Below are 71,533 nucleotides of genomic sequence, written 5' to 3'. Positions count from 1 at the left end.
ATGAACATCTCAGGCAAGTGTCTACCTTTCACTACTCTATATACTGCCTTGGATATTGTTCCCATTATGGTATTTCTGTCCTCGACTGCCTTTTTAATAAGTTCTTTGTGGAAGCACATGAGAAGTATGCAACAGACTGGAACTGGCACCAGGGATCTGAACACACAAGCGCACATGACTGCCATCAAAGCTCTGGGTTCCTTTGCAGTTCTGTACCTGATCTATATTGCCATGACTACTTTACAATCCATCCTTGTCTGGAAGACCCAGCTCACCTGGACAGTGATGCTGCTTACTGTGAGTGCTCTGTATCCCTCCGGACATGCCATCATCCTGATATTAATTAATCCCAAATTGAAACAGGCATGGGTGAGGATGCTCCAACAATTAAAGTGCTGTTCGAGTCTAGTACCATCTTAAAATCTACTGAGCCACCTTGGAGGAGGACGTTCTCTTCTGCAAGAAGGACCGTCAGCTACTCTTGGGGAATGATCCATTGAGAAGAACTCTGTGCAGGCTCCACTGAGTTGTGTCCATGGATCTCCTCATGAGCAAATGATTGCAGTCAGTGGCAGAAATTAGGGGTTTTTTGCTGGATTTATTGGAAGTATGTCTGGATTATTTATCATACCTAATAAAATGTACAAGATCGTGGAGGGTTTGAGCTGATTGTCCTGTGTAGAGAAAAAAAAAGAATAAATGGAGAAAAGTCTGACATCAAAAATCACGGGACTGAGAAACTTGTAGGGGAGCACTTCAACCTTGCAGGACATTCAATGGGGGACCTCAAAGTAGCTGTTTTATTGTAAAGGAACTTTAATAACAGATTAGAAAGGGGTACTGCAGAAATGCAAGCATTACAACACTCAAAACCTGACTGGACTGAACAAGGACATAAATTTCTTATCTCACAATGTATGGTAACATCATTAAACTCCTATAGCCACTTCCCTTACAATCCCCTCTTCTTTCTACTGTTATCTGATGTAGGTAAATGTGTAATGCTATTTAGAATCTAACTCTCTGGGCCATTCCGCACCGGGATCCATGTAGCAAATTGTTTGCTGAACGAAAAATCGCCATTTTAAATAGTGGAATTCAGTGTAACGCATACCTGCCTTTGTAGTGGAATCCAGTTGTGTTTCTATCGTTTCCCACAGGGTTCCGGTCTCTGCAAAAATCGCTAGCCAAGAAGCGCTATTGCTCTGTGTCCCGCCCCTGGCCGTCAAGCAGCCAATGGGCGGCCGTTATCATGCTCCCAAACAGCCCCTTTCCCTTTAAGGAAGGTATTAAAAAAAAACACACACACCCGTTGCAACGAATATGCATTGATTCGTTGCAACGGAGAGACCCATCCAGCTAGCAGGTGGTGTTTGAGCTGCCGTTTCATCGTTGCCACGCTCCCCCCGAGTGAAAAAAAAAATTCCCCCCCCTCACGGGCGCGATTTTCGGCCGAAAACAGTGTGAAAAATAAAGTGAAAATAAACCAGCAAACGGGCCTCTGCAACGCTTGTGCTTGGTGACTTTAAACAGAGGGGCTGCAGCCAGGGAAGCCTCACTGGGTAAACGAAGGCTCGCTGGTGTGTTGATCTCCGCTTGCTCGGAGAAAAAAAAATAGCGATCGCTTCACCGGAAAATCAGAGGAGAGAGTCAGGGGGAGGGACTTTGCAGAAACTGCAACAATGGTTTCCCGCTAGTGTTGCAGATTGGTTGCAGGAGTGTAGCGCTTTCCGAAGGGCGAATCCACTTTTTGGGATTTCACTGAAAGCGATACAATGAAGCGCTTTTTGCAGATCGGTTTCAGGAGTTTGCAAATGTCAACGACGTTGTGCATAATGGCAAAACTGTAGCGATTTCAATTAGTAACCATTGTGCTATTTTGGACGAATGCGGAACGGCCCTCTGTTCTCAGGAGGAGATAACAAACTCAGCATGGCTTGCTACTTATGGGGATGCCTCCATGCCTGGGTGGAGATCGATGGGGTTGCTTTTTATTACTTCTTTTCACAACTGGGAAAGTGTCTGCCATTAATCACTAACCTTGAATGAAACTGAACCATCAATTACTCCAATAATCCTAACAGAATCCAAGGAAATCCTAAGGCTCAGTCTGGAGATTTAATAATTTTTTAAATATGAGTAAAGGGTATCAAATAGGCATCTGCTCTTGTATAGTGGGGTTGTGCTGACCCTTAAGATTAATCACTAACCTTGACATTTTTATTGCCCCAGTGTTTTTGTGAACAACAATTGAATCCAAAGTACTGATTTTCTAGTCTAGCAAAGAATTATCATACTGTATACTTTGGACATTATGAAGGCATTTGCTAATCTGCTACTAATTTACTTTCTCCTTATATTTATACTCTTATGATCCCTGTTCCATTGTCAGAGAACCTTATCTAAGAGGTTCTCTAAACAAAAACTGCTGGAGAGGATGTGGCCAGTTGGGGACCTATAGTCATATATGGTGGGATTGTCCAGTAGTTAAAGAATTCTGGGGGGAAATATTTAAAGAAATAGAAGAAATAATAAAAGACAAGATAGAACCATCAGCTTCATTAGGACTTCTTAACTTATTTTTGAATAATAACATGTGTTGTAAACCAAAAACTTTGGTTAATTTTATGATTGTAGCTGCCAGAATAATTATTGCTAACAATTGGAAAAATGCTGAAAATTTGGTGATAGATAAGTGGTGGAATAGACTAAAGCAACTTATGATAGTAGAAAAAAGAATTTACAATATAAGAACAATTCAAGGAGTCTGTCAAAGGAATTAATTTGATTTAGTTTGGAAACATGATATAGAATACAAAAACATCTTTAAATAGCATTTATAGAATAAAAAAACATCTTTAAATGTTTTAGAGTTATTTACATAATTTACATAATTTACATAATTATTTACATATGTTAGTTTATGTATTTTGTTAATCATATTGTGTTTGTTTTGTGGTTGTTAATTGGCTTTTTGTTTTTGTTTTTTGTCCACAGTACCCTGTCACGGCTATTTTTTACTTTCTACGTCTATTAAAATAAAATAATAATAATAACAAACTGCTATTGGATTCAATTGTTGTTGTGCTTCTTCAGACCAACCCAGCTACCCACTTGAATCTTTATAAATTTAGGATGAATATGTGTTCCTTTTTTTGGCATTGTGGTTTTAGATGGAGAAGATGTTCTCACAACAGAGCTTTAAAATGGGTTGCTGATGCAGTTTGAGTGTTGTAGAAATATATATGTTGGTATAAGATATTTAACTGTTGGTATAAGGTGCACTCACATGTGTCACTTATTGCACAGGAGATGCTTGTGAGAACCGCCTTGAAGCAATGAATTCAAAGGGTGTGACATGATAGACTGCACTTTCGAGAAGCTTAGACGTGTTATACAAACAATAAAGGACTGTGAAGGGTTAATTCTTCACAAAAACAGACAGCCTTGAGTGACAGGCTGCTCCAACCAATCTGATTGGCTAGCATCAGTCAAGCCGAGAAAGACTTGAGAGCTATATGCTGAGGAGTCAGTCAGGTTTCTGCCTTGACTGAGTGGAGTCTGATTTCAGCCTTAGCTGAGAGCAGTTTAACACAGATGGAGAACTGGGGCAAAGTTTAGGAAGTAGGTGAAGACCCATTCAGGCCAAAGATAGGGGATTGATCTTCTAGTGAGAGAAGAATTTCCCTACTCAGTCAAACAGGGAATTAGCTCCAAAGAGTGCGGAGACGTGGTATGGTTAGAAACTGCCTTTAATGTGATTAGAAACTGCCTTTAAAGACCTTAAATTCAGTTTAAAAAAAACTCAAGACAGGTACCAGTGCTTCAAGAGAAGGGGGTTGGGTACTGGAAAGAGTGTATCAGCCTTCTGGAAACCAAAAGAGTTAGAGAATACTAAAGAAAGTGTGCCGGAGTGTTTAGAGAACACTGGGACAAAATCTGTATCAGCGGGTTGCTGTTAAATAAAACAATAAGGGCTAAGCGGGTGGGGAGTGGGCATGGCCAGTCCGAGGCAGGGCCCAAACGGGATGCCCTGCCCACTCCCGCACACCCGGCCAGCCAGGGGCTCTCTGCCGCCATTGTCAGCAGTTTGCACCTGGACACTCCCCAGGACTCATGTAAGTGGCCTGGGGTTGTGGAAATGGGGGGTTTCCATTCCCTGTTGGGCCGCGAAGGCCTCTCACCATGTTGTTGCAGACGTGGCGAGAAGCCTCCATGCAGACGTGGCGAGAAGTCTCCAAGATGCCACGGCAGCCAGGGGAGGGGATATTCCTGCCCCTTGGCCCGTGGCATCGGAGGGGGGCTTTGCACTCCATTTAGCCCGCAAAGTCCTATCGCCGCCTCAAGGGTGGGACAACCAGAGTTTTTTAGCAAAGAAGAAAACACATTACTAGGGTGGCTAAGTCAGCAGACGGGAATAGAAAGGGGAAATCTTGTCACTGAGGGAGGGAAGTGAATGAGGTCATTATGGAAGAATTTCCAGTATTCATGTTCAGAGTGGACTGTGTGAGAATTAAGTTAGTTCAAAGAACCAAACTGATATCTTAATCATTCATGTGATCAGATGTAAAGGTTGATAAAAAAAGAAAAGGTAAAGGTATCCCCTGTGCAAGCACCGAGTCATGTCTGCCCCTTGGGGTGACGCCCTCTAGCGTTTTCTTGGCAGACTCAATACGGGGTGGTTTGCCAGTGCCTTCCCCAGTCATTACCGTCTACCCCCCAGCAAGCTGGGTACTCATTTTACCTCCTTTAATAGATAAATCCTGGAGAATTCTGCCACTAAACCTATAAAAGGCAAAGCCTTTTATAATTCTTTAATCAGATACTGTGATACGGGAATGGAGCCTCTTGTTATAGCATCATACATCTAGTCACAAATAACAAAAATAATTATAAGAGTTATAATCATAAACACAGCCATATTTGGTGGTTTGCAACATAGAGAAGAATTGTTCACTGATGACATGGATTCTCTTACAAAAATGTATTAATCGTGCGCATACTGGGTAAGTACAGTGTTTCTTTACAAATCATTCCATCCCAAAGAGAAAACAGTTTTTCTTATAGATTTTTCAGTGCATCCAAATTTACATTTTTTTTCCATTGAAAAGAACTGTAATAACTCCTTCAGTGAAAACACTTCCCACAGGCCCTTCACATCTATGGCTTGGGGAACTTTGTTACCTGAGCTGCTTCCACAGCAGATAACTTTACACAGCTCCACGGAAGCGGTAAAAATAAAGCAGTAAGGGGTGTGGGGGTGGGCCCAGTCTGTAATGGGGAGCTGTTCCTTGGCCCGTCCCGAAGCCCCAGAGGCAGGCGGGAGGCAGGCGGGGGGGGGGAGCCTTCAGGGAAGCCCAAGGGACAGCCCCAGTGTGTCTGTGGTGGGGCTGTCCCTTGGCCCGCCCCGCAGCCCCGGAGTCAGCCCCAGAGTGGGGGGACGGGGCAGGCTTCAGTGTGGACCAAGGAGCCCCGCGCTGAAGCCGGGAGTGAGTGGGGGGGAGGGGCAGGCTTCAGTGTGGCACTCCGAGCCCCGCGCTGAAGCCAAGGGCCAGGGGAGGGGAACAGCCGGAGGGGCCTCCAGTACCCACCCACTGCCCGCTAGTGCCCACTTTATTTTTTATACAGCGGGCTTAATTTCTAGTTTTCCATATTTCACCTACTTGACTGTTGTGCTACCCCCCCCTGCTCCCATGATTCCACAAGTCAATACCCTCTGTTTGGGTGTAGACCATTAACGGTCTGAACCTTTTGCACACACAAAATCTGCTTCATTTTCAATTAGTAAACATCTCCCCCCAGCCCCCAGCCCCCTGAGGGGGCAGAACTATGAACAGGAGCAATTTCTGGTCCTTAAAGGGAAGTAACCTACAAAGTACCAGTCAGTTATTCCATTCATTTGTCAATGACTGCAAGGGCCAATTCTTTTGAGATACTGACATAGTAAAAGAGAGGCTCTTGCCTTTTAGACAGAAGGAAGAGGATCTTCAGAGGATGAACTTTTGTAGCAGAATGCCCTCCCCCTACCTACTTCAAAAGGACACAGGGTTTTTTCTCCTCTGAGCTGTGGAGCTTGGTATCTCCCCATTCAAATATTAATTTGCCTGGCCAGGAAGCAGGTACCTGGAATAAGGTGTGGGTGTGAGAGCTTCTTCTTCCCAGAATTCCTAGTTATCTGGGGGAGGGGATAGGAAGCTATTTCCAGAGCTGACCAGAAGAAGGAATTCCACCAGGTGTTGGCTTGGGGCCAATGAGAGCTGGTCCCTACACAAATACGTCCTCTGAAGCAATTACTGGTCAGGACATCAGAAGCACTAATACATCTTAGCTGGTTTGACTGGGTTATGTTTTATAAAGGACGACAACTTGCCCCGTAGACCCCTGTCTATAATGGTTGCTCAAACTGGGAGACAGACAGATTAGGGGCCCTTCGAGGGAGACTGTGAAACTCTCCCTGACATTGGGAGAGTTCCCTGAAGGGTTTAAGGAGGCAGTGGTTTGTCCTCTCCTGAAAAACTCATGAAGGGGGGGAAGCAGGTGGTGTGGATGAATGACCTCAACCAGTCTGAGAAGATAATATTGATCCTGGTGGTCCAAGTATCTGGTTCTATATACAACAGCTTCATGGGCCCAGTAGATAGAACTGAGAAAATATTCTAAGTCCACAAAGACATCTAAGAACACTACATTATCATAACTGAGGTCAGATGCAAAGATCATATTTAGCATCACCGCAGAGTACGCAAACATGATATTCTAGAAGAGGATACAGAGTTACAGTGCAATCCTAAACAGAGTTACTCCCACCAAAATCCATTAAAGGCCATGAGTTTAGATAGGTATAGCTCACCTGAGGACTGCTGTGTTTGGAAGCCCGTCCTTCCCGGTAAAATTTGCATTTCTGTATGATCAACACTTGAAAATAACCCCAGCCTCTCCAGATGATTCTCCCCCTGTTCCCAAACAGAAGTCTAAAGTGTTGCATTCTGTAGTGTTCGTATCACTAAAAGGACAGCGGTGGGTAAAATGTGAACATCGCCACTGAAGACGCACTTTCCTTTGGTGTTCAGAAGGATGGATACTTTGTTAACCATCGTCTGCTTTCTACTTCTGGTTGTGGAAACGCTCATTGGATTGGTGGCCAATGGATCGATTGTCCTCATTCATTTCATCGACTGGCTCAGAAGCAGGAAACTCTCCCCAACAGACCTGATCCTGACCTGTCTTGGCTTAGCCAGACTTTTGCTGCAGGCAGTAACGATTCTGGGGATAACTTTATTTGCTTTGCTTAATGTTTCACAGAACAGCATACTATTCTCACTAACGGGCATATGGAAATTTACAGACGCTGTGAACCTTTGGTTTGCAGCCTGCCTCAGTGTTTTCTACTTCGCAAAAATCGCCATCTTCTCCCACCCTCTTTTTCTCCGAATCAAGCATCGACTCCCTGGGCTGGTGCCCTGGATGCTCCTGGGCTCTGTGATCTCGTCAGCTGTCAAGACTATCATTCTTACCACAGGCTTGGACTATGGCTGGCTTACCTGCAGTCCCAACATTGTGAGCAACAGGAGCCATGCTGAAATGAACATGTCAAGCAAGTGTATCACTTTCACTACTCTATATACCATATTCGATATTATTCCTATTGCGGTATTTCTGTCCTCGACTGCCTTCTTAATAAGTTCCCTGTGGAAGCACTTGAGAGGTATGCAACAGACTGGAACTGGCACCAGGGATCTGAATACACAAGCGCACTTGACTGCCATCAAAGCTCTGGGTTCCTTTGCTCTTCTGTACCTGATCTATTTTGCCATGACTGCTTTACAATCCATTCTGGTCTTCAAGGTCCACCTCTCCTGGACAGTGATGCTGCTTACTGTGAGTGCTCTGTATCCCTCTGGGCATGCCATTATCCTGATATTAATTAATCCCAAATTGAAACAGGCATGGGTCGGGATGCTCCAACACTTAAAGTGCTGTTTGAATCTAGTACCATCTTAAAACCTACTGAGCCACCTTACGGGGAGGGCATTCTCTTCTGCAAGAAGGACCATCAACTACTCTTGGAGAATGATCCATTGAGAACTTCTCTGTACAAGCTCCATTGAGTTGTGTCCGTGGTTCTCCTCATGAGCAAATGATTGCGGTCAGTGGCAGAAATTAGTTTTTCTAAGATGGATTTATCTGAAGTAGTTCTGGATTATGTATCGTACCTAATAAAATGTACACGTTCATGGAGGGTTTGAGATGGTTGTCCTTTGTAGAGAATAAAGAATAAATGGACACGAGACTGACATCAAGACTGACGGAGAAACTTGTAGGGGAGCACTTCAGCCTTGCAGGACATTCAGTTAGGGACCTCAAAGTCGCTGTTTCATTGCAAAGGAACATCAAGGACAGACTAGAAAGGGAGATTGCAGAAATGCAAGTTATTAAAGGTAAAGGTAAAGGTATCCCCTGTGCAAGCACAGAGTCATGTCTGACCCTTGGGGTGATGCCCTCTAGCGTTTTCATGGCAGACTCAATATGGGGTGATTTGCCAGTGCCTTCCCCAGTCATTACCGTTTACCCCCCAGCAAGCTGGGTCCTCATTTTACCGACCTCAGAAGGATGGAAGGCTGAGTCAACCTTGAGCCGGCTGCTGGGATTGAACTCCCAGCCTTATGTGCAAAGCTTTCAGACGGCTGCCTTACCACTCTGCGCCACAAGAGCACTCTGCGCCACAACAAAGCAAGTTATTACAACACTGAAAACAATGGAATACCGAGGACTCAACAAGGACATACATTTCTTATCTCACAACGTATGGTAACATCATTAAACTCTTATTGCCACTTTCCTTACAATCCCCTCTTCTTTCTACTGTTATCTGATGTAAGTAAATGTGTAATGCTATTTAGAATCTAACTCTCTGTTCTCAGCAACTCAGCATGGCTTGCCACTTGTGGGGATGCCTCCATGCCTGGGTGGAGATGGATGGGGCTAGCAACAAGTCGCTTTTAATTACTTCTTTGCATAACTGGGAAAGTGTCAGCCATTAATCACTAACCTTGAATGAAGCTGAACCATCCATTCCTCCAATAATCCTAACAGAATCCAAGGAAATCCTAAGGCTCAGTCTGGAGATTTAATAATTTTTTAAATATGAGTAAAGGGTATCATATAGGCATCTGCTCTTGTATAGTATAGTATATATACAAGTATCTCTTGTATTGTATAGTATATATACAAGTATCTCTTGTATAGTGGGGTTGTGCTGACCCTTAAGATTAATCACTAACCTTGACATTTTTATTGCCCCAATGTTTTTTGTGAACAATTGAACCCAAAGTACTGATTTTCTAGTCTAGCAAAGAATTATCATACTGTATATTTTGGACTTTATGATGCCATTTACTAATTTACTACTATTGTACTTTCTCCTTATATCTATACTCTTATGATCCCTGTTCCATTGTCAGAGAACCTTATCTAAGAGGTTCTCTAAACAAAAATTGTTGGAGAGGATGTGGCCAGTTGGGGACCTATAGTCATATGTGTTGGGATTGTCCAGTAGTTAAAGAATTCTGGGGGGAAATATTTAAAGAAATAGAAGAAATAATAAAAGACAAGATAGAACCATCAGCTTCATTAGCTCTTCTTAACTAATTTTGGAATAATAACATGAGATGTAAACAAAAAACTTTGGTTAATTTTATGATTGTAGCTGCCAGAATAATTATTGTTAACAACTGGGAAAATGCTGAAAATTTGGTGATAGATAAGTGGTGGAATAAACTAAAGCAACTTATGATACTAGAAAAAAATAACTTACACTATAAGAACAATTCAAGGAATCTGTCAAAGGAATGAATTTGATTTAGTTTGAAGAAATGTTATAGAATACAAAAACATCTTTAAATAGCTATGTTTGGGAGTTAATTATGTAAATATGTTAGTTTGTGTATTTAGTTAATCATATTGTGTTTGTTTTGTGGTTGTTAATGGGCTTTTTGTTTTCTTTTTTTCTACACAGTACCCTGTCACTGCTAATTTCTATTACTTTCTATGTCTATTAAAATAAAATAATTAAACAAAACACTCCTATTGGACTCAATTGTTGTTGTACTTCTTCAGAGCAACACAGCTACCCACTTGAATCTTTATAAATTTTGGATGAACATGTGTTCCCTTTTTTGGCATTGTGGTTTTAGATGGAGAAGATGTACTCACAATAGTGCTTTGAAACGGGCTGCTGATGCAGTTTAAATGTTGTAGAAATATATATGTTGGTATAAGATATTTAACTTTTGGTACAAGGTGCACTCACATGTATCGCTTATTGCACAGGTGATGCTTGTGGGAACCTCCCTGAAGCAATGAATTCAAAGGGTGTGACATGATAGACTGCACGTTCAGGAAGCTTAGACGTGTTATACAAACAATAAAGGACTGTGAAGGGTCAATCCTCCACAAAAACAGACAGCCTTGAGTGACAGGCTGCTCCAAGCAATCTGATTGGCTAGCATCAGTCGAGCAGAGAAAGACTTGAGAGCTGTATGCTGAGGAGTCAGTCAGGGGCTTTTTGCACGCCTTCAAAATAGCACAATGGTTGCCAATTGAAAACGCTACTGATTTGCTGTTTTGCACAACGTGGTCGACAATCTGCCACACACCTGAAACCAATCTGCAAAAAGCGCTTGTTTGTAGCGCTTTCAGGGAAATCCCCAAAAGTGGATTCACCCTCCGGAAAGCGATACACTCCTGCAACCAATCTGCAACACTAGCAAAAAAGACCTGTGCGTTAACATTGTTGCGGTTTCTACAAAGTCCCTCCCCCTGGCTCTCTTCTCTGATCTTCCGGCGAAGCGATCGCCATTTTCTTTTCTCCGAGCGAGCGGGGATAAACGCACCAGTGAGTCTCTTTCAGTTTAGAGGCTTCCCCGGCTTCAGTCCCTCCCCTTCAGTCACTAAGCACACTTCAGTCACTAAGCACACTACTAAGCAGTCACTTTATTTTTTACACATTCATTCAGCCGAAAATCGGGCCCGTGAGAGGGGGGGGGGTTTCATTCGCAGGGAGCGTGGCAACGATCAAACGACAGCTCAAACACACCAGGCAGCTGGATGGGTCTCTCCGTTGCAACGAATTAACACAGATTCGTTACAATGGGTCTGTTTTTTTTTTTTTAACTTTCTTAAAGGGAAAGGGGCTGTTTGGGAGCATGCTAACGGCTGCCCATTGGCTGCTTGACGGCCAGGGGCGGGACGAGCTCGGCAATAGCGCTTCCTTTCTAGCGATTTCTGCCGAGACCGGAAGCCTGTGGGAAACGCTACAAAACGCAACTGGATTCCACTACAAAGGCAGGTATGCATAACGACGAATTCCACTATTTTAAATGGCGATTTTTCATTCAGTGACCAATTTGCTACAAAGATTCCGGTGCGTAAAGCCCCTCAGATTTATGCCTTGACCGAGTGGTGTCTGATTTCAGCCTTAGTTGAGAGCAGTTTAACACAGATGGAGAACTGAGGGAAAGTTTGGAAGAAGAAGAAGAATTGGTTCTTATATGCTGCTTTTCTCTACCCAAAGGAGGCTTACAGTCGCCTTCTTTTTCCTCTCCCCACAACAGACACACTGTGAGGTGGGTGAGGCTGAAAGAGCCCTGATATCACTGCTCGGTCAGAACAGTTTTATCAGTGCCATGGTGTGGCCAGGGTCACCCAGATGGCTGCCTGTGGGGGAGTGCAGAATCAAACCTGGCATGCCAGATTAGAAGTCCACACCCCTAACCACTACACCAAACTGGAAGTAGGTGAAAACCCATTAAGGCCAAAGATAGGGGATTGATTTTCTAGTGAGACAAGAATTTCCCTACTTAGTCAAACAGAGATCTTAGTCAAACAGAGTGCAGAGATCTGGTGTGGTTTTTTTCCTCTGAGCTGTGGAGCTTGGCATCTTCCCATTCAAATGTTCATCTGCCTGGCCAGGAAGCAGGTACCAGGAAACAGTGTGTGCGGGGGAGAGCTTCTTCTTCCCAGAATTCCTAGGAGATGGGCTTTCTGGAGGAGGGGACAGGAAGCTATTGCTACAGCTGACCAGAAGAAGGAAAGGTCTTTTTGCCTGCTGGCCATCAAAAAAGGAGCCTGCTCTTGGGAGAAGAAGTGAGCATTCATCTTGGACATGTGGACAATGCAATTAAACTTTTGGAACCTCTTGATCTCTGACCCCAGAGAGGTACATTTGTCTTCAATGAGGGGCAGAGCCTTTTCTGTCCTGCCTCTGACCAGGTGGAATGATCTCCTGGAAGATCTGAGAGCCCTGTCAGAATTGGCCCAGTTCTACGGGACCTGTAAGATGGAGTTCTTCCACCAGGTGGATTGGCGTGTTGTGCTGCTTATATATGTTGCAGCCTTTAAAAGTTATCTTATAAAATCTATTCTCTACAAATGCTTGGTTTCCGTGTGGCTCTGTCTGCTCTCACCATCCTAAAGGACACACAAAGGGGTTGTTTGGGCTGCATTCCCCTCCCCTGGAGTAAAACCCTACAGCGAGGGACATGAAAGAGCTCTAGCAGAGGAAGCAGGTGGTGTGGAGAACCTCTAACAGGCTGAGTAGATAATATTGACCCTGGTGGACCAAGGATCTGATTCTATACCAAGCAGCCGCATGTGCCCAGCAGCTGAAACTGAGAAAATATTCTAAGTCCACAATTACATCTAAGAATACCACATCATCACATCGGAGGACAGATGCAAAGATCATGTTTAGCATCACTGTAGGATACGCAAACATGACATTCTAGAAGAGGATATAGAGTTACAGTGCAGTCCTAAACAAAGTTACTCCCATCGAATTCCATTAAAGACCATGAGCTTAGATAGGTATAGCTCACCTGAGGACTGCTGCATTTGAAATCAAGTCCTTCCTGGTAACATTTGCATTTCTATATGAACAACACTTGAAAATACCTCCAGCCCCTCCAGATTTCTTCCCCCTGTTCCTGAATAGAAGGCTAAAGTGTTGTACTCTGTAGTGTTACTATCACTGAAAGGACAGCACTGGGGAAAGGGTGAACATCCCCACAGAAGACACACTTTCCTTTGGCGCTCAGAAGGATGGCAGCTTTATTAACAATCATCTGTTTTCTATTTCTGGTTGTGGAAACCCTCATTGGATTGGTGGCGAATGGATCGATTGTCCTCATTCATTTCATCAACTGGCTCAGAAGCAGGAAACTCTCCGCCAGCAGACCTGATCCTGACCTGTCTTGGCTTAGCCAGACTTTTGCTGCAGGCCATCATGATTCTGGGCATAACTCTATTCCCTTTGCTTAAAATGACACAGAACAGACTAGTGTTTACGGTGATAGGCATATGGAAGATCTCTATCAGTCTGAGAAAATAATACTGATCTTGTTGGATGCAGGATCAGATTCTATACAAAACTGCTTCATGTGTCCAGTAGATGGAACTGAAAAAATAGTCCAACTCAATAAATCCTTCAAAGAATATCACATCATCAGATCTGGGGACAGATGCAAAGATCATATTTAGCATCATTGTAGGATATGCAAACATGTCATTCTAGAAGAGGATACAGAGTTACAGTGCAATCCTAAACAGAGTTCCTCCCACCAAAATCCATTAAAGCCCATGACTTTAGATAGGTATAGCTCACCTGAGGACTCCTGTGGTCGGAATCTCGTTCTTCCTGGTAACATTTGCATTTCAATATGATCAACACTTGAAAATAGCTCCAGCCTCTCCAGATGTTTTTCCCCGTGTTCCTAAACAGAAGGTGTTGTACTCTGTAAAGTGTTGTACTCTGTAGTGTTACTATCACTGAAAGGACAGCATTGGGAAAAGGTGAACATCGCCACAGAACAGGCTATTTTCTTTAGCGCTCAGAAGGATGGCTACCTCATTAATTGTCAGCTTTGTATTTCTGGTTGTGGAAACCCTCATTGGATTGGTGGCGAATGGATCGATTGTCCTCATTCATTTCATCGACTGGCTCAGAAGCAGGAAACTCTCCCAGACAGACCTGATCCTGACCTGTCTTGGCTTAGCCAGACTTTTGCTTCATGCCATAATGATTCTGGCCATAAGTCTATCTGCTTTCATTGGCATGGCACACAACGGTATACAGTTCACGGTTACAGGCATATGGAAATTTACAAACAGTCTGAACCTTTGGTTTGCTGCCTGCCTCAGTGTTTTCTACTTGGCAAAGATTGCCATCTTCTCCCACCCTCTTTTTCTCCGAATCAAGCAACGACTCCCTGGACTGGTGCCCTGGCTGCTCCTGGGCTCCGTGATCTCATCAGCTGTCAAGACTATCATTGTTAATACAGTCTGGGGCTATGGCTGGCTTACCTGCAGTCCCAACATTGTGAGCAACAGGAGCCATGCAGAAATGAACATGTCAGGCGAGTGTCTGCCTTTCACTACTCTATATACCATCTTCGATATTGTTCCCATTATGGTATTTCTGTCCTCGACTGCCTTCTTAATAAGTTCCCTGTGGAAGCACATGAGAGGTATGCAACGCAATGGAAGTGGAACGAGGGATCTGAATACACAAGCGCACTTGACCGCCATCAAAGCTCTGGGTTCCTTTGCAGTTCTGTACCTGATCTATTTTGCCGTGACTACTTTACAATCAGTCCTGGTCTCGAGGACGACCTTCACCTGGACAGTGGTGCTGCTTAATGTGAGTGCTCTGTATCCCTCCGGACATGCCATTATCCTGATATTAATTAATCCCAAATTGAAACAGGCATGGGTGAGGATGCTCCATCACTTCAAGTGCCCTTCAAGTAGAGTACCATCTTAAAACCTACGAAACTTTCTTAGGGAGAGGACATTCCTTTGCACAAGAAGGAGCCTCATCTGCTCTTGGGGACTGATGCATTGAGGAATTCTCTGCACAAGCTCCATTGAGTTGTGTCCATGGATCTCCTCATGAGCAAAAGATTATGGTCAACAGCAGAAATTAGATTCTTTCATTGGCTTTAGACTAGAGGCTGACTGATCAAGGATTTTCCAACCACTTTAATGGCAAGCTGGTATCTGAACTGTGTCCTGGTGCTTGTCTGTCTCCACTGAAATTGTATGTAAATACAGTAAATGTTTGGTCCTCTCTGATTCAAAGGGAATGAAGGGTTTTTTGCAAATTGTTTGTGGACTTGTTTTACTCATGTTATGCTCTGTTCTCTCCCCTAGTCCCTATCACGAAGGGGGCAAGGTCTCAGAAAAACATCATATTTTATTTGCCCCAAAAGTTATACTGAACGGTTCTTCTCTCCATCAAGAGCAGAGAGAAAATGCCATACAGGACACCGTCCGTTGGCTGTATTTATACAGAAAGTTTATCTATTTTGAGTTAAGCATCAACCACAAGATAGGTCAGACATAAGCCATGACGTAAACCAGACTTCTTACTAGTTCTCTACTGATCTAGCTTCTGCCATTATCTTTCTTTTTCCTTCAACATAGAGCGCTATAAATTTTCTTCTGACAACACCTTTTCACTATACCAGTTTGTATCACCCATCTAATGATCTCTGACCCGAAAGAAGCTTACATAGCCTCAACCAGGGCCAGAGCCTTCTCAGTCCTGGCCCCCACCTGGTGGAATGAGCTCCCAGTGGAGATCAGGGTCCTGACGGAGCTAAAACAGTTCCAAAGCGCCTGCAGAAGGGAGCTCTTCCACCAGGAATTTGGTTGGGACTTAGCAACCAGTAACATTTACATGGCCCCTGCTGCCTACCTCCTAAAAAAGAAAAATCCACTGATATGTTAATGCTCTGGACCTGTTCGCAAGGTTGTAATTTGCACCTGTGTTACAGTTTAATGTTAATATTATTATTGTTGTATGAAAGTTGTTATGTAAACTAAGTTCCATGTACCATTTCTACATTTTATGTAAACTGCCCTGAGCCTCAGGGGAGGGCGGTATATAAATATAAATAAGTAATAAGTAATAAATAAATGAATAATTGCATTCCATTCTGACATTGGGGGGTCTCTGCTTTCGGTGACAGGCTATTAGGTTATCTGAGAAAGCTTTCAGTCCAAAGGCTTGTATGGGGCCCCCACTCAGACTGAATAGTATTTTTAACACAGCATTTACAAGTCCCCTGCTTTCAGGGGCTGAATTCTAACAAACGCAATATCACTAATGTCTCCTATTAGTATTGCAATTATCTATTCTTTAACAAGCATTTGTTTGATTCGGTTCCTTCATTTTCAGACCCTTCAGCCATAATAGGGCAGAAACAGAACATGAAAATATTTTAACAAACAACCTATCAAAGAAAAATTGAGAGGGGATCTGGGGCAACGTTTCGGGAACCATTTGGGATGCTACAAGAACATGTATTGTTGTCCTCTTGCAAAACTATAAAGGTAAAGGTAAAGGTATCCCCTGTGCAAGCACCGAGTCATGTCTGACCCTTGGGGTGACGCCCTCCAGCGTTTTCATGGCAGACTCAATACGGGGTGGTTTGCCAGTGCCTTCCCCAGTCATTACCGTTTACCCCCCAGCAAGCTGGGTACTCATTTTACCGACCTCGGAAGGATGGAAGGCTGAGTCAACCTTGAGCCGGCTGCTGGGATTGAACTCCCAGCCTCATGGGCAAAGCTTTCAGACGGCTGCCTTACCACTCTGCGCCACAAGAGGCTCTTAAAACTATAATGCTGTCCATATTTCTATGCCTATGCCTGATCCAGAATAATGAAAAAAAGCGAGACGAATGGGACCAATGAAGCTGCTGGGCTTGAATATCCTCTGGATAAATCCTGAAATCAGTAGGATTTCTTAGGTACCAACCTCCAGGGATGGTATAGAAATCTCCCAAAATGCGGCCTGGAGATCTCCAATTACAGAGATCGGCTCCCCTGGTGAAAACGGCAGCTTTGGAGGGTAAATCCTATGGAATTGCATCCCTACTGAGTATCGTGCCCTTCCCCAAACTCTGCCTTCCCTAGACCCCGCCACAAAATATCCAGAAATGTCCATAGCTCTGAATGCAGAAAGAAACTCCCTCCTCCCTCTTCCTTTTGAATTGCTAAACCCTGAACCAACAATAGGCAAGTCTAGAAAAATTTAACGAAGATCATTTTGATGCATTGCTTTTTAGAGCTGAACATTAGGTCATGTAGGTAAAAGCTAATTTTTCATTAATGACGCCGTGACCTTTTGGGCCTGAAAAGGAAATCCTGGTGTGGGAAACTGCAGATGGCACAACACAACAGTTTATTATCTGGCCAATTGCAATATACCCAAGAATTGGATGCTCTCTTAATACAAGGCCCATTGAAGAGGTGATGTGACCCTAGAAAGATTCTGCCAGACTGAATCAACTATACTAACCTTGAGGGACCAATGTTTTATTTATAAATATTAGAATACCAGAATCATAAAGTTGGAAGGGCATCTTTTCCCACCCCCTGCTCTATGCACAATCAGCCTAAGGTATCCACAATAAGTACATCTACTGCTTAAAGATCACCAGTGATAGGGAGCTCACCACCTCCTTAGGCAGCCAATTCAACTGCGTAACTAATCTGACTGATTTTTTTTTATTCCTGATATCTAGGTAGCATTCTACATCGCCACAGAAAACACCACTTTCCTTTGGGGCTCAGAAAGATGGCTACCTCATTAATTGTCAGCTTTGTATTTCTGGTTGATATTTTTATTCCTATGGATATAGAGTTACAGTGCCATCCTAAACAGAGTTACTCCCATCGAAGTTCATTAAAGACCATGGGCATAGATAGGTATAAGTCACCAGAGGACTCCTGTGTTCACAGTCAAGTCCTTCCTGGTAACCTTTGCATTTCTATATGATCAACACTCGAAAATAGCTCCAGCCCCTCCAGAGGTTTCCCCCCCCCCCCTGCACCTAAACAGAAGGCTAATGTTTTGTACGCTGTAGAGTTAGTATCACTGAAAGGACAGCATTGGGAAAGGGTGAATATCACAGCCACAACACCAGCCCAGAGTGGGAGAGTAGAGTGGTAGAAAAGAGTCGGGAGGGATACAGAGCACTAACATTAAATGGCACCAGGTGAATTGGGAGTTCCAGATCAGTACTGATCCTGAAGTATATATTGCGAAATATATCAGGTACGGAACAGCACACACTCAGCTAAGGCTGGCTGGTCCCCCAACCCCTTTCTAGACTCAGAGGGAAATGTTCCGTGCCTGCCACCTCCCCCTGAGCACCACAAAGGAAGCGTACCGCAGGGCAGGCCATCTCCAACATCCTGCACGTTTACCCCTGCTGGGCGCTTCAGCCGAGGCTACACCGGTCCGAGGCGGGTTCTTCCAAACCTGAAGTGGTCCAGCTTTTCTTTCCCTTGCACACTTCCAATTGGAATGCTTCTAAGCTCCCTACCTGACTCTTATTCTGTGTCCCTTTCAATACTAAATTGTTGGAGGGCTGTTCTGGGGCTTGTAAGCAATGAGAACTGTAAACAAAAGAGCTATCATGAGGACCTATCATGAGACCTCTCCCAGAAGAACAGGTGGTTTGCAAGATCTCTACCAGTCTGAGTAAAGGTAAAAGGTATCCCCTGTGCAAGCACCGAGTCATGTCTGACCCTCGGGGTGACGCTCTCTAGCATTTTCATGGCAGATTCAATACAGGGCGGTTTGCCATTCCCTTCCCCAGTCATTACCGTTTACTCCCCAGCAAGCTGGGTACTCACTTTACCAACCTCAGAAAGATGGAAGGCTGAGTTAACCTTGAGCCGGCTGCTGGGATCAAACTCCCAGGCTCCTGGGCAGAGCTTCAGACTGCATGTCTGCTGCCTTACCACTCTGCGTCACAAGAGGCTCTCGCCAGTCTGAGTAGATATTACTAAACCTGATGGGCCCAGGATCTGATTCTATAGGAAACAGCTTCATGTGCCCAGTAAGGTAAAGGTATCCTCTGTGCAAGCACCAGGTCATGTCTGACCCTTGGGGTGACGCCCTCTAGCGTTTTCATGGCAGACTCAATACGGGGTGGTTTGCCAGTGCCTTCCCCAGTCATTACCATTTACCCCCCAGCAAGCTGGGTACTCATTTTACCGACCTCGGAAGGATGGAAGGCTGAGTCAATCTTGAGCCAGTTGCTGGGATTGAACTCCCGGCCTCATGGGCAGAACTTTCAGACTGCATGTCTGCTGCCTTACCACTCTGCGCCACAAGAGGCTCTTAACATGTGCCCAGTAGATAGAACTAAAAAAATAGTCCAACTGCATAAATCCTTCTAAGAATACCAAATCATCATATTAGGGGACAGCTGCAAAGATCATATTTAGCATCACTGTAGGATATGCAAACATGACATTCTAGAAGAGGATATAGAATCACAGTGCAATTCTAAACAGAGTTACTCCCATCAACATCCATTAATGACCACAGAATCAGATAGGTATAACTCACCTGAGGACTGCATTGTTCGGAATCCAGTCCTTCCTGGTAACATTTGCATTTCAATGTGATCAACACTTGAAAATAGCTCCAGCCTCTCCAGATGTCCCCCCCCTCGTTCCTAAACAGAAGATTAAAGTGCTGTACTCTGTTGTGTTAGTATCACTGAAAAGGCAGCATTGGGAAAAGGTGAACATCGCCACAGAAGACGCACTTTCCTTTGGCGCTGAGAAGGATGTTGACTTTATTAAAAACCTTCTCTTTTCTATTTCTGGTTGTGGAAACCTTCATTGGATTGGTGGCGAATGGATCAATTGTCCTCATTCATTTCATCGACTGGCTCAGAAGGGGGAAACTCTCCCCGACGGACCTGATCCTGACCTGTCTTGGCTTAGCCAGACTTTTGCTTCATGCCATAATGATTCTGGCCATGACTCTATCTGCTTTCATTGGCACGAGACAGAAGAGTGTACTGTTCACGGTGCAGGACATATGGAATTTTATAGACTCTGTGAACCTTTGGTTTGCTGCCTGCCTCAGTGTTTTCTACTTAGCAAAGATCGCCATCTTCTCCCACCCTCTTTTTCTCCGAATCAAGCAACGACTCCCTGGGCTGGTGCCCTGGCTGCTCCTGGGCTCTGTGATCTCGTCAGCTGTCAAGACTATTACTCTTACCACAGTCTGGGGCTTTGGCTGGCTTACCTGCAGTCTCAACAATTCACTTTTAAGCAACAGGAGCCATGCAGAAATGAACATGTCAGGCCATTGTCTGCCTTTCACTATTCTATATATCATCTTCGATACTATTCCCATTATGGTATTTCTGTCCTCGACTGCCTTCTTAATAAGTTCCCTGTGGAAGCACATGAGAGGTATGCAACAGAATGGAACTGGCACCAGGGATCTCAACACACAAGCGCACTTGACCGCCATCAAAGCTCTGGCTTCTTTTTCAGTTCTGTACCTGATCTATTTTGCCGTGGCTACTTCACAATACATCCTGGCCTGGAAGACTCACCTCACCTTGACAATCCTGCAGATTAATGTGAGTGCCCTGTATCCCTCTGGACATGCCATTATCCTGATACTAATTAATCCCAAATTGAAACAGGCATGGGTGAGGATGCTCCATCACTTCAAATGCCCTTAGAATCAAGGACCATCTTATAATTTACCAAATTGTCTTTGGGAGAGGACATTCCCTTCTGCAAGCTGGATCCTCAACTGCTCTTGGGGAATGATTCATTGAGAAATTCTCTGTGCAGGCGCCATTGAGTTGTGTCCATGGATCTCCTCATGAGCAAAAGTTTGTGGTCAACAGCGGAAGGCTGAGTGATACAAGATCTTCCAACCGTTTTAATGGCAAGCTGGGATCTGAACCTTGCCCAGTGCCTGTCTGCCTCCACTCAAATTTTGTTCGTATGTAAATAAAGTAAATTTTACAAAGAGCCTCCAGTTCTCTCAGATTCAAAGGGAATAAAGGGTTTTCTGCAAATCGTTTGTGGACTTTTTAAAGCAATGCTGTGTACCATTCTCTTCCCCAGTCCCAGTTAGGAAGGAGGCAAGGTCTCCGAAAAACTGCATAGTTTATTTGGCCAAAAAGATCTCTGTAGGATATGCAAACATGACATTCTAGAAGAGGATATAGAATTACAGTGCAATCCTAAATAGAGTTCCTCCCATCAACATCCATTAATGACCACAGAATTAGATAGGTATAACTTACCTGAGGACTGCATTGTTCGGAATCCAGTCCTTCCTGGTAACATTTGCATTTCAATATGATCAACACTTGAAAATAGCTCCAGCCTCTCCAGATGTTCCTCCTCCCCTCGTTCCTAAACAGAAGATTAAAGTGTTGTACTCTGTAGTGTTAGTATCACTGAAAAGACAGCGTTGGAAAAAGGGTGAGCGTCACCACAGAAGACGCACTTTCCTTTGGCGCTCACGAGGATGGTGACTTTATTAAAAACCTTCTCTTTTCTATTTCTGGTTGTGGAAACCTTCATTGGATTCGTGGCAAATGGATCGATTGTCCTCATTCATTTCATCGGCTGGCTCAGAAGCGGGAAACTCTCCCCAGCGGACCTGATCCTGACCTGTCTTGGCTTAGCCAGACTTCTGCTTCATGCCATAATGATTCTGGCCATGACTCTATCTGCTTTCATTGGAATGAGACAGAAGAGTGTACTGCTCACGGTGCAGGACATATGGAATTTTATAGACTCTGTGAACCTTCGGTTTGCTGCCTGCCTCAGTGTTTTCTACTTAGCAAAGATCGCCATCTTCTCCCACCCTCTTTTTCTCCGAATCAAGCATCGTCTCCCTGGGCTGGTGCCCTGGATGCTCCTGGGCTCTGTGATCTCGTCAGCTGTCAAGACTATTATTGTTAATACAGTCTGGGGCTATGGCTGGCTTATCTGCAGTCCCAACATTTCCCTTTTAAGCAACAGGAGCCATGCAGAAATGAACATGTCAGGCAAGTGTCTGCCTTTCACTACTCTATATACTGCCTTGGATATTGTTCCCATTATGGCATTTCTGTCCTCGACTGCCTTCTTAATAAGTTCTCTGTGGAAGCACATGAGAGGTATGCAACGCAATGGAAGTGGAACGAGGGATCTCAACACACAAGCGCACTTGATTGCCATCAAAGCTCTGGGTTCCTTTGCAGTTCTGTACCTGATCTATTTTGCCGTGACTACTTCACAATCCATCCTGATTTGGAAGATCCACCTCACCTGGATAATGGTGCTGGTTAATGTGAGTGCTCTGTATCCCTCCGGACATGCCATTATCCTGATATTAATTAATCCCAAATTGAAACAGGCATGGGTCAGGATGCTCCATCACTTAAAATTCCCATCAAGTAAAGTTCCATCTTAAAACCTACCAAACCTTCTTAGGGAGAGGACATTCCTTTGTGCAAGAAGGATCCTCAACTGCTCTTGGGGACTGATGCATTGAGGAATTCTCTGCACAAGCTCCATTGAGTTGTGTCCATGGATCTCCTTATGAGCAAAAGATTATGGTGAACAGCAGAAATTAGATTTCTTTTCATTGGCTTCATACTAGAGGTTGACTGGTCGAAGATCTTCCAACCATTTTAATGACAAGCTGGAATCTGAACCTTGCCCAGTGCCTGTCTGCCTCCACTCAAATTTTGTTTTTATCTAAATAAAGTAAATGTTACAAAGAGCCTCCAGTCCTCTCTGATTCAAAGGGAATGAAGGGTTTTCTGCAAATTGTTTATGGGTTTGTTTTAGACATGTTGTGCCCCGTTATCTTCCTTGGTCTCAATCCGGAAGGAGGCTAGGTCTCAGAAAAACATCATATTTATCTGGCCAGAAAGCTATACTGGATGGTTCTTCTCTCCATCAAGAGCAGAGAGAAAATACCGTACAGGACACCGTCCGTTGGCTGTATTTATACAGAAAATTTATCTATCTTGAGTTAAGCATCGTCCACAAGGTAGGTCAGACATAAGCCATGACAGAAACCAGATTTCTTACTAGTTCTCTAGTGATCTATTTTCTGCTTACGAAGGTGTTTCCATTATCTTTCTTTTTCCTATAATACATAGCACTCTAAATATTCTTTTGACAACACCTTTTCACTATACCGGGTTGTATCAGCCATCTAATGGCATTCCATTAAAGCACATTGGGGGCCCTGGTTTCTGTGACATGCTTATCTGTAACGGGCCACAAGGTTATCTGGGAAAGCTTTCAATCCAGAGGCTTGTATTTATATCCTCTGCCTTCAGGTGGCCCCTACTCAGACTGAATAGTATTTTTAACACATCATTTACAAGTCCCCTGCTTTCAGGAGCTGAATTCTAACAAACTCAATATCACAAATGTCTCCTATAAGTATTACAAATATCCATTCTTTGATTCAGTTCTATTTTCAGATCCTTCAGCTGTAAGAGGGCAGAAAACATGAAAGTGTTTTAAACAAACAACCTATCAAAACAATTGAGAGGGGATCTGGGGCAATGTTTTGGGAACTATTTGGGATGGTACAAGAACATGTATCGTTGTACTCTTGCAAAACTAAAATGCTGTTCATAGCTCTATGCTTAGCCCTGGTCCAGAATAATGAAGAAAAGTGAGAGGATTGGAAGGCCACAATCAAGCTTCAAGGCTTGAAAATCCTCTGGAGAAATCCTGAAATCAGTAAGATTTCTTAGGTACCAACCTCCAGGGTTGATATGGAAATCTCCCAAAATGCAGCCTGGAGATCTCCAGATTACAGGGATCGATTCCCCTGGCGAAAACGGCAGCTTTGGAGGGTAAATTCTATGGAATTGCATCCCTACTGAGTATCCTGCCCCTCCCAAACTCTGCCTTCTCTAGACTCTTCCATAAAATATCCAGAAATTTCCACAGCTCTGAATGCAGAACGAAACTCCCTCCTCCCTCTTCCTTTTGAATTGCTAAACCCTGAACCAACAATAGGCAATTCTAGAAAAAATTAATAAGGATAATTTTGATACATTGCTTTTTAGAGCTCAAGTAGGAGAAGGCTCATTTTTTATTAATAACTCCGCGACCTTTTGGGCCTGAAAAGGATATCCTGGTGTGGGAGACTGCAGATGGCACAACACAACAATTTATTATCTGGCGATTTGCAATATACCCAAGAATTGGATGCTCTTGTGATGCAAGCCCCATTATTAGGATTAGGATTAGGATTAGGATTAGGATCAGGATCAGGATCAGGATCAGGATCAGGATTAGGATTAGGATTAGGATTAGATTTATTCCCCACCACTCCCTTGCGGCTCGTGGCGGGTTACAGCATCCTAAAATCCCCATTAAACCCCCACTAAAAGTCAATAATAACATTCCCAACATTACCAACATGGCAAGATTGGCAACTCAACTTCCCCCCCTCCCACTACTGGCGGGTAGAGAGGAGGTCCTGATGATGTTTACTTCAGGTCCCAATCCCAAATCCCATTGAAGAGGTGATGTGAAAGACCTGAGACCCTAGAGAGTTTCTGCCAGACTGAATAAACTACACTATTCTTGAGGGACCAATGTTTCATTTATAAATATTAGAATACCAGAATCATAAAGCTGGAAGGGGCCATACAGGCCATCTTGTCCAACCCTCTGCATATTGCACAATCCTCCTAAGTTATCCATGATAAGTATCCAGATACTGCTTAAAGACTACGGTGATAGGGTCACCACCTCCTTAGGCAGCCGATTCAACTTCTGAACTAATCTGACTGTGAATTTTTTTTCTTGATAACTAGCCGGTACCATTCTACATGTAGTTTAAACCCATTACTGTGGGTCCTGTCCTCTGCTGCCAACAGGAACTGCTCCCTACCCTCCTCCAAGAGACAACCTTGTAAATACTTAAAGAGAGCAATATTTTAAGTAAAGTTTATGGTAAAGTTCTCCATCTGTTCCCTCTGCCCCTCTGATGTGGTGACATTCCATTTGCATTTAGGCTCAAGTTAATGTTCTATTTTAAGTATCCAACCGATTAAAATGACTTTGCTCACCAAGTTAGGTTGTTCTTTCGATAAATCAATAGTGGTGCCTTTCAAATTCACTGAAATAACGAATAGTAAGAGATGCCGATGGGCAAATATTCGTTTTAAATCAACAGACCCCACCTAAATCACCTCTTCTGAACTCAGATGCAAAGACTGGATTTAGCCTCTCAGTAGCATACACAAATGTGACATCTTTCAACAGGCTATAGCTCTGAGAGCACAATCCTTCCTAGGAAGATTTGCATTTCTGTGGAATCAATGCTTGAAAACAGCTCGAGCTGCTGCAGATGATATTCTGTCCAGAAACACAAGGTCCTTGCGCTATACCCCGTAGTGTTAATATCATGGAAAGGACAGCACTGACAAAAGCGTGAACACTTATTCTTTGGCCTTCTGAACGATGGCTTACCTATTGTTTATGATGAACTTCACACTTCTCCTTATGGAAAGCCTCACCGGAATGATAGCCAATGGCTTTATTGTCCTCGTCATTTGCGTCGACTGCTTCAAAGGAAAGAAACTCTCCTCCGCCGACTTGATCCTGGGTTGTCTTGGACTATCCAGACTGATGTGGCAGGCCATTGTGATTCTGAAGGTGACCTTGACTTTCTTTTTTAAGAGCATCTATACCCAGGATGACGTACGGTTGACACTGATAATCCTGTGGCTCTTTACAAACACCGTGAACCTCTGGTTTGCCACCTGGCTCAGCGTCCTGTACTTTGTGAAGATCGCCATCTTCTCCCACCCCCTTTTCCTCCGAGCGAAGCAAAGTTTCTCTGGGCTGGTTCGATGGCTGCTTCTGGGCTCAGCTGTCTGCTCTGCTCTCCTGGACGTGGTGATTGTCGTGGCATCGGACTACAGCTTGTCCACTTGCAATCCCTACAAAATAGACCCGAGCAACGGCAGCGATGCAGACACCAACATACCTCACTCGTGTACGTACTTCATCATTCTCACGATTGCCCCCTATTTCCTGCCGATGGGGATCTTTCTGTCCTCGTCCGTATTGCTGATAACCTCTCTGTGGAAGCACACAAGACGCCTGAGATGCAGCAGCGCTGACCCTAGGGATCTAAGCTCGCAAGTGCACCTGGCGGCCATCAAAGCCCTGGCTTCCTTCGCTGTTCTGTTCCTAGCCAGTTTCGTAGCGGTCACGTCGCAATACCTTCTCATCTGGACCCAGCGCGAGCGCCACTGGACATCCATTCTTTTTGAAAACGTGAGTGCTGTGTATCCCGCTGGACATGGTGTTATCCTGATAGTCATTAATCCCAAACTGAAACAGGCATGGGTCCGGATGCTGCGTTACCTAAAGTGCCAGTCGAGAGCAGCACCTTCTTAAAGGTAAAAGGTAAAGGTATCCCCTGTGCAAGCACCGAGTCATGTCTGACCCTTGGGGTGACGCCCTCCAGCGTTTTCTTGGCAGACTCAATACGGGGTGGTTTGCCAGTGCCTTCCCCAGTCATTTCCGTTTACCCCCCAGCAAGCTGGGTACTCATTTTACCGACCTCGGAAGGATGGAAGGCTGAGTCAACCTTGAGCCGGCTGCTGAGATCGAACTCCCAACCTCATGGACAGACAGCTTTAGGCAGCATTTCTGCCGCTTACCACTCTGAGCCACAAGAGGCTCTAAGCACCTTCTTAAAATATGCCAAAAGACTGTCAGGAGACAAGGTTCCCTTCTGGACTGTGGACTGTTTGTCAAATGGACAATTCTCCTGGGGAGGACAACTCTTCACCCCCTAGTCTGCAGGAAATATGTGCCTCAGAGAAATAACATTTTTGAAACGGGAATGGGCAGAGAGGAGAGGGAAGAGCTGGAATCAGATGAGTCGCTGCGTTTGTCTATCTAAAGCGGTATAGAATCATAGAATCATAGAGTTGGAAGGGACCTCATGGGTCAAAAGAGCAAGAGTCCAGTGGCACCTGTAAAGCTACCAGAATTTGTGGCAAGAGATGAGATTTCATGAGTCACTGCCGTGATGTTTAAGTTAGTTCTTGGATGCTTTAGGATGCTTAGGGCTGATCCTGCATTGAGCAGGGGGTTGGACTTGATGGCCTGTATGGCCCCTTCCAACTCTATGGTTCTATGATTCTAGTTTGATTGAAGTTGGAATGTTATTTGCATAATCTAGTTAGTAAGTAATTTTTAGTTTAATATATTTTCTCCAGTGAGGAGGATTTCCTTTTTCTGTTCTGCTCCAACTTATCCTCAAGGCAACCCTGTGGTCAGGCTGGATGATTGGCCCATGAAACTCTTGTGAGTTTCTTGGCAAGTGGGGATTTGGAGAGGTGGCTCTTCAGACCTAGTGCCCGTTTGCCTCCAGTGAGGCTCTGTTGTCAAGACCTAGTTCACATGATCCATGGTTACCTATTTACCTGTTCTCATGTTCTTGCCATGGGATGTGTCTTTGACCTGTCTATGCCCTGCTTTAATGGCATAGTATTTTCCAGTAGCTCAGAGGCATATATCGGCTGGCAAGTTTTTATTACTTTGACCTTGCTAGTCTACTGTATCTCTTGGGAATGCCTTTCTAATGTCTAAGTTGCTGCGCTTGCTTTTGCATGGAAAAGACTGTCCATGTCTGGCACCTTGTCCAGAACGCTTATTTCCAGATTGGGAGAGGAGATTTAGACAAAGTATAGAGTCTGGCTTGCTAGCTTTGCTTTTCAGTTCTAGCAAGGAAACACTTAGCTTTCTGTTTGATACTTTCTTCAATAAAGAGATTTCCTGCAACACCAAGTCTGCTTATTGAGAGTTCGACGGGGACTTCACATTCTGCTGGTTTGTAAATAAACCAAAGATCCAAACCTCCAGCCCTCTGATCAGAAAGAAACAGGACTTGACTGACCCCCTGGAATGTCTCCTTGCTCAGAGAGAGTGGGGTGCTTGGAATAATTTCTCACTTTCATGTACAAATTAGCATAATATACAACATTTGTGGGCATCTTTTAAAAATGCTTGATTTATTTTTTAAGCCACCATTTTGTGTTTTCGTAACTGTTGATCGATTAGCAGCAAGGTCTCATCAAGTTCTGATCTTCTGTACCCCTTCTCTCCCTCTGCAGTTTTTTTAGCTTCCCTGTTGGTTTAATTTCATACAGACATTTGGTTTATTTTCATATAGATTTATTTTCATACATATCTTAATTTCATGGAGTTTTTAAGCAAGGGTGGTATCACTAGCAGCAAGCCCAGCATCATATCCTCCCCCCCTTTTAAATAAAATGTGTGTTCACTAAACCACTTCTTCCCAAATGTTTTTGGGCTGGCAGCCCCTTGGCTCCCAGATCACATCCCTTGAGGGCCCCACACACACAAAGAAAAACTCACAACTCTTTCCTGGTATTAGGTCTACGTCAAATTCAAAGCACACTATATTACCTACACTTCTGTTTTTAGTTGTTGTGCAGTGGCCATATTTTAGTCTGAAAAAAATATAAATCTATACGTTGTTTGTAAAAGCCACCTTGGGTCCTCATTGGGGGGAGAGAGAGAGAAGCAAGCAATGGAAATTTCCATGGCCAGGAGCAAGCAGGAAAAGGATTTTTCAGATATGGAGACTTTTGGGGAAAGGTTGCCAACCCAGGCTTAAGAAGTCCCTGGAGATCTGGGGTGGAGCCTGGGAAGGGCAGAGTCTGAACAGGGGAAGGAGCTCAGCAGGAAGAGGATCCCCTCCAGCTCACCTTCTAAAGCTCTCATTTCCTTCACGAAGCTAAGCAGGGTTGGCCATGGTGAGCCCTGGGGTGGGAGACCACCAAGGGAGTCCAGGGTCAGGGGCTTTTCGCACGCCTTCAAAATCGCACAATGGTTGTCAATTGAAAACGCTATTGATTTGCCGTTATGCACAACGTCGTTGAAAATCTGCCACACACCTGAAACCGATCCGCAAAAAGCGCTTTGTTGTAGCGCTTTCAGGGAAATCCCCAAAAGTGGATTCACCCTCCGGAAAGCGATACACTCCTGCAACCAATCTGCAACACTAGCGAAAAAGACCTGTGCGTTAACATTGTTGCGGTTTCTACAAAGTCCCTCCCCCTGGCTCTCTCCTCTGATCTTCCGGCGAAGCGATCGCCATTTTTTTTTTTCTCCGAGCGAGCGGGGATAAACGCACCAGCGAGCCTCTTTCTGTTTAGAGGCTTCCCCGGCTTCAGTCCCTCCCCAGAGTCACTAAGCACAAACACAGAGAAGCCCGTTTGCTGATGTATTTTCCCTTTATTTTTTACACTGTTTGTGGCCGAAAATCGGGCCCGTGAGAGGGGGGGGGATTTTTTTTTTTCACTCGGAGGGAGCGTGGCAACGATGGAACGACAGCTCAAACACACCAGGCAGCTGGATGGGTCTCTCCGTTGCAACGAATCAACACAGATTCGTTGCAATGGGTGTGTGTGTTTTTTTTTAAACTTTTTTAAAGGGAAAGGGGCTGTTTGAGAGCATGCTAACGGCTGCCCATTGGCTGCTTTACGGCCAGGGGCGGGACGAGCTTGGCAATAGCGCTTCCTTTCTAGCTATTTTTGCCGAGACCAGAAGCCTGTGGGAAACGCTACAAAACGCAACTGGATTCCACTACAAAGGCAGGTATGCATAACGACGAATTCCACTATTTTAAATGGCGATTTTTCATTCAGCAACCAATTTGCTACAAAGATCCTGGTGCGGAAAGCCCCTCACTATTACCCAAAGACAGGCAATGACAAGCCATCTTGGAACATCTCTCGCTAGGAACATGCTGCCCCAGCAGGAAGAGTCGGACTGCTGCCCTCTGCTGCCCCCAAATTCCTTACCTCCCCTTAGATCCTTCCACTGCCCCCAGGTGGGGCGTACCACCCACTTTGGGAATCCCTATGCTAGACTGACCTATTGATTTACTGCTAGACGAAGAGCTAGGCATGTGCCTGTATGAGATCCTTCATGTGGACCTCCACTCTAAAGCCCCACCCCTTCCAGTATTTGGAGCAGCAAACTGTTTTTTAAATGGCAGGCAAATAAAGAGTAGCCAGAGGCTCACCCACCTCATCATTTGCTTTCAAGAGGTGGGCATTTAATATGTTCCATCTAGCAGCCTCAGAACAATCAAGTGGCCAGTGGTGTCACTCCACAACAGTGCCAACGGTATCCCAGCTGGGGCTTCGTAAAATCCTGTGGGTTTCTTGACAGCCCTGGAAGGGTTTCCCCAAATGGGTGGAAATTAATTTGTAAATGTATTTTTTACATTTGTTCAACATTTATCAGGTGATATGACCATATATGGCCATGTCGACCTTTGTCTCCTCCCAAAGTAGCCAATGATGATCACGGAGGGGGTGGGAAGGGGAGGGGCCCTGAATGGGCATGTCCACAGCTCTGCTTCCCAACCATATTCTGCATGATCGTGCCACTTCTGGGGTTTCTCAAAGCCTGAAGAAAGTTCCAGGGGTTTCTCAACAGCAAAAAAAGTTGAGAAAAGCTGATCTAAAGTGATAACAAATACCCCCCCCCCCAAAAAAAACTTATAAAATATTAGATTCCTTACGTTTATGTTAGGACTTTTTAAAGTTTATATTACAGGATCACATTAACTATTGTCCAATACATGTAAGGAACACATGTAATTTATTTGCAATTATTATAAAGCATAGCAGCCACTAATCTCAGTAGTGGATGGTTGGTTTGTTTCAAGCTATCATGCTGCAGCATGGCTACTGGCCATGCATCAAAGCGGGTTCAGTATCAGCATACCCTGTTGAGACCCAGGACAATGATTCCATCTGTACATTCTTGACCAAGAAGACCAAGAAGTGAAAATAAAGTGGGGGCGGGGGGGAGACAGATGGAAAAATTAGGTGAAGGAAGGCAGGAATGACAAAAGTGTTAAAAAGAGGGAGAGGAATTAAGAAAGGGAAAGGTTGTCTTCTTTCTGCAACACCCTGACCACCGCTTTGCAAGATCTGGTTGAACTGTGTGCAAGGAGGAAGGCTAAAGTATTTTGGGGGGAATGATCCGCAGGCTGGCAATACTGAGCAGCTCTCAGCCTTGTGCCGGCTTCTAGCCTTGTGCACGGTCTGTTAAGCAAGTCTTGGAGAGAGGGAAGTCTAGTTAGCTGATTCTAGATCAAGATCTGGAGCGGATTCTAGAGGGCTTTTTGCGATGCTGAGGTTCCCTGTGCCCCTTGTGGCTACAGCCAGAACTGCAGTTTAAAAATAAGATAAGGTGACCAGATTGTCCCACTTTTGGAGGACATCTCGGGGTACCTGGCAAATTGTACTTACGCTGAAATATATATATTACAATACTATTTTTGCGTTCTATGCATTCTATGAAACTTTTTGTTGCTCCATATAGACCAAATTTTTAATCAAGAAACCCCCCCCCAGTCAATGGTGTCCCGCTTTACCAATGTTAAAATCTGGTCACCTTAAAATAAGAGGAAGACCTTGGGTTAAGCATGAAGCCAGCTTGAAGTGCCCTCCAGCTGATTTCCTAAGGCTGCACCAGGGAGTGGGCCACACCTTCTGCATCCCCTTGGTACATCTCTTCAGTACTCATCATCACTATCTGAGGATGGACCATCCTGGATGACTTGTCTGATTTTGATAGAAACTATTCAGTACTGCCTCCCAATCAAGTGGTGCTCAGGGCACATGCCATACCTACCATACCTAAGATATGCCACTGCACCAGTCTCCACTCTGAAATGGTAAATTGAGGTTCTGCTCATGAAACTAAACCAGAGCAATCTGAACTTGAATCCAACACAAGACAGAGAGAATCTACACGATAAACTTGCGATGGCAAATGTAGAACAGGTTAAGACCTAGAGGGTGCTCGTGAGCCCAGTTTTTGCTCTTGGCTTCCTTCGGCTACAGCTGGACCACAACTTTCCTCCTTTCTTTACCTTTTCCACATTGATCCATGGTTTTGTAGCCCTGGTTGCTTTTCTGTAATACACCCAACACTGAGCTGCCCTAGAACAGGGGTAGTCAATCTGTGGTCCTACAGATGTTCATGGACTACAATTCCGATAAGCCCCTGCCAGTAAACACTGGCTTGGGGCTCATGGGAATTGTAGTCCATGAACATCTGGAGGACCACAGGTTGACTACCCATGCCCTAGAAGATGCCCAGGAAAGGGCTACTGGTGCAGAAGTAAGTCAAATTCATAAAGAGTCATAATAGATGGATTTGGGGAACAAAGCCTGAGTCAAATAGCACCTTTAAGACCAACGAGATTTATTCCAAGTGTGAGCTTTCGAGTGCAAGCACTCTTCCTCAGATTATGAACTACCATCATAGTGAAAATATAAAGCAAAAGTTAATGCTGTTAAATTAGTAAACTGTGCCACAACATCCAAATTCAGCCATATGATAATTCTTTCCTAAAACAGCCAATCAGGCCCCTTGAATTCAGTTGTAGTTCATAACAGGAGAAATAAAACTGTCTTCATTAATGATTAGTGGCTGTCACTTTACCATTTGTTGCTGGCCCCACGCCGGAATAAATCTTTGTTTGTCTTAAGGGTGCTACTGGACTCTGATTTTGTTGTGCTACTTCAGACTAACATGGCTACCCATTTGAATCTATATGATTATTACTCTTTATAATAACAGATAGATTTGGGGGACAAAGATTGACTCCAATAGTACCTTTAAGACCAACACGATTTATTCAAGGCATGAGCTTTCGAGTGCATGTACTCTTCCACAGATCTGGATGTGGGGAAATACCGGTTTCAAGCAAACATCTCCCAAAAGAATAGTGCGTTACCATTTGTAAAGACAGATGCATGCATCATGTTTAGCATCTCTGTCAAATGTGCAAATATGAAACATTAGAACAGGATACAGCTATAAAGTCACCCAACCCTTTCTGGTCAGATTTGCATCTCAACAGAGTCAACCCTCAAAAGGAGCTCCTGCCTCTCCAGATGTTATTCGGTTCCTAAATCAAAGGCCATAGAATCCAGCTCTACTGGGTTGAAATCACCAAAAGGACAGCTTGGGGCAAACTGTGACCATCACAGAAGAAACAAATTGTTTTGTTCTGCTCAGAAGGATGGCGGTTTCCATATTCCTGATTTCTCTGGTTATTGAAATCCTCGCTGGAATGGTAGCAAATGGATTTATTGTTCTCATGAATTACATTGACCGGTTCCGAAGCAGGAAACGATCCCCAAGCGACCAGATCTTGACCTGTCTTAGCTTGTCCAGACTTGCGTGGCTGGCAATCATGATTCTGAATAAAAGGACACACTTACTTCACGTGGGCATTCATCTCTGTCCTTATATGAATTTAGCAATTTCCGTCGTATGGATATTTACACAGTCCACTAACGTTTGGTTTGCCACATGGCTCAGTGTTTTCTACTTGGCAAAGATTGCCACCTTCTCCCACCCTGTTTTCCTCCAAGTGAAGCAAAGAATCTCACGGCTGGTGCCCTGGCTGCTTCTGGGCTCTGTTGTCTACTCTGCTATGGTGGCCATTGTTATAGTCACAAGTGTGGACGACGGCTTTTCTTTCTGTGATTCCAATCAACCTCGTCCAAACATCACCGATTCAGAAAGCAAGGGGCCTGACATGTATATGTACATAGATATCCTACCAATTGTCCCCAATCTCGTTCCTTTAATGATATTTTTGTCATCGTCCCTCTTGCTAATGACCTCGCTGTGGAGGCACACGAGACGCATGCAACGCAACGGAATGGGCGACAAGGATCTCAACACGCAGGTTCACTTGACCGCTATCAAAGCTCTGGCTTCCTTCGCTGTCCTGGGCCTGTCTAGTTTTATAGCCATCACTGTTCAGGCTATACTGACTCGGAGGGGCATGGATGACACTTGGCAGTTTATGCTGTTTAGTAATGTGACTGTCGCTTATCCTTTGGGGCATTCAATTATCCTGATACTTGTTACTCCCAGACTAAAACAGGCATGGGTCAGGATGCTGTGTCACTTAAAATGCTGCTCTAGTGAAGTGCCTTCTTAAAACCATCACAAGACCATAGAGACTGGACCATTTTCTTTTGCAAGAAGGACCCTGAAAAATGCTCACCGCATAATCCTACAGGAAGCTCTTCATGGGGAGACATGCTTTTCTTCTCTTTTCCCGCAAATGTTTACGAAAGGTAGATGATGTCTTCGACTAGCTATTTCAGCAGAATACGCCGAATATACATTTATGACACATTGTCTTCTCTGCTTCAGAACTGGCCCGGTTAGAAATGTTGCTTTTGAGTTACTTACAATGCCAGAGGGTGATTTTAAGTGATTTTATACATAAACATTACATTTCTATAGAAATACAGCTGTTTCCCAGATTTTGACATACTGATGTTATCGTCTACAAGTTTTACTGCTAACGTCATGTATACATGGAAGTCTATTACTTACAATTTCTTTTATGATTTTCATAAAACGAGTCTGTCTCGATAGATCATATTGTGAGCTGTATTATATCTACATACACTATTGATATTGTAGTTCTGCTGCAACAGATGATTATTCTAATTATATTATAATTGTATTTGAATGGTTAATACACTTATTTAAAAGTCCTTTTAGTTCCTTTGATTTTTCTGTTCATCTAGAGCAGTGGTCCCCAACCTTTTTATCACCGGGGACCACTCAACGCTTGACAATTTTACTGAGGCCTAGTGTGGGGGGCCTGTTTACTCCTCTACTCTCAACCATTGCCCTAACACTCTCTGATTACTATGGTAATGTTTAAACATCCCTTCAAAATAAGATACAGACACGCCAAACAATGAACATAAGGAACATTTTATTTTCATGGAAATTTTAACTCATGACAATGACAAATCAATGGGAACCCTGAGCTTGTTTCTCTGCAACGAGATAGTCCCATCTGGGAGTGATGGGAGACAATGACACCCGAAGTGTGTTGTAAAGGGCCGGGGGGGGGGGTGAAGTAAAGGGCCGGGGGGGTGGAGAAGGTGTCCTTTGCGGGCCACCTCCAATTAGTCGATGGACCACATGTGGTCTGCGGCCCACAGGTTGGGGAATGCTAATCTAGAGTTACTGTGGACCCGCACTTTTAGGTTTTTGTTTCTGACTCAGTATCAAACAGCTTCATTTAGTTAGAGTGGCTGTTTCATACATAGAAAGTCCCTGATTCAGTCCCCAATATCTCCAGTTAAAATAATCAAATTGTAGCTTAAAGAGTAGTTACATAAGCAGCACATTGTAAGCCTCTATGGCTAGGCTGCAGTCAGACTACATTCTAGCAGATGAAGAGAGTTGAGAACCTAAATGGTGGTTGCTCCTTTCTTTTTTCTTCTTTCCCCGAAGAAAGAGGAAGTGAGGGGGAGCACACCTTAAGCAAAGGAATTTACAAAGCATGTGCATGGGGTCTTTCCACTGCAACCTCACCAGTGACCACTTGATGACAGGAGTGAGCACACAGGTACAGCTAAGCTGCTTTAACAATTTTACAGCAGCCCTTCAGTGTTAATTTCACCAAATTACTTGCTGATTGCAATTCCAACACTAACAACAGAACAATACAAGAACAAGGATAAACCCATAATTTCAATAACATCTAATTAAACCTCAGCACACAGCTTCCATGAAAATCTTTTTGCATTAAAAAATCAACAACATTGTTAGCTAAGTCTACCATAATTTAGAATGCAGGCAAGTTTTGCAGGGAATGAGTATCCTCAGACAGAGCATTCCACTTGGTTGGAGTCAGGATGGAAGAGGCCTAATTTGGAATTCGACTGGTAGCCACTGCAGTTGATGGAGGATGGGCCAGATATGGGACTTCCATGGTGTTGGTGTGAGGACCCTGGCCACTGTGTTTTGGACCAAGTGTAGTTTCCAGATCAAGGTTAAGGGCAGGCCTGCATAGTGTGAGTTGCAGAAGTCTAGAGGTCACCGTCGCATGGATTGCTGTGGCTAGGTATTCCGGGGCCAAGTAGGGTGCTAGTAGTTTGGCTTGGTGAAGGTGGTAGAATGCCAGCCGTGCTACTCTTGTGACCTGGACCTCCATTGAGAGGGAAGCATCCAGGATCATGCCCAGGTTCCTGGTGGAGTGAGCAACTGATAGGTGAAAACCATCCAGGGTGGGCAGACGTACTTCCTCATATGATCCCTTCCTACCTGGCCACATGACCTCTGTCTCTGAAGGATTGAGCTTCCAACAACTCTTTTTGAACCACCTTGACACTGCTTCCAGGCAGATGGCTAATGCTTCTGGGAGAGGCTCAACAAAGTCCACAAGAATAGATCATTTGTGAAAACAAATGCAAAGCATATATAGTACATCTGTAAAACATGCAAATATGACATCCTAGAATAGGACATATATTAAGTAACATGGTCCTTCCTAGGAAGATTTGCATCTTCACAAGTATCCTCTTCTCCTTCAGCTTGTTGTTTACTATTCCCCTCATTTTGTAAAGTTCCCTTTTGGATTTTAGGGATAACTTTCCATTGATTTGAAGGCTGAACTTTATAGTATTTTGATCACTGTTCCCAATTAGTCTATAAAACCCTACATCTCTCACAAGGTCTTGAGACCACATCCAGGATCTGGTTGGCTCTATGACTAATTGTTCCAGTGCACAGTCATTTAGAAGAAGAAGAAGTTGTCTTTATACCCAGATTTTCACTACCCAAAAGAGTCTCAAAGCGGTTTACAATCACCTTTCCTTCCTCTCTCCACAACAGACACCCTGTGAGTTAGGTGGGGCTGAGAGAATAGTCCAAGGTCACCCAGATGGCTGCATGTGGAGGAGTGGGGAATCATACTGAGCTCTCCAGATTAGAAGCTGCCCCTCCTAACCACTACACAAAGCTGGGTCTCACTCCCAGATTTGTGATCTCATTTCTACAACATGATTCGAGCACATATTTACCATGTCAATGTGAGGGTAGTTGAAGTCTCCTTGCTGTTTTATGCAGCTTTCACACTGCTGGTTTCTTTCCCTCATTTTTCCTTTTCTTGACTCTATTGGACCTGAAAACATTTGGGATTTCTGAAAAATCTCAGATCAAAATCCTTTGCTCATATTGGGATCTGGGATGTTTTATGGAATCTCAAAATTTGGGGGGTCCGATAGAATGTATCATGGAAGAAACAATTGCACACCCCTAGCTCAGTATGTTGCTTCACTTAAAATACTGCTCTAGAGAAGTGCCTTCTTAAAAACCCATCATAAGATGTTCTGGGAGAGGACATTCTCTTCCACAAGAAGGACCCTTAAAAATTCTGGCAACACAATCCTACAGGAAGCTCATACTATATTTCCTTTTTCACAGAAACATGTATGAAGGGTGGTTGATCTCTTTGACTAGCCGTTTTTCTTTTCTTTTCTCTGCTTCAGAACTGGTGTTATGGATGGCAGGACCCTGTCCTATGGGTTGGCATTCTGTTATGAACAACCAGCGGCACTCATCAATAGTCTAGGCTTATGCCAAGCCAAGCACTGTTAAAGTCTGACTCAACCAGACGCCACCTTTCCTGTCACAGGTTCAATGTAGCAGCTTCGTTCCAAGACATGTCCAGCTCACCTCTCACTGACCCCCCTACTTCATTGTATTTGCTAAGCAAGGAGTCCAGCAGAGTTCTGTTTGCCTAAAAGCGTCCGGGGCAAGGTTCTCAATCTCTGATCTACAATCCACTCTGCACCTATGTGCCAAGGGTAATGACAGATTTCATTTTCCTGGGCTCCAAGATCACTGCAGATGGGGACTGCAGCAAAGAAATTAAAAGATGCTTGCTCCTGGGGAGGAAAGCTATGGCAAATCTAGACAGCATCCTAAAAAGCAGAGATATCATCCCTGGAGAAGAGCCTAATGATGGGAGCAATTGAGGGCAAAAGAAGAAGGGATGACAGAGAATAAGGTGGCTGGATGGAGTCACTGATGCAGTCGGTGCGAGCTTAAATGGACTCTGGGGAATGGTAGAGGACAGGAAGGCCTGGAGTATCATTGTCCATGGGGTCGTGATGAGTTGAACATGATTTCCCAACTAACAACAACAACTGATCAGACACAGTTCTAGCCAGAAGAGGAGTTGGATGCAGTCATAGCCTGATGTGAGAGTAGCCCTATCAGGGCTGTGACGAGTCCAAGGCCACCCAGCGGGCAGCATGTGGAGGAGGAGTGGGGACTGGAACCCAGTTTCCCAGATTACAAACCACCACTCTTAACCAGCACACCATGCTGGCTAAATTTACCTTATTTATTAGAGAGAAGACAACAACTTCCTTTATGACTAACTGGAAACCCCTTGTAGATGTCTTGCAGGAAAGAGGAAAAATGATCTGATGTCTTGCTGTTTCAGAGATTAAAGAAAATAATCGTTGAAATAATTGTAACCTTAATTTCAGTAAATAAAAGAAATGTGAATTTTTATGTAATGGTTTATCGTCTGGTTGACTGGAAACTTTTAAACTTATCGTACTACAGGTGCTTTAAAAAAACAGTATCAAAAGTTCTAATAAAACCATTGACAGTCACCTGGAGTCGTATCATCAAACGGTAGTCACATGAAAGGAAGGCATCAAAACAAAGGAGGAAAATGTAGAAAAAGGAAAAGAAGTTAAGAAAAATGAATTGTCCTGTGGAGCTCATCAGAGCTCTGTTCTGTCACTTATGCTTTTTAATATTGATATGCTCTTGCTGCCTGAAATTTTTTGGAGCTATGAGGCTTGGAGATCATCAGCATGGAAGGGACAACCATTTCTTTGCCTCATTATCTAAGCCTCCAGCTGCATCTATCTCTGCTCTGAACTCTGAACAAGTGGTTGAAGTTAGCACGGCCTTGGTCAGGCCGGCGCCTCGGGCTAGCAGATAAGATGTTTACAGGATGTTTACAGGAACTCGGCAACATTGTATCACAGCGGGGAGACTATGCAGTGTGAAAATGCAAGGATCAAAGCAGGGGGGAAATCAAAGGAAAACACCAGCCTAGGCATTATGGTTACATGGGAAGGTTTCTGCAAATGCATATCACTACAAGATGGAGTCTCTTAGGTTCACTGCAAACGTAAACATGGCAGAGAGCAGGGACTGATCCTGACACTGTGCTTTGGAGACAAACACGTGTAACTGTCAGAACAAGGTGGGGCTGAATGCAGACAAGACAGAGGATATACATCAGGAATATTGATGCTTCAGAGGGACAGGATCACATTGTGGGGGCCAGATAAATAATACAAATGTAGAGTAGGTTGAGAGAGTACTCTTGAACCCAGGCTTGCTGTCTGAAAATAATAGCCTTGCAGTCTGGACACACTTCGATTGCCATTTTCTCCTTACTTTGGCTTGAGAAGAATAAGGCCTTGTTTTGTCATATGGTTAGACTTCCATAATTTATTCTGCATTCAGCTACTCTTGAAAACACCTAAGAAATTGAAGCTACTGCAAAATACTGTAAAAAAAACAATTAGTAATAATGGATGCATTTGGATATATACTAATTTGGTGAGTTAATCACAAAAGAATAGCACATATTTATTTGTAAAGAAAGATGCAAAGATCTCTGGGATCTCAGCAGAACGTGCAGATATGAAACATTAGAACAGGATACAGAGTCTCATAAACCAGCCTTTTCTGGTGAGATTTGCATCTCAACAGAGTCAACGTAACAAAATAGAAATAGCTCCTGTGTCTCCAAATGTTTTTTTCAGTTCCTTGACTGAAGGCCATACAATTGGACTCTTTCAAGTTAATCACACTGAACAGACAGCATTGGGGGAAAGTGTGAACATTACAGCAGAAGAAAAGGCTTTTATTTTCTGCTAAGAATAATGACTACTTTATTCATGACCACCATTTTTGCAATTCTGGTTACTGAAACTCTCATGGGATTGGTAGCAAATGGATTTATTGTCCTCGTCAATGTCACGGATTGGTTCAGAAGCAGGAAACTATCTCCGAATGACCTGATCCTGATCTGTCTTGGCTTGTCCAGAATCGTGTGGCTAGCAGTCATGCTTCTGGAGAATATAGAGAATTTCTTTGCTCTGGGCCACAGTCTTTGGAATAGCAACCATTTAATGTCTCCCATCATGTGGATATTTACAAACTCGGTCAGCATTTGGTTTGCCACCTGGCTCAGCATTTTCTACTTGGCAAAGATCGCCATCTTCTCTCACCCCATTTTCCTCCAACTGAAACGAAGGATCTCTGGACTGGTGCCATGGCTGCTTCTTGGCTCAGGGGTCTTCTCTGCTATGACAGCAATTACTGTAATGTTAAGCTTGAACAATGGCTTTTCCATGTGCCGATCCTCCAATGATTCGGAAATTCGACAGCCTGACTCCTGGAAGTACTTGGATGTTCTAGGTATGGCCCCAAATCTCATTCCCTTTCTGATATTTGTGTCATCATCCATCTTATTAGTAAGATCTCTGTGGAAGCACATAAGGCGCATACAACGCAATGGCATCGGAGTCAGGGATCTCAACACTCAAGTTCACTTGACTGCCATTAAGGCTCTGGCTTCTTTTGCCATACTGTACCTTTCTAATTTTCTAGCAATCACTTTGCAGGCAGTACTGATCTGGAATAACATGGATCACACCTGGCCCGTGAGACTGCTTGATATTGTGATTGCTGCTCATTCCTCTGGTCATACTATGATCCTAATAGTAATTAATCCCAAACTGAAACAGACATGGGTCAGGATGCTACAGCACTTAAAATGCTGTTTCACTTAAGTTCCATCTTAAAATGCTACCCAGAGGCTCTTGGGAGAGGACATTGCCTTCTGTAGGAAGTTCGTGGGGCACAATCCTACAAGATTCTCTGGTTTCTCTTCAGATCACATAAATATTTCACTGTTACAGGAAGTTCTTCAATGGGAGACACTATGTTCTTCCATTTAAATGAAAATGTATGTATTTTAATAATAGTGACTTCTCTCTCCAACTAGCAATTTTAGTAAAAGATAAATATCTATGTCGATGATATACCAGTGGAATAATTGTTTTCTCTGCTTCAGAACTGATCAGGTTAGATCTTGATACAATGATAAAAAATGATATGCAAGTAATGATAGATATTTAATATTTTACATTTCTATAGAAATGCAGTTATATTTCAGTTTCTTGCAGTTTCAGCCAAAAATCTTGTTGAATATACATACCAGTGTATATACTTACAATTTCTCTTACAATAAATGCAACAAATTTCAACCTGAGCTCTGATCAATAATACATCATATTATATTATACCTATGTTAACTGTTGATATTTTAGTTGTGTTGTATTTGATGCTAATTGTACTTGCATTTTAACCGTATGAGTACTATATATTTTTTCAAAGTTCCTTAGCTTTTTGGGTAGGAGGTTATGTTTAATTAGTATTATATGTCATGTATGTATTGATGACCCAAGCAGGCCCAATCACATCAGATCTTGGAAGCTTAGCAGAATCAGCCCTATCTAGCAGATGGAAAGGTGAACTCCAGAGAATACCAAGGTTGTGACACAAGCAATGCCAAAGTATCTCTGAATGTCTCTTGCCCGGCATCCAGACAATCTGAGGATTTCCTGACTACATTACATTTATGCCATACAATCAATCAATAAAGAAATGTATCGATAAACATTGTCAGTGGTATATGGATTCCTAGAGAGATTAAGCACAAGGACGGAGATGAGGAGTGGAGTGCTAATTGTATTTGCATTTTAAACATATGAGTAATATATATTTTTTCAAAGTTCATTAGCTTTTTGGGGGGGGGTATGTTTAATGAGTTGACACTATTAGAATAGGATGTCATGTATGTATTGATGACCCAGGCAGGGCCAATCTCATCAGATCTTGGAAGCTTATCAGAGTCAGCCCTATCTAGCAGTTGGAAAGGTGACCTCCATAGAATACCAAGGTTGTGGCACAGGGGCAAGCAATGCCAAAACATCTCTGAATGTCTCTTGCTTGGCAGCCAGACAATCTGAGGATTTCCTGGCTACAATACACTTATGCCATACAATCAATCAATCAATAAATGTATTGATGGACATTGTCAGTGGTATATGGATTCCTAGAGAGATTAAGCACAAGGACGGAGGTGAGGAGTGGAGTGCCACAGGGCTTGGTACTGGGTCTGGTACTTTTCAATATTTTTTATCAGTGATCTGGATATGGGGCAGGAAGGACTACCTATTACATTTATAGATAACACCAAATTGGGAGGAGTAGTGAACATCCAGAAGATAGAGATGAAGTTCAATGAGATCTAAATGTAATTCAATAAAGATTAGTGCAGAGTGCTACATCTGGGTAACAAAAATTAGAAGCATGCATACTGGATGGGAGATACACACACACCGTGTGTGTGAATAAGATCTTGGGGTACTTGTAGATTGTAAGCTAAATATGAGCACAGTGTGCTGCGGCAGTAAAGAAGGCAAATGCAGTCATATAAACAGAGGCATCACATCAAAAATGCAAGTTATCAACGTCCCACCGTATGCCGCACCTGGAGTACTATGTGCAGTTCTGGAGGTCTCACTTCAAAAAAGGACATGGACAAAATTGAGAGGTTGCAAAAGAGAGTGACAAGGATAATGCAGGGCCTGGGCATCAAACCCTATGAGTAACGGCTGAAGGCCCAGGGAATGTTCAGCCTGAAGAAGAAGAGGGTGAGAGTGGAGCAGGCTGCCTAAGGAGGTGGTGACCTCCCCCTCACTGGCAGTCTTCAGGCAGCAGCTGGACAGATACTTATCCTGGATGTTTTAGGCTAATCCTGCATTCAGCAGAGAGTGGGATTAGAAGGCCTATAGGACCCCTTCTCACTCTAGAATTCTATGAGTCTAGTTCAGCAGTGGAATCAGCTGCCTAAGGAAGTGGTGATCTCCCCCTTGCTGGCAGTTTTCAAGAAGCAGCTGGACAGACACTTAACCTCGATGTTTTAGGCTGCTCCTGCATTGAGCAGGGGGTGGGACTAGATGGCCTGTATGGCCCTTCCGACTCTATTATGCTAAATTTTAACATGTTGATTATTAATACATCCTTAGAATGGGACAGATGGACAACCTTAAACCTTTATTTATAGGGTAAAGTAAATACACTCAAAATGAACATTACACCTTGGATTATATGTTTTACATTAAATTCCTTTTCATATACCTAGTAGATATCATCAAAAAATTAGGACTTTATTTCAGATATGTATGTGGTGTTCTTTACTACCTCAGATTTCTTTAAAGAGGGTGCCACTTCCATTTAATAAAGATTTGTTTTTTTCTGATCTTAGTTTATAAATTGTGGTAATTATTGGGATTGATCCTCTCAGTTGCAGGTCATACCAAACTTTTTTTCTTTTGAGAATATAACAGCCTCACTGAGGTAATCCCGTTTGATGGATTACTTTTGCTTTGCAATTCCTGTGCCTTCCAATTCTGAGGCCTCACTTCTGTGCCTCCCACAGTTCAGCATGTGAGCATCGTGGGGACAATTTACTGCAGGTCAAAGTGTAAAAGCTGTCCTCTCAAGGCAAGAAGACAAACGTGAGGCAGACGGAACATGTCACTACCTCAGCTCCTTCAGTCATCATGCCACTTTGATTCATCTGAAATTCTTCTCAAACAATACTGCACTTCACTGAATCCTTTGGCTTGATCCTCCAGCAAAGAGCCAACAGCCAAGAGTCCTTTAGCTCTTGCCCTTTGGCTTCTTACAGAGTCTTCTGGCTTGATCCAGGACCTAAGAGTCCTTTGGTTTTTGTAGTTTTGCATGCACCTTTGGCACATGCCTCTGGCAATCAAGAGTCTTTTGTAGGCTGCAGAGTGCTGCGCCGGGGTGTGGGGAGACGGCAACCCGGGGCCCCGCGCATGCACAGCCCGGGGGTTGGGGACCACTGGTCTATTCAACTGAAATTTCTTGTAAGGAAGGTGCTATGTGTATTCTTTCTTTGTTTTTTAAAAGCAGTATCAAATCTTGTAATAAAATCATTGACAAACAACATGGAGTTGTATCATCAAAACGTTGTCACATGAAAGGAAGGCATCAAAACAAACAAGGAAAATGTAGTAAAAAGAAAAGAAGTTAAGAAATAGAAAACATTTTATTTTTCTACAGCAGACTGACTGAGCATACAAAACTTGAAGCTTGGTAGAAAGAAAGGAAGACAGAAACAAACTGCTAAAAACAACAACCTTGTTAGGATGCTGCAGCCAGGTAATCTGGGCTGGCTGGTCTCATCTTGCTCTAGTGACGGGTTCATACCAGAGGAGCACAATGAGCTGGCTGGGAATTGTCCAGTGGAGTGCATGTAACATTAAGTTTGAACAATGGCTTTCCCATGGGCAGATCCTCCAATGATTTGGAAATTCAAGAGCATGCCTTCTGGAAATACTTGGATGTTCTAGGTATGGCCCCAGATCTCATTCCATTTCTGATATTTGTGTCATTAGTAAGCTCTCTGTGGAAGCACATAAGGTGCACACAACACAATGGTATTGGTGTCAGGAATCTCAACACTCAAGTTCACTTGACCACCATAAGCATTCTGTCTTCCTTCGCTGTTCTGTACCTGTCTAGTTTTCTAGCAATCACTTTGCAGGCAGTACTGATTTGGAATGACATGGATCACGGTTGGCCATTGAGGCAATTTGATTTTGTAGTTGCTATGATCCTGATATTAATTAATCCCAAACTGAAACAGACATGGGTCTGAATGCTATGTTAAGTGCCATCTTAAAATGCTACTAAGAGGCCATAGGTAGAGGACATTCTCTTCTTCAAGGAAGGACACTGAAAAGCTCTTGGGATACAAACTTCTCAAATGAAAATGTATGAATTTCACTCTCTGCAACTAGCAATTTTGGTAGAAGAAACATATGTACATCGATGACATGCTGATAGAATCATTATTTTCTCTGCTTCACAACTTGTCAGGTTAGATAACTACCTTTAAATTTGGAGACAATGGCAGTAGGTGATATACAAATAATTATATATATTTCATAGTTTACACTTCCATGGCAATACAGCTCTATCCCAGTTTCTGAAGTACTGAAGCTATTATCCTCTACCAGTTTTAATGCATAAGCTTGGTAAAAAGATGTACACACAAGTCTTTATAACCTACAATTTCTCTTACAATACATGCAACAAGTTTCGTCCTGGGCTCTCATCAATAAAACATCATATTTTCAATTATATTTTACCTATATATGCAGTTGATATTCTAGTTGTGTTGTAATTGATTGTAAATATAATTGCATTTGAACCATATGGTTAATACACTGTTTTCAAAGTCCCTTTAGCTTTGAGTGGGTTTATTGGTTCGGTTAGGCTTAGTGAATTTATACCACTGGAAACAATACATCATGCATCATATTTGCTGATGGACATAGTCAGTGATGTTCCGAAATGTCATTACTTATTTTGGAAGTCTGATTCCTAGATAGATTAAACACATGAGTATGCAAAATTTTAATAAGTTGATTACTGATATGTCCTTAGAATAGGAGAGATGGACAACCTTAAACCTTTCTTTGTAAGTTAAGATAAACACACTCAAATTGACATTAATACTTGTGTTATATGTTTTTCATGTAATTCCTTTTGATAAATCTTTAAATAGGACAGCCAAGCAATGTTTCTTTCTTCTTTGCAACTCTCTGCAGATTTGAGGCCACTGCACAGCATTATTCTGCAGAGGAAGCTGGCTCTTTTGTCTCCTGTTTCATCTGCACAACAACCCTGTGCAGTAGGCCTCAAGTCTTTCAATTCAACAACAACCTGTGTGGAAAGCCTTATATGTTTCTTCTCTACCACAACCCTGTCCAAAGTAGCCCTTTCTGCCTGGGGAGCTGATCTGTATACTCTGCAGGTGAGTTGTAATTCCAGGAGCTCTCCAGGCCACACCTGTAGGTTGGCTACCCCTGGGTTGGAAATATTCCTGGAGGTTTGTTGGTGGGATTTCAAAATCGTACAATGCCTCAGAGTGCAGCCTTCAAATGAGCCATTTTTGCCTGCAGTTGGTAGGGATAGAATCATAGAATCATAGAATCATAGAGTTGGAAGGGGCCATACAGGCCATCTAGTCCAACCCCCTGCTCAACGCAGGATTAGCCCTAAGCATCCTAAAGCATCCAAGAAAAGTGTGTATCCAACCTTTGCTTGAAGACTGCCAGTGAGGGGGAGCTCACCACCTCCTTAGGCAGCCTATTCCACTGCTGAACTACTCTGACTGAGAAAAACTTTTTCCTGATATCTAGCCTATATCGTTGTACTTGAAGTTTAAACCCATTACTGCGTGTCCTTTCCTCTGCAGCCAGCAGAAACAGCATCCTGCCCTCCTCCAAGTGACAACCTTTCAAATACTTAAAGAGGGCTATCATGTCCCCTCTCAACCTCCTTTTCTCCAGGCTGAACATTCCCAAGTCCCTCAACCTATCTTCATAGGGTTTGGTCCCTTGGCCCCAGATCATCTTCGTCGCTCTCCTCTGTACCCTTTCAATTTTATCGATGTCCTTCTTGAAGTGAGGCCTCCAGAACTGCACACAGTACTCCAGGTGTGGTCTGACCAGTGCCGTATACAATGGGACTATGACATCTTGTGATTTTGATGTGATGGCTCTGTTGATACAGCCCAAAATGGCATTTGCCTTTTTTACCGCTGCATCACACTGCCTGCTCATGTTTAGTTTACAATCCACAAGTACCCCAAGGTCTCGTTCACACACAGTGCTACCTAGAAGCGTATCCCCCATCCAGTAGGCATGCTTTTCATTTTTCTGACCCAGATGCAGAACTTTACACTTATCTTTATTAAATTGCATCTTGTTCTCATTTGCCCATTTTTCCATTGTGTTCAGATCTCGTTGAACTCTGTCTCTATCTTCCGGAGTATTTGCCAGTCCTCCCAATTTGGTGTCATCTGCAAACTTGATGAGTAGTCCCTCCACCCCCTCATCTAGATCATTAATAAATATGTTAAAAAGTACCGGGCCGAGCACCGAACCCTGAGGTACCCCGCTACTCACCTCTCTCCAGTCTGATGAAACACCATTGACAACAACTCTTTGAGTGCGGTTCTCTAACCAATTCCCTATCCACCTAACGATCTGAAAATCCAGATTGCAGTCCTTCACCTTATCCATCAGAACATCATGGGGAACCTTGTCAAAAGCTTTACTAAAATCCAAGTAAATGACATCAACCAAATTTCCCCGATCCAGCAAACCTGTTACTTGGTCAAAAAAGGAAACTAGGTTGGTCTGGCAGGACCTGTTGGATACAAATCCATGCTGACTTCCTTGGATCACCAAATTGTCCTCCAGATGTTTGCAGATTGCTCCCTTTAATATCTGCTCCATTATCTTCCCCACAACAGAGGTCAGACTCACTGGTCTGTAGTTTCCCGGGTCATCCTTCCTCCCTTTTTTGAAGATCGGAATAACGTTTGCTCTTTTCCAGTCCTCCGGGACATCTCCAGTCCTTAAAGAGGTTCCGAAGATGATGGACAAGGGCTGTGCAAGTTCTCTGGAAAGTTCTTTGAGTACTCTCGGGTGCATTTCATCTGGACCAGGGGATTTGAACTCATCCAGTGCAGCTAAATGCCTCTCGACCACCTCTCTATCCATGTTAACCTGCCACCCAGACACTATCCTTTGGCTACAGCCATCTCTAGATGTGCCTAAACACTTTGACCTGTGGGAAAAAACAGATGTAAAATAGGCACTAAGCCTTTCTGCTTTCTCTGCATCTTTCGTTAGAGTTTGTCCATCCGCACCCAACAGCGGGCCTATTGCCTCCTTTACTTTACGTTTGCTCCTCACGTAACTGAAAAATCTTTTCTTGTTACAATGGGCTTCCCTGGCCAATCTTAGCTCACTCTCAGCTTTGGCCTTTCTGATGATTGAAGTGGGAGTGGTGCAGGAGTGTCCCTCCTGGGCTATGGGCTATGGCCAGCCCTTACAGCAACTGTTTGTATTCTGGGGCGCAGACAGGCAGACCAGCATCAGTCCTGTGAGTCTGGAAAGTGCCGGAAGATCTAAATAAATATTTACAGCCTGAAACTAAATAGAGAACAAGTAAATGTCTGGACACACATCGTAACTGAAATAGTAACTAGCAAATAACCTTGGCCTGGCAAATAAAAAAACAGTATTAAAAACCTTACTAAGGTCAAGACTGCTATGTACAGACAGTCTTCCTCTTAGGGTTGCCAGCTTCCCTGTTTGGCTCGCTACCCCACCTCCCTCGTGGGGAGTCTGCTATGGGGAGAGAAGGGGAAGACGATTGGAAAATGCTTTGAGACACCTGAGGCCTGCTGGGTCACTGTGGCCCATTCCCATGATAGAAGCATGTGGGCACATAACATTTTACCAACAGTGAAAATATGGGAGACAGAAGGAACAGGGTGGACACCTGTGTACTGTGACTACCCTATGTGTATTAGGGCAGAGGGGCATTTCGGTGAATGTGGCCTAATTCACACAAGAAGGGAAATGACGCAGAACTGGGGGGAATTGGTTGCCATGTAATCTTCCCCTAAGAAGAGTCTCCAGTCTGATTTTCTTGACAAGAATAAGGCCTCATTTTGTAATATGGCTAGTTTTCTGTAATGTCCTCTCCATGCAGTTTTTCTTGAAAACACCTACCAAACTGCAGCTGGTACAGAATACAGTAAAAAAAATTAGTAATAATGGATGCATTTGGAAAAAAGACTAATTTGGTGAGTAAATCACAAAAGAATAGTACATATTTGTTTGTAAGGACAGATGCAAAGATAGTATTTGACATCTCAGCGGAACGTGCAAATATGAAACATTAGAACAGGCTACAGATTCTCATAAACCAGCCTTTTCTGGTGAGATTTGCATTTCAACAGAGTCGACGTAACAGAATAGCAATAGCTCCTGAGCCTCCAGATGTTTTTTTCAGTTCCTCAACTGAAGGCCGTACCATTCGACTCTCTGAAGTTAAACACACTGAACAGACAGCATTGGGGGAAAATGTGAACATTACAGCAGAAGAAACGCTTTTATTTTCTGTGAAGAACAATGACTACTTTATTCATGACCATCATTTTTGCAATTCTGTTGACTGAAACTCTCATTGGAATGGTGGCAAATGGATTTATTGTCCTTATCAATGTCATGGACTGGTCCAGAAGTAGGAAACTATCCCCAAATGACCTGATCCTGACCTGTCTTGGCTTGTCCAGAATCGTGTGGCTAGCAGTCATGCTTCTAAATAGAACGAAGAATTTCTTTGCTCTGGGCAATGATCTTTGGAATAGCAACCATTTAATGCATCCTATCATGTGGATATTTACAAACTCGGTCACCTTTTGGTTTGCCGCCTGGCTCAGCGTTTTTTACTTGGCAAAGATCGCCATCTTCTCTCACCCCATTTTCCTCCAACTGAAGCGAAGGATCTCTGGACTGGTGCCATGGCTGCTTCTCGGCTCAGGGGTCTTCTCTGCTATGACAGCAATTACTGTAATGTTAAGCTTGAACAATGGCTTTTCCATATGGCTATCCTCCAATGATTCGGACATTCAAGAACCTGACTCCTGGAAGTACTTGGATGTTCTAGATATGGCCCCAAATCTCATTCCCCTTCTGATATTTGTGTCATCATCCATCTTATTAGTAAGATCTCTGTGGAAGCACATAAGGCGCATACAACGCAATGGCATTGGAGTCAGAGATCTCAACACTCAAGTTCACTTGACTGCCATTAAGGCTCTGGCTTCCTTCGCCATTCTGTATTTGTCTAGTTTTCTAGCAATCACTTTGCAGGCAGTACTGATCTGGAATAACATGGATCACACCTGGCCCGTGAGACTGCTTGATATTGTGATTGCTGCTCATTCTTCTGGTCATACCATGGTCCTAATAGTAATTAATCCCAAACTGAAACAGACATGGGTCAAGATGCTACAGCACTTAAAATGCCATATGAGTTAAGTGCCACCTTAAAATGCTACCCAGAGGACATTGGGAGAGGACATTTCTGTAGGAAGGACACCGAAAACCTCTTGTGACATAACCCTACAGGATTCTCTGATTTCTCTTCAGATCACATAAACCTTTTGCCTTCGCAGAAAATTCTTCAATGGGAGACACTCTATGCTTCCCCTTTAATGAAAATGTATTTACTAATAGTGAATTTTTTTCCAACTAGCAATTTTAGTAAAAGATAAGTATCTACATCTATATACCAGTGGAATAATTCTTTTCTCTGCTTCAAAACTGATCAGGTTAGATTTGATACAATGGTAAAGAATGATATCCAAGTAATGATAGATATTTAATTATTTTACATATCTATGAAAATGCAGCTATATTTCAGTTTCTTGATCCTGATCCTAGCAGTTTCAGGCAAAAGGTTTGTTAAATATAAATACCAGTACTTACAATTTCTCTTACAATACAATTTCATTCTGAGCTCTGATCATTAGTACATATTGTCAATTACATTATACCTATATACACTGTTGATATTTTAGTTCTGTTGTATTTGATGCTAATTGTATTTGCATTTTAAACATATGAGTAATATATATTTTTTCAAAGTTCATTAGCTTTTGGGGGGGGTATGTTTAATGAGTTGACACTATTAGAATAGGATGTCATGTATGTATTGATGACCCAAGCAGGGCCAATCTCATCAGATCTTGGAAGCTTAGCAGAGTCAGTCCTATCTAGCAGTTGGAAAGGTGACCTCCATAGAATACCAAGGTTGTGGCACAGGGGCAAGCAATGCCAAAACATCTCTGAATGTCTCTTGCTTGGCAGCCAGACAATCTGAGGATTTCCTGGCTACAATACACTTATGCCATACAATCAATCAATAAATAAATGTATTGATGGACATTGTCAGTGATATATGCATTCCTAGAGGGACTAAGCAAAAGGAGTGAGGTGAGGAGTGGGGTGCCACAGGGTTCAGTACTGGGTCTGGTACTTCTCAACATTTTTTTACCCGTGATCTGGATATGGGGCTGGAGGGACTACCCATTACATTTACAGATGACACCAAATTGGGAGGAGTAGTGAACATCCAGAAGACAGAGATGAAGCTCAATAAGATCTAAATGCACTAGGCAAGTGAGAACATGGTGCAATTCAATAAAGATAAGTTCAGAGTTCTACGTCTTGGTTACAAAAATGAGAAGCACGCATACTGGATGGGATATACACTTCTGGGCAGCAGTGTGTGTGAATGAGATCTTGGGGTACTTGTAGATTGTAAGCTAAATATGAGCAGACACTGTAATATGGAGGTAAAGGCAAATGCAGTTGTGGGCTGTATAAACAGAGGCATCGCATCAGAATCGTACTGTATTCAGTTCTGGAAGTCTCACTTCAAAAAAGGATATGGACAAAATTGAGAGGGTTCAAAAGAGAGTGACAAGGATGATGCAGGGCCAGGGGATTAAACCCTATGAGCAATGGCTGAAGGCCCCGGGAATGTTCAGCCTGAAGAAGAAAAGGTGAGAGTGGAGCAGGCTGCCTAAGGAAGTGGTGACCTTTCCCTCACTGGCAGTCTTCAGGAAGCGGCTGGACAGATACTAATCCTGGATGCCAATCCTGCATTGAGCAGGGGTTGGATTAGATGGCCTGTAGGGCCCCTTCCAACTCTATGATTCTATTATTCTGTTATGCTAAATGTTAACATGTTGATTACTAATACATCCTTAGAATGGGACAGATGGACAACCTTAAACCTTTATTTATAGGGTAAAGTAAATACCCTCAAAATGAACATTACACCTTGGATTATATGTTTTGCATGCTATCCCTTTTCATAAACCTCCTAGTACAGGGGTAGTCAAACTGCGGCCCTCCAGATGTCCATGGACTACAATTCCCACGGGGAATAAACAGAGGCATCACATCAAAATCGCAAGATGTCATAGTCCTACCATATGCCGCACCTGGAGTACTGTATTCAGTTCTGGAGGTCTCACTTCAAAAAAGGATATGGACAAAATTGAGAGGGTTCAAAAGAGAGTGACAAGGATGATGCAGGGCCTGGGCATCAAATTCTATGAGCAATGGCTGAAGGCCCCGGGAATGTTCAGCCTGAAGAAGAGGGTGAGAGTGGAGCAGGCTGCCTAAGGAGGTGGTGACCTTTCCCTCACTGGCGGAGGGGAGCGGCTTCCACAGCGGCATAACACTGGTCATCTACCCACCGCAGGACAGCAGGACAGCAGGACAGCAGGACCCACTTCTCCGCGGTGGTGAGCAGGCTCCCGCCCCTCCAGCACCCTGCCTCCCGCCCCAAGCCGCCCGGTCGCTAGCACCCACTGTATTTTCCTTACAGTGGGCATTAAAACTAGTTTGTACATAATTCTACTTTTAAAATCAGTCTTAGATTGATCAAAACTGAGCATTTTTATCCGCTTTAAACCTTTCTACTGAGTTCCCCCTTCTGAGCAGCCAATTTGGTCACTTGAGGATCCTCAGGCCTAAAATGACCAGGTTGTCCCACTTTTGGAGGGACATCTGGGGGCAGCTGGCAAATTGTACTTATGTTGAAATTTTAAAAATATATCTTACAATACTGTTTTTGCATTCTATGCATTCTATGAAAATTTCTGTTGCTCAATATAGACCAGATTTTTAATCAAGAAACCCCACGGTCAATGGTGTCCCGCTTTACCAATGTTAAAATCTGGTCAACTTACTCAGGCCCCTTCTGGATGCTGGCACCTGCAATTAAATGTCATGAATGTCCTTCTGGATGACTGCCTTTTGCAGGTAAGAGCTGTTGTAATTCTAGGAGATCTCTACATCTCACCTATAGTCCCCTCTCCAAAGCAGCCATATTCTCCAAGGGGACTAATCTTTGTGGTCTGGAGAAGAGCTATGGCTCCAGGGGATTCCCAGGTCCCACCTGCAGAGTGGAATCCCTGAACATCAGTGGGGTCCAAAGCCACAGAATCCCCACTCCCCAGCTGCCCTCTTTTCCAAGGAGCTGATCTGGATGGTCTGCACTCTAATTCCCAGAAATCTCCAGGCCCCACCTGGAGGTTAGCGACCCCTGGGGTAGGAATATTCCTGGAGGTTTGGAGCTGGGGCCTCAAGATGGCACAATGCCTCCCAGTCTCCCCTCCACAGCAGCCCTTATCCCCTGCAGAGCTGATCTTATACTCTGGAGGTGACCACTTTGAGATGACATGCATGATTGCGTCTGTGAAATCCCCCTGGCAGGACCTACACCAGGCCACAGTTTAGCAGCTGCTGGCTGAGTGCTTTTCCCCACCCTCTCTGCATCCAGAGGATGGGGGGGGGGAGGCTCACAGTCAAATACGCCTGTTTTCTCCATGGGTGAGGTGCCCATCTGTCTGGCATTTGGCATTCAAAGCAAATGTCCTGCATACCGGTCCTTTATTAAAAAGTCCCGCCGGCCAGCCATGTATCAACCCGGGAGGCAGGTCAGGCAGGCAGGCAGGACGCCACAGGCGGAGGGCCTTCTCCCTGATTGGTCGACTCGGCTTGCCCCTCGCCTGCACCTCGGGTGCCATTCCCCGGCTGGTTTCTGCTGCCGGGCTCACTCTGTGCAGCTCTCCCGGCCAATGAGCAGTGGGGGCAGGGCGTGTGATGGCCACGGCTCCTCCTCCCGTTGCCTAGGCGACCGCTTGCCTTGGCCGTTCCAAGGGGGGAGTGGGACATGCAGGGAGAAGGCAAGGCTGCTGCCGCTGTGGGTCTGGGGCGGTGGGCGGGGGGGCCTATGCCAGCCGCCCCCTTCCACTCCATCAGTGCCCCCCCCACCATAGTGGTGCAGCACTGTCCTTGGTGGAGGTCTTGCGGCAGGGGCCCTCTCTGCCAACCTGGCCGCGCACCACCACGTCCAGCTCTGCACTGACAGCCATGGCATCGGCCTCTGCTTCGCCTCTGACAGCATGCAGCTGGCCACGGGCTTCAAGAATGGCTCCGTGTAGGTAAGGAGGGCTGGACCCCCCAGGGCCAGGCAGGACTCATCCGCAGACAGAGCGAAGCCCTGGTGGGCAGAGGGACACGCCCGCGCCAACCCCCTGCCCGCTGGCTGCAATGGCCGTGTCCCTCTTTACAATCCTTCACATCTGGTTACCTTTTCTATGGGGGCTGCTGCCTGGATAACAGCTGTAATTCCTGAAGATCTCCAGGCCTCCCCATGAGGTTCAAAAACAAACCCCTCTCGATCCCTCAAAGTTGACAAGCTTTCCTCAAATCGCTGTAAAGGGAAGGCTTCCATGGGAGTAAACCTGAGTGCATCAGATGGAAATATTTACATACACTTTTTTTTTGCAGACACACACTCAGTATCAAACCAGACATTTAAAGATTGTTTACCCAGAGGGAATGGGATGTGCAAAGCGACTAAGTAAAAACCAAGGAAGTAATTGCTAATTTGTGATAAAATCTATTGATTCAAAACAGACTTTATTACATAGCCAGTGATTGACTCTTTATCTCAGCTCCCCTGGACGTTGGCAACCCAGCTGGCTGCACACAGAGGAGGCATCATATCCAACTCCTGAGATTAGAATCTGCCACTCTTTAACTACCACACCACACTGAATCTTAAGATCGAGTGGGAAGCAGGACGAGGAAGATGTCAAAACCATGATTTATGCTTTTGCCGTGTGGCCAGCACCCACAAAGGCCACAATCCAGGTGTGTGCCAGTATAACGCCTGGTTGGCTCCCTGAGCACATTCACCCCCCTTGAGGATTGCAGGAGAGATCAGTCTTTTGAACCAACAAATCCCACCAGGTCAATTCATCATCATTTGTGGAAACAGATGCAAAGATCGGATTTATTATCTATGGACAATGTGCAAATAGGACATCCTAGAAGAGGGCGCAGTATGAGCAACGTGATCTTTTCCAGGGAGATTTGCATCTTAACCGAGCCGCACTTGGAAATAGCTCCTCCCTCCCTGTTGTTTTCCTGTTAATAAAAGGAGGGCCCCAAAGTTGCACAGTATGCAGGTGACGGAAACCGTGAGTCTCGCGGCAGAAGAGACGCTCCTTTTTTGTGCTCAGAAAGATGGCCACGTTGTCGTTAATAACTGGCTTTGTGCTTCTCATCATGGAAACCCTCGTTGGGACGGTGGCAAATGGATTTATTGTCCTCGTCTGCTGCACTGACTGGTTCAGAAGCAGGAAGCTCTCCCGGATTGACCTGATCCTGGTCTGTCTTGCCTCGTCCAGACTCCTGTGGCAGGCAGTGGTAATCCTGCATGTGACCATGCTTTACTTTTTTTTGCAAACCTATATATTGGAAAAGGTGAATTCAATGGTGATGATCATGTGGTTTTTTACAGACAACGTCAATCTTTGGTTTGCTGCCTGTCTCAGCGTTTGGTATTTAACAAAGATCGCCATCTACTCCCACCCGATTTTCCTCCAAGTGAAGCAATGTTTCTCTCGGCTGGTCCCTTGGCTGCTTCTCGGCACGGTGGTTTCCTCTTCGGTTATGGATGTCATTGTCTTCACATATTCCATCGATGGCTCACCCGCTTGTAATCCCTACAAAACACTTTTAAACAATAGCCGTGATTCCGATGTGAAAGAGATTTGCTCATTTGCAGACCTTGCCTTTTCATGGATTACTCCAAATGTGCTCCCTTCTGTGATATGTTTGTCCTCCACCATCTTGTTAATCATCTCTCTGTGGAAGCACACGAGACATTTGCAACACGATGGAATTGCCGTCCAGGATCTCAGCAGCCGCGCTCATCTAAGGGCCATCCAAGCTCTGGCTTCCTTTGCTGTTTTGTATCTCTTCAGTTTAATAGCTAAGATATTACAATTAATACTGGCTTGGGAAAGCAATGATATATCTTGGACATATGTATATCTGTACATTTTCAGCGGTGTGTATCCGGCTGGGCATGCAGTTGTCCTGATATTAATTAATCCCAAACTGAGAAAGGCGTGGGTCAGAATGACGCATCACTTAAAATGTCATGTGAGCAAAGCACCATCGTAAAACTTTCCAAAAGAACAAAGGGAGAGGACATTCTCTTGGGAAGAAAGGAACCTGCAAAGGTCTTGGGGGACAATCCATCCAGAGGTTCTCCTGGCGCTTAAGGCACATTGAATTGTTTTGATGATGACGATCTCCTAGTAGAGAGAGGTCTTGGCTCCTGCAACTGCAAATGACTCTTTTGATTCACTGTTACTTTTGCTGTGTAACTAAGCTGCAGCATCCATCTAACTTCCAGACAGACTTCTTCGTACCCCTTTGCCTCGTTTAAACACTTTGAATGAGCAGGGCAGGGAGGACGGGTGACAATCCCAACCTGAGAGGATTTCTTCTTCAGGCCTCTTCCTGAGTCATCAGTCCCAGGTATTGAATGTGTTGGCCTCAGGGGAGGATCAATTGGGAGTGTGGCCATCTGGTTGGCACTACTTGTTTTATTGGATCTTTCAGTAGCATTTGACACAGTCAACCAAGAGCTACTAGCTGACCATCTCACTGACACTGGAATTTGGAGGACAGCCCTCCAATGGCTGACCTCCTTTCTCTGGTTGTCACACACAGACAGTAGCACTGGGAGAGAGGTCCTCAAGCTGCCACCAACACACATGCAGAGTCCCGTAACGTGCGGTTCTCTCTCTGATCCTGTTCAACATCTTCAGGCGCCCTCTTGCCCATTGGGTACGGATGTTCGAGCTGGGTTGTCATCAATATGCGGATGACACCCAGCTCTTCCTCCTGATGGATGACCACACTGATGCTCCCACAGAATCATTAGCCAGCTGTCTGGAAACAGTGATGAGGCATAGTCATCTGAAGGTCTATCCTTCAAATGCAGCAGTCCTGTGGCTGGGCAGGAACGATCCAAGCAAGGAAGCGTATTTGCCCAACCTGGACAGTGCGCAACTATCAGTGGCTCACTCCGCCAGAAACCTGGGCGTGATCCTGGATGTTTCTCTTTCCATGGAGGCCCAGGTCACAAAAGTAGCACACCTTTCCCTCTTCCACCTCTGCCATGCCAAACTTCTGTCACCCTACTTGGCCCCGGAACACCTAGTCACCTCGAGGCTAGACTTCTGCAACTCGCTCTATGCAGGCCTGCCCTTAACTTTGATCCGGAAACTGCAACTGATCCAGAACGCAGTGGCCAGGGACCTCAGAGCAACACCATGGAGGTCCCACATCTGGCCCAGCTTCCAACAATTGCATTGGCTGCCAGTCGAATTCTGGATCAGGCTTAAGGTTTGAAGGTAATTGTCAAACGTGAAGAGAACTCACAACAGGCTTCTTACTTAAAGAAAGCTTTATTGAAAAGTACTACACGCTCCAGGACTGCAAAGTCAAATCTGACTAGAGTACAGATTTGCTTCTGCTTATCAATACAATTCTCCCGCTCAAAACTTGACAGTTCCCAAGGGAGGGGGGAAGGAGAGAAGACACATATGCAATTAAAACAGAGATACATTCTTATGGCCTTGACTAGGTGATAGCGAAACCAGGCCCAGCCGAGAGGCCTCAACAAGTGATAAGGTTACAACAACAGATTATTCACTTTTATGGTTAGCAAGAATACAGGGCCTGGGGCAACCAGGCGCCAAGCAATATAACTGACATGGAGGAACTCAGGCTAATTTATGACAGAGATTCTACAATCCTGACAGTAATTACATTCAAGGCCAGATATGGTCTGGGCCCAGTGTACTTGGAGGACCGCCTCTCTCCCTATGCCACTCAAAAAGCTCTCCACTCTGCCACTTCCAACCAGGTAGTGCCCCAAGGAAGTCCATCTGACTTCATCCAGGGCAGAGCCTTCTATGTCCAGACTCCCACCTGGCGGAACAAACTCCCCGGAGGATATTAGAGCTCTAATGAAACTAATACAGTTTTGCAGGGCTTGCAAAAGGGAGCGCCTCCGCCAGGCATTTGATTGAGGTCAACCAAACCTAAACAACATCTACTGGGCAACTGAACATCCCTCCCTTGAACCCAAGTGACAGACAAGACCAACCATGGGCCTGTTAGATTGTTTGCTATGTTAAAATGGTATTTCTCTATTTCTATGCTTCTCTGTTTGACTGCAGACCAAAGACCCCACTTCCTGTTGTCAGCAGCAAATATACCAATCTGTCCCCTCCCTCTTGGATTATCCCAGATCCTGTTGGGAAAAGAAGCCCCACCCCCCTCCACGGGAAGCTCCTTTTTGTCCTAGATTATTCTGAGAAGTCTCCTCCCCAGATATCTGCTTCCTAACTCAATGAATTAGTATTTGAAAGGAAGTGAGCAAGTGATTATCATTGCCCCTCTCCTCGCTCCAAAGCTCAGCAAGAGAAAGAAAAAAATCTTGTTTCATTTTGAAATTGCCTACAAAGCGGTATTTTGCCACATCATATATAAAAACAAAATTTCATGCCTTTTTTCAAGTTCTTTCTCCATAAATCCCAACAGAATAATCTCTGGTTTCATTTCTATATTCGTCTTTAAAATCTTCTGGATTAATGCATGTATTTGTATCCAGAATTTGTAGCCTTCTTACATGTCTACCATAGATAAGATGTCCCTTCTTATTGTTCACATTTTTTGCAAACATTCAAAGTATTTTCTGAACATTTTAGATAACCTCTCAGGTGACAGTTGCCAATGGTACATAATTTTATAAAAGTTCTCTGTTATGTAAATTTAAGACCCTTCATCCACATATTTTCCCATTGTTCCATTTGTACGTCATGTCCAAAAATGTTCACCCATTTTAGCATGCATTCTTTCACACGTTCTTTCTCTGTCCCAAATTCCAATAAGAATTTATAGATCTTAGTAATAATATGTTCATCATTTGTACATAATTGTACTTCAAAATCAGTGTTAGATTGATCAAAACTGAGCATTTTTATCTGTTTTAAAACTTTCTAATGATTGTACATTTAAAAATTTGAGAGATACAGCCTTCTGTGGTTCGATATTCTCTTGTTTTCATTTTACACTCCCCTGAGAGAAATTGAACGTATCACAATATGTTAACCACTTGTCTTTAAATATCAGTAATCTCCTTTAAAATGCTTCTTGTGTTGAAATCCATGTTTGTGGACATAATCTAAATGTATACTTATTTCATAATCTCAAAATGGCTCATCTAATAAAATGATTTTTAAATTCTATGTTACATTTAGTTTTATCATAGTACAGATATCTGTGTCACTCATCTCGAACCATGTCCTTCTAAATCCTCTAACCTTCTGTTCTTCAACACAACCCATTCTTTCATCCAAAATGGACAGCAGGCCACAATATATCATTTCAAGTCATGTAAACCAAATCCAACTCTTTCCTTTGTGTTTTGTAATACCTTATATTATACTTCTTTTCCCCGTGCCATATAAATGTAAATAAATCTTTTTACTATTGCAAAGTTACCTCTGAAAAGTTCCTCAGGCTTTGTCTGAGGAAAGAAGATAAGAAACGTTATAATAATGCTTTCATAACTGTTCAGTTAAAAATAATTTATCACCATGGTTCTCTCTCTTATGATCTGAGATCAGTGACAGGATGGATGAGACAAGCCTTGGATTTCCCTCCTTGAGAAGGTGGGAGCTCCCAAGCTGCAATCTTTCCAAGTCCGATGGGATACAAGGCACCCAGGAGAAGACTCCCCTTCCCTCCCTCCCTTCTTCCTCCTCCCTACCCTGTCTCTTTAGCTCCATTCCTTTCTCCTCCTTCTCTTTTCTTTCTTTCCTGCCTTCTACAGGCTTCCATGCTACCAAAATCTCCCTCTGCCTCCCCCACTCCCTCTGCCATGGCCGGAAAGCTTTTGGGGGGGGGGGGGTTGGTTTGAAGCTATCTGGAGACTTTAGCTCTGGGGCTGGAAGTGGACCTGATATTTGGTGGCAGGGACCTCGCTGGAGTCTGCTCTTCTGGAGTTCCCCCTTCAGGGCAGCCAATTAAGTCACCTGAGGATCCCCAGGCCCCTTCTGGATGCTGGCACCTGCAATTCTGTGCCGTGCAGTCCTTCTTCTGGATGATTGCCTTTTGCAGGTAAGAGCTGTTGTAATTTTGGGAGATCTCTAGTTCCCTCTCCAAAGCAGCCATTGTCTCCAGGGGGACTCATCTCTGTGGTCTGGAGAAGAGCTATGGCTCCAGGGGATCCCCAGGTCCCACCTGCAGAGTGGCATCCCTGAACATCAGTGGGGTCCAAGGCCATACTCTCCAACTGACCTGGGTTGTCTACACATAAACACTCATACCCAGAGATCTCCAGGACCCACCTGGAGGTTAGCAACCCCTGGGGTAGGAATATTCCTGGAGGTTTGGAGCTGGGGCCTCAAGATGGCGCAAAGCCTCCCAGTCTCCCCTCCACAGCAGCCCTTTTCCCCCGCAGAGCTGATCTTATACTCTGGAGGTGAGCACTTTGAGATGACATGCATGTTTGCGTGTGTGAAATCCCCCTGGCAGCACCTACACCAGGCCACAGTTTAGCAGCTGCAGGCTGAATGCTTTTCCCCACCCTCTCAGGTCTCCCCATGAGGTTCAAAAACAAACACCTGTGGATCCCACAAAGTAAAAACCAAGAAACAAATTGACAATTGGCTGTGCGATAAAGTCTACTCACTGAAAATAACGTCCAGCTCCCCTGGACGTTGGCAACCCAGCTGGCTGCATACGGAGGAGGCATCAATCCAGCTCCTGAGATTGGAGTCTGTCGCTCTTTAAGCACCACACCACACTGGGCCTTCAGATCGAGTGGGAAGCAGGGCCAGGAGGGTGTCAGAACCATGATTGATGCTTTTGCCGTGTGGCCAGCACCCACGAAGGCCACAATCCAGGTGTGTGCCAGTATAAGGCCTGGTTGGCTCCCTGAGCACATTCACCCCCCTGGAGGATTGCAGGAGAGATCAGTCTTTTGAACCAACAAATCCCGCCCGGACACTTCATCATTATTTGTGGAAACAGATGCAAAAATCGTATTTATTATCTATGGACAATGTGCAAATAGGACATCCTAGAACAGGGCAGAGTCTGAGCAACATGATCTTTTCCGGGAAGATTTGCATCTTAACCGAGCCGCACTTGGAAATAGCTCCTCCCTCCCGGTTGTTTTCCTGTTAATAAAAGGAGGGCCCCAAAGTTGCACAGTATGCAGGTGACGGAAACCGTGAGTCTCACGGCAGAAGAAACGCTCCTTTTTTGTGCTCAGAAAGATGGCCACCTCGGCGTTAATAACTGGCTTTGTGCTTCTCGTCATGGAAACCCTCGTTGGGACGGTGGCAAATGGATTTATTGTCCTCGTCTGCTGCACTGACTGGTTCAGAAGCAGGAAGCTCTCCCGGATTGACCTGATCCTGGTCTGTCTTGCCTCGTCCAGACTCCTGTGGCAGGCAGTGGTAATCCTGCATGTGACCATGTTTTACTTTTTTTTGCACACCTATATATTGGGAAAGGTGAATTCAATGGTGATGATCATGTGGTTCTTTATAGACAATCTCAATCTTTGGCTTGCGGCCTGTCTCAGCGTTTGGTACTTAATAAAGATCGCCATCTTCTCCCACCCGATTTTCCTCCAAGTGAAGCAAAGTTTCTCTCGGCTGGTCCCTTGGCTGCTTCTCGGCACGGTGGTTTTCTCTGTGGTTATGGCTCTTATCGTCTTCGCACGTGGCTCACCTCCTTGTGATCCCTACAAAGCATTTTTAAACAATAGCCGTGATTCAGAAGAGAAAAAGATTTGCTCCTTTACAGACTTAGCCTTTTCAAGGCTTGTTCCAAATGTGCTCCCTTCTGTGGTATGTTTGTCCTCCACCTTCTTGTTAATCATCTCTCTGTGGAAGCACACGAGACATTTGCAACACGATGGAATTGCCCTCCGGGATCTCAACAGCAGCGCTCATCTAAGGGCCATCCAAGCTCTGGCTTCCTTTGCTGTTTTGTATCTCTTCAGTTTTGTAGCCAGGATTTTACACTTAATGCTGTCTTGGGAAAGCAATGATCTTTCTTGGACATCTATATATTTTTACAATGTCAGTGGTCTGTATCCGGCTGGGCATGCTGTTGTCCTGATATTAATTTATCCCAAACTGAGACAGGCATGGTTGAGAATGACACGTCTTGAAATTTCATGAAGCACCATCATAAAATTTTCAAAAAGAACCAAGGGAGAGGACATTCTCTTGGCAATGAAGGAACCTGCAAAGCTCATGGGGGACAATCTATCCGTAAGTTCTCCTGATGTTTCAGGCACATTAAATTGTTTTGATGAAAATGACCTTCCAGTGGATTGAGTTCTTGGCTCCTGCAAGTGCAAATGACTCTTTTTATTCACCAATACTTTTGCCTCTGAATATCAGTGTCTGCCATGAAGCTAGAAGAGTTGCTTCTTATATGCTGCTTTTCTCTCCCCGAATGAGTCGCAAAGACTGTTTATGCATTGGGTCAGAATGACGCATCACTTATAATGTCGTGTGAGCAAAGCACCATCGTAAAACTTTCCAAAAGAATGAAGGGAGAGGACATTCTCTTGGGAAGAAAGGAACCTGCAAAGGTCTTGGGGACAATCCATCCAGAAGTTCTCCTGGCACTTAAGGCACCTTGAATTGTTTCGATGATGACGATCTCCTAGTAGAGAGAGGTCTTGGCTCCTGCAACTGCAAATGACTCTTTTGATTCACCGTTACTTTTGCTGTGTAACTAAGCTGCAGCATCCATCTCACTTCCAGATAGACTTCTTCGTACCCCTTTGCCTCGTTTAAACACTTTGAATGAGCAGGGCAGGGAGGACGCATGACAATCCCAACCTGAGAGGATTTCTCCTTCAGGCCTCTTCCTGTGCCATCAGCCCCAGGTATTGAATATGTTGGCCTCAGGTGGGGATCAAACAACAGCATGGACACCTGGTAGGTGTACCATGCGCCCAATGCACCTCCAGATGCCCTGCCAGCCCTGCTGGAGGCGGTGGTGGCCTGAACAATACATCCCCCCCAAAAAAAACTATTAGCCCTGGGTGACTTTAACATCCATGCCAAGCTACAGGGCCCCAGAAGTGGGTTGGAGCTGGTGTCAGCCATGGGAATTCTAGGGCTCTCGAATTTGTTGTTGGCCCTGCCCAGGCAGATCACACCCTGGACCTAATTTTTGGCATGGGTTTGATCATGGATCTGGTCACAACAAATGCCATGCAATGGTCAAACCATGATGGCTTGAAGGCTCAACTGATGCTGTCACCCCCTCCTCAGTTGGGCATCAAGTGGAGTTTAGCACACCCATGGAGACATGGATCCCATTGGATTTCTGAATATTCTATGGCGGTGGTTCCCAACCACCGGGCCATGAAGGCCTTGGCTGCGGCTCCCTCCCCCCGCTCCCCCAGTAAGAAACTTCCCCGGCCGCAAGCAAATCGGCAGCAAAAGCGGCCGATTAGCTTGCAGCCCGGCAAGCTTCTTTTTGTGGGAGGGGAGGAGAGGGAAGCCGGGCTGTGCATGCACAATGCGCATGCGCGGCTGGGTTGTGCATGCGCATTTGCGGCATGTGCAGCCGCAAATGCGCACGCACGGCTCTCTCCACCCCCAGTGGTCCGCAGCCTGAAGAAGGTTGTGGACCACTGTTCTATAGGACCCAGGTCCTCCCGGCCCATCTCTAAATGGTCTGGTCAGTGACCGGTATGACAGAATTCTGTCTGCCATGAATGAGATAGCTCTCCAACGTCTGCCCCCATCTCAAGTGAGCTCCTTGATTTTCTGAGGAAGTTAGTAAGAAGAAACGGGAACTGAGATGACTAGAGGGAGTTTGGAGGAAGACTCGTGATGAAGCCTCAAGAACATCTTATAAAAAGCAGATAAAAGCCTATGAGATTGCGGTGAAGTCAGTAAAACGCAACTTTTACTCAGCTACCATAATGTCTGCTAACTCACGCTAACTCAGTGGTTCCTCCGCTAATGGAAAAAACAACTCTGGAGTGACCCTGATGGATGACCTCCGTCACCAGTTGGGCCTAGGCAGATCGGCACTGCTTGTTTTATTGGATCTTTCGGTAGCATTTGACACAGTCAACCAAGAGCTACTAGCTGACAACCTCACTGGGAGAGAGATCTTCAAGCTGCCACTGACACACATGCAGAGTCCCGTAAGGATCGGTTCTCTGTCTGATCCTGTTCAACATCTTCAGGCGCCCTCTTGCCCAAATGGTACGGATGTTTGGGCTGGGTTGTCATCAATATGCGGATGTCACCTAACTTTTACTCCTGATGGATGACTATCCTGTAGCTCCTACAGAAGTATTAGCCAACTGTCTGGAAACAGTCATGAGGCATAGTCATCTGAAGGTCTAACCTTCAAAGGCAGCGGTCCTGTGGCTGGGCAGGAACGATCCAAGTGAGGAAGGGTGTTTTCCCAACCTGGACGGTGTGCAGCTATCAGTGGCTCACTCCGCCAGAAACCTGGGCGTGATCCTGGATGCTTCTCTTTCCATGGAAGCCCAGGTCACAAAAGTAGCACACCTTTCCCTCTTCCTTCTCCTCCATGCCAAACATCTGTCACCCTACTTGGCCCTGGAACACCTAGCCACAATGATCCATGTGACAGTCACCTCTAGGCTAGACTTCTGCAACTAGCTCTATGCAGGCCTGCCCTTAAGTTTGATCCAGAAACTGCAACTGATCCAGAAAGCACAGGCCAGGGTCCTCAGAGCAACACCATGGAGGTCCCACATCCGGCCCAGCCTCCAACAATTGCACTGGCTGTCAGTCGAATTCTGGATCAGGCTTAAGGTTTGAAGGTAATTACGTTCAAGGCCAGATATGATCTTGGCCCAGTGTACTTGGAGGACCGCCTCTCTCCCTATGCCACTCAAAAAGCTCTCCGCTCTGCCACTTCCAACCAGGTAGTGCCCTGGCCACAAGGAAGTCCATCTGACTTCAACCAGGGCAGAGCCTTCTATGTCCTCACCCCCACCTGGCGGAACAAACTCCCAGAGGATATTAGAGCCCTAATGAAACTAATACAGTTTTGCAGGGCTTGCAAAAGGGAGCACCTCCACCAGGCATTTAGTTGAGGTCAACCAAAACTAAACAACATGTACTGGGCAATTGAACCTCCCTCCCTTGAACCCAAGTGACAGACAAGACCAACCATAGACCTGTTAGATTGTTTGCTACGCTAAAATGTTATTTCTCTATTTCTATGCTTCTCTGTTTGCCTGCAGATCAAAGACCCCACTTCCTGTGGTCAGCAGCAAATATACCAGTCTGTCCCCTCCCTCTTGAATTATCCCAGGTCCTGTTGGGAACAAGAAGCCCCACCCCTCTCCACGGGAAGCTCCCTTTTGTCCTAGATTATTCTGAGAAGTCTCCTCCCCAGATATCTGCTTCCTAACTCAATGAATTAGTATTTGAAAGGAAGTGAGCAAGTGATTATCATTGGCCCTCCCCTCGCTCCAAAGTTTAGCGAGAGAAAGAAAAAAATCATGTTTCATTTTGAAATTGCCTACAAAGGGGTATTTTGCCACATCATATATAAAAACAAAATTTCATGCCTTTTTCCAAGTACTTTCTCCATATATCCCAAAAGAACAATCTCTGGTTTTATTTCTATATTAGTCTTTCAAATGTTCTGCATTAATGCATGTATTTGTATCCAGATTTTGTAGCCTTCTTACATGTCCACCATGGATGATAAGATGTGTACCTTCTTATTGTTCACATTTCTTGCAAACATTCAAAGTATTTTCTGAACATTTTAGATAACCTCTAAGGTGACAGTTGCCAATGGTACATAATTTTATAAAAGTTCTCTGTTAAATAGATGTAAGAACCTTCATCCACATATTTTCCCATTGTTCCATTTGTATGTCATGTCCAAAAATGTCCACCCATTTTAGCATGCATTCTTTCACATGTTATTTCTCTGTCTCAAATTCCAATAAGAATTTATAGATCTTAGCAGTAATATGTTCATCATTTGTACATAATTCTACTTCAAAATCAGTCTTTGATCAAAACTGAGCATTTTTATCTGTTTTAAACCTTTCTAATGACTGTACATTTAAAAATTTGAGAGATACAGCCTTCTGTGGTTCGATATTCTCTTGTTTTCATTATACACTGCCCTGAGAGAAATTGAACGTATCACAATATGTTAACCACTTGTCTTTAAATATCAGTAATCTCCTTTAAAATGCTTCTTGTGTTGAAATCCATATTTCTGGACATAATCTAAATGTATACTTATTTCATAATCTCAAAATGGCTCATCTAATAAAATGATTTTTAAATTCTATGTTAAATTTAGTTTTATCATAGTACAGATATCTGTGTCACTCATCTCGAACCAAGTCCTTCTAAATCCTCTAACCTTCTGTTCTTCAACACAACCCATTCTTTCATCCAAAATGGACAACAGGCCACAATATATCATTTCAAATCATGTAAACCAAATCCAACTCTTTCCTTTGTGTTTTGTAATACCTTATATTATACTTCTTTTCCCCGTGCCATATAAATATATATACATCTTTTTACTATTGCAAAGTTACCTCTGAATAGTTCCTCAGGCTTTGTCTGAGGAAAGAAGAAACGTTATCATAATGCTTTCATAACTGTTAAGTTAAAAATAATTTATCACCATGGTTCTCTCTCTTATCATCTGAGATCAGTGACAGGATGGATGAGACAAGCCTGGGAATTCCCTCCTTGAGAAGGTGGAAGCTCCCAAGCTGCAATCTTTCCAAGTCCGATGGGATACAAGGCACCCAGGAGAAGACTCCCCTTCCCTCCCTCCCTTCTTCCTCCTCCCTACCCTGTCTCTTTAGCTCCATTCCTTTCTCCTCTTTCTCTTTCTCTTTTCTTTCTTCCCTGCCTTCCACAGGCTTCCATGCTACCAAAATCTCCCACTGCCTCCCCCCCTCCCTCTGCCATGGCCGGAAAGCTCTTGAGGGTGTGGGTTGCCAGCTCTGGGTTGGAAGCTATCAGGAGACTTTGGCTCTGGGGCTGGAAGTGGACCTGATATTTGGTGGCAGGGACCTCGCTGGAGTCTGCTCTTCTGGAGTTCCCCCTTCAGGGCAGCCAATTAAGTCACCTGAGGATCCTCAGGCCCCTTCTGGATGCTGGCACCTGCAATTAAATGTCGTGCAGTCCTTCTCCGGGATGACTGCCTTTTGCAGGTAAGAGCTGCTGTAATTTTGGGAGATCTCCACATCTCATCTGTAGTCCCCTCTCCAAAACAGCCATGTTCTCCAGGGGGACTCATCTCTGTGGTCTGGAGAAGAGCTATGGCTCCAGGGGATCCCCAGGTCCCACCTGCAGAGTGGAATCCCTGAACCTCAGTGGGGTCCAAGGCCACAGAGTCCCTACTCCCCAACTGATCTGGATTGTCTACACATAAATACTCATTCCCAGAGATCTCCAGGCCCCACCTGGAGGTTAGCAACCCCTGGGGTAGGAATATTCCTGGAGGTTTGGAGCTGTAGCCTCAAGATGGCGCAATGCCTCACAGTCTCCCCTCCACAGCAGCCCTTTTCCCCCCGCAGAGCTGATCTTATACTCTGGAGGTGAGCACTTTGAGATGACATGCATGTTTGCATGTGTGGAAATCCCCTGGCAGGACCTACACCAGGCCACAGTTTAGCAACTACAGGCTGAGTGCTTTCCCCACCCTCTCAGGCCTCCCCATGAGGTTCAAAAGCAAATGCCTGTGGATCCCACAAAGTGAAAACCAAGAAACACATTCACAATTGGCATTACTGAAAATAGACTTTATTGCACAGCCAATGATTGACTCTTTTTCTCGGCTCCCCTGGACGTTGGCAACCCAGCTGGCTGCATACGGAGGAGGCATCAAATCCAGCTCCTGAGATTGGAGTCTGCCGCTCTTTAAGCACCACACCACACTGGGCCTTCAGATCGAGTGGGAAGCAGGGCCAGGAGGGTGTCAGAACCATGATTTATGCTCTTGCCGTGTGGCCAGCACCCACGAAGGCCACAATCCAGGTGTGCATCCCAGCGCCTGGCGCATTCCTGGGAGCACCGGGCTTTGCCTCTAGTGCCAGTATAAGGCCTGGTTGGTTCCCTGAGCACATTCACCCCCCCCCCTTGAGGATTGCAGGAGAGATCAGTCTTTTGAACCAACAAATCCCACCAGGCCAATTCATCATCATTTGTGGAAACAGATGCAAAGATCGTATTTATTATCTATGGACAATGTGCAAATAGGACATCCTAGAAGAGGGCGCAGTATGAGTAACGTGATCTTTTCCAGGAACATTTGCATCTTAACCGAGCCGCACTTGGAAATAGCTCCTCCCTCCCTGTTGTTTTCCTGTTAATAAAAGGAGGGCCCCAAATTTGCACAGTAGGCTGGTGACGGAAACTGTGAGTCTCGCAGCAGAAGAAACGCTCCTTTTTTGTGCTCAGAAAGATGGCCACCTTGTCGTTAATAGCTGGCTTTGTGCTTCTCGTGATGGAAACCATCGTTGGGATGGTGGCAAATGGATTTATTGTCCTCGTCTGCTGCACTGACTGGTTCAGAAGCAGGAAGCTCTCCCGGATTGACCTGATCCTGGTCTGTCTTGCCTCGTCCAGACTCCTGTGGCAGGCAGTGGTAATCCTGCATGTGACCATGCTTTCCTTTTTTTTGCACACCTATATATTGGAAAAGGGGTCTTCAGTGGTGACGATCATGTGGTTCTTTACAGACAACGTCAATCTTTGGTTTGCCGCCTGTCTCAGCGTTTGGTACTTAATAAAGATCGCCATCTTCTCCCACCCGATTTTCCTCCAAGTGAAGCAATGTTTCTCTCGGCTGGTCCCATGGTTGCTTCTCGGCACGGTGGTTTTCTCTGTGGTTATGGTTGTTATCGTCTTCGCACATGGCTCACCTCCTTGTGATCCCTACAAAGCATTTTTAAACAATAGCCGTGATGCAGAAGAGAAAAAGATCTGCTCTTTTACAGACTTTGCCTTTTCAGGGATTGTTCCAAATGTGCTCCCTTCTGTGGTATGTTTGTCCTCCACCATCTTGTTGATCATCTCTCTGTGGAAGCACACGAGACATTTGCAACACGATGGAATTGCCGTCCGGGATCTCAACAGCAGCGCTCATCTAAGGGCCATCCAAGCTCTGGCTTCCTTTGCTGTTTTGTATCTCTTCAGTTTTGTAGCCAAGATATTACAATCACTGCAGGCTTGGGAAATCAATGATCTTTCTTGGACATCTGTGTATTTTTACAATGTCATCAGTCTGTATCCGGCTGGGCATGCAGTTGTCCTGATATTAATTAACCCCAAACTGAGACAGGCGTGGTTGAGAACAACACATCTCTTTAAATGTCGTGAAGCACCATCATAATCTTTTCCAAAAGAACGAAGGGAGAGGACATTCTCTTGGGAATGAAGGAACCTGCAAAGGTCATGGGGGACAATCCATCCAGATGTTCTCCTGATGTTTCAGGCACATTAAATTGTTTTGATGAAGATGACCTTCCAGTGGATTGAGTTCTTGGCTCCTGCAAGTGCAAATGACTTTTTTTATTCACCAATACTTTTGCCATTGAATATCAATGTCTGCCGTGAAGCTAGAAGAATTGGTTCTTATATACTGCTTTTCTCTCCCCAAAGGAGTCTCAAAGTGGCTTATAATTGCCTTCCCTTTCCTCTCCCCAAAACACCCTGTGAGGGAGGTGAGGCTGAGATACACCTGATATTACTAAAGAAGAAGAATGGTTCTTATATGCTACTTTTTTCTACCCGAAGGAGTCTCAAAGTGGCTTACAGTCGCTTTCCTCTCCCCACAACAGACACCCTGTGAGGGAGGTGAGGCTGAGAGAGCCCTGATGTTACTGCTCAGTAAAAACAGCTTTATCAGTGCTGTGGGGAGCCCAAGGTCACCCAGCTGGCTGCATGTGGAGGACGAGAGGGGAATCAAACCTGGCTCGCCAGATTAGAAGTCCACACTCCTAACCACTACACCCAACTAACTTCGTTTCAATTTCAGGTATACCTCATCTCTTGCTGTGACTTGCCTCATTTAAACACTTTGAATGAGTGTGGATGGTGAAAGCTTTAACCTAAAGAATTATTATGCCTTTGTTTCGATTTACACTGAAGTCAAGTCAGTAGGCTTTTACTTCACATGCCGTGTATTTGTCAGGATCAGTGCCTGCTCTCTGCCATGAATTGTCTATGAACAGGGGTTACCCCATCTTGTCTGTATTCCACTATTCTGTTTCCTGGATTTCCATGTAACCCAAGCCTATTCTCTGTCCCCATGTTATCATGCTTTGTAGTGCCCGCTGTGAATTGTTTGTGCTTTGATCCCTGCCCGCTCGCTCTGCATTTTGTAACAGCAACATTGTATCTTGTCACTAGGCGCCGGCCAGTCCAAGGACATGCGAATTGTAGCACCTCTGCCTGGGACAGCACCTGGGGAAGAGGGCACCCCTCCCCGTGGGAACATTCAAGTTTTGGGCGGGAGAATGGGATTGAAAAGGGCTTGCAATTCTTTCTGGGGTAGATTTGACTTCCTGAGTTATAGTGACTAAACTTCCATTAAAGCTTTCTTATTATAGAAGTTTTGTTGTGAGTTCTTTTGGCGCTTGACAGCATTCCCTCCACAACTTTCTTTCCCCCACACTTTTCCTCCTCGGAATTGTGGAGTGTGTAGTCTGCATGCCAAGGAGAAGAACCAGACCTTGTGTCATGCTGCCGAAATTTACACACTTGTGCGTGTGTGATCCTGGTTGATCTATTGCAGCTACACACTTGCATCACAGTGGGGGTTGCTGTGGTTGTGGCCTTAGTTTAGCGCATCAAGTTTAGCGATAATCATTCTGGCCACTTGCAGGCTGGGCATGTTTTTTGAACTGGGAGAGAGATTCTTCAAGTTGTATTTCCTCTCGGTTTGACATCTTAACAGTTTCTTATGGGGACAACAGTTCGGAATCTGATCCTTGTTTTGGCCAGAAAGTGCAAAGATCTGTTGAATATTGAAATTATGGGAAGGTGAGAAAGAGAGTCCGCATTGCATCCATCTGCGGTTCCGGCCAGAGCAAGTAGAAGAGCCAGAGGGTAAAAAGGCCCCATTCCAGATGAGGGAACCTCAGACAGCTGCTGTTTGGGTTTGGCTGGGTAGACTGGCAACCGATGGCTTCCAAGTTTTGAAAAGAAGCCTTTCCTTGCTTTCTGGAGTCTGGCTTCTCATCGCTCCTGCTTGGTGATTTGGATATTCATCATGGTTTTTTCTTTCTTTTTTATCTTTAATAAAGTTCTAAAATTTTGCACCCCCTCTTATCATCAACCTTTGACCTCTATTTCTGCCTTCCTTGTACTTTGATGTCTGCAGCCCACCCTGAATGGCTTTTCTTCTGATCCAATAAGAGACGGGCTCCTTATTCCCCGGAGATGCCCCCTTCCCATATCTGCCCCGTCAGCGGCTTGTCGGGAACTTCCAGCACTGGCCTGAAGGCAGCAGCCTGAGGCAGCCCCAATGGCTGGAGAGAGGGCCACGAAGAGCAGTCGCGGGAGAGGAAGGACACCCTCTGGCTCTCCACTGGGCCCTGTGGGCTCTGGCCTCAAAGGGAACCGAATCCCAACCTAACTAGGCAAGTTACCACCCCAAAGGTTGAGCTACATGGATTATGTAGATTAGTCGGAGCAGAACCATACAGTACGTTACCGCCACTTTTACTTCTTTAATTAAAAAATAAATAACTATATCAGACAATTATCATAAATGCTCATTCT

General features: G+C 44.5%; 6 protein-coding genes across 6 annotated transcripts in view; all 6 read left to right on the top strand.

Annotated features, from left to right (window-relative positions):
• The window catches only part of LOC143841949 (taste receptor type 2 member 8-like), a 1,512-nt gene extending 510 nt beyond the window's left edge, over window positions 1–1,002 (top strand). Inside the window, exons 1-2 of the mRNA XM_077346499.1 lie at window positions 1–297; window positions 991–1,002. The exon at window positions 1–297 is cut by the window's left edge and continues 510 nt beyond it. Of these exons, the coding sequence (XP_077202614.1) occupies window positions 1–297; window positions 991–1,002 (309 nt within the window). The remainder of the gene's footprint in view (window positions 298–990) is intronic.
• A 12,892-nt stretch (window positions 1,003–13,894) lies between these two features.
• On the top strand, window positions 13,895–16,252 carry LOC143841948 (taste receptor type 2 member 8-like). The gene is made up of 2 exons (XM_077346498.1): window positions 13,895–14,695; window positions 16,238–16,252. Exons 1-2 carry the CDS (start codon window positions 13,895–13,897, stop codon window positions 16,250–16,252), a joined length of 816 nt encoding a protein of 271 aa, XP_077202613.1.
• Window positions 16,253–19,829: 3,577 nt separating this feature from the next.
• Window positions 19,830–20,561, top strand: LOC143841947 (taste receptor type 2 member 2-like). Its single transcript, XM_077346497.1, has one exon. It carries the CDS (start codon window positions 19,830–19,832, stop codon window positions 20,559–20,561), a length of 732 nt encoding a protein of 243 aa, XP_077202612.1.
• Window positions 20,562–25,326: 4,765 nt separating this feature from the next.
• LOC143841946 (taste receptor type 2 member 8-like) lies at window positions 25,327–26,271 on the top strand. Its single transcript, XM_077346496.1, has one exon. It carries the CDS (start codon window positions 25,327–25,329, stop codon window positions 26,269–26,271), a length of 945 nt encoding a protein of 314 aa, XP_077202611.1.
• Window positions 26,272–32,962: 6,691 nt separating this feature from the next.
• Window positions 32,963–33,895, top strand: LOC143841945 (taste receptor type 2 member 8-like). Its single transcript, XM_077346495.1, has one exon. It carries the CDS (start codon window positions 32,963–32,965, stop codon window positions 33,893–33,895), a length of 933 nt encoding a protein of 310 aa, XP_077202610.1.
• Window positions 33,896–39,869: 5,974 nt separating this feature from the next.
• Window positions 39,870–53,797, top strand: LOC143841944 (taste receptor type 2 member 134-like). The gene is made up of 2 exons (XM_077346493.1): window positions 39,870–40,469; window positions 53,633–53,797. Exons 1-2 carry the CDS (start codon window positions 39,870–39,872, stop codon window positions 53,795–53,797), a joined length of 765 nt encoding a protein of 254 aa, XP_077202608.1.
• Window positions 53,798–71,533: the final 17,736 nt, after the last annotated feature.

Source organism: Paroedura picta, chromosome 7 (assembly GCF_049243985.1).
Source record: "Paroedura picta isolate Pp20150507F chromosome 7, Ppicta_v3.0, whole genome shotgun sequence".
NCBI classification, from domain to species: Eukaryota; Metazoa; Chordata; class Lepidosauria; order Squamata; family Gekkonidae; genus Paroedura; species Paroedura picta.
Note: the sequence above shows the minus strand (reverse complement) of the source record. Positions and strands in the feature narration are given on the sequence as shown.

What these genes read in the sequence shown, in the direction of transcription:
- LOC143841948 (XM_077346498.1), top strand. Translation starts at nt 13,895, where the DNA reads ATGGCTACCTCATTAATTGTCAGCTTTGTATTTCTGGTTGTGGAAACC.
- LOC143841947 (XM_077346497.1), top strand. Translation starts at nt 19,830, where the DNA reads ATGATTCTGGCCATGACTCTATCTGCTTTCATTGGCACGAGACAGAAG.
- LOC143841946 (XM_077346496.1), top strand. Translation starts at nt 25,327, where the DNA reads ATGGCTTACCTATTGTTTATGATGAACTTCACACTTCTCCTTATGGAA.
- LOC143841944 (XM_077346493.1), top strand. Translation starts at nt 39,870, where the DNA reads ATGCTTCTGGAGAATATAGAGAATTTCTTTGCTCTGGGCCACAGTCTT. An exon ending in ACATGGATCACACCTGGCCC is followed by an intron (nt 40,470 to 53,632) that starts GTGAGACTGCTT and finishes CCCCCACCATAG; the next exon opens with TGGTGCAGCACTGTCCTTGG.
- LOC143841945 (XM_077346495.1), top strand. Translation starts at nt 32,963, where the DNA reads ATGGCGGTTTCCATATTCCTGATTTCTCTGGTTATTGAAATCCTCGCT.